At 34.8% G+C, this 72089-nt stretch overlaps 4 protein-coding genes, 1 long non-coding RNA gene and 1 pseudogene across 8 annotated transcripts in view; 3 read left to right on the top strand and 3 right to left on the bottom strand.

Annotated features, from left to right (window-relative positions):
• Positions 1-601, top strand: part of LOC111910816 (monothiol glutaredoxin-S2) — a 762-nt gene extending 161 nt beyond the window's left edge. Inside the window, exon 1 of the mRNA XM_023906635.3 lies at positions 1-601. This exon is cut by the window's left edge and continues 161 nt beyond it. Within this exon, the coding sequence (XP_023762403.1) occupies positions 1-242 (242 nt within the window). The 3' untranslated portion in view covers positions 243-601.
• Positions 602-1812: 1211 nt separating this feature from the next.
• LOC111910820 (uncharacterized) lies at positions 1813-5134 on the bottom strand. Its single transcript, XR_006186839.1, has 2 exons — positions 4900-5134; positions 1813-2262 (listed from the first exon to the last, which is right to left on the bottom strand). It is a non-coding gene; the product is annotated as an uncharacterized LOC111910820 (long non-coding RNA).
• Positions 5135-22911: 17777 nt separating this feature from the next.
• LOC111910809 (uncharacterized) lies at positions 22912-23789 on the bottom strand. Its single transcript, XM_023906623.1, has 2 exons — positions 23771-23789; positions 22912-23471 (listed from the first exon to the last, which is right to left on the bottom strand). The coding sequence occupies exons 1-2, from the start codon at positions 23787-23789 to the stop codon at positions 22912-22914; spliced, it is 579 nt and encodes a 192-aa protein (XP_023762391.1).
• Positions 23790-34441: 10652 nt separating this feature from the next.
• Positions 34442-41105, top strand: LOC111910815 (cysteine-tryptophan domain-containing zinc finger protein 7). 4 transcript variants are annotated; one of them, XM_042898080.2, is made up of 13 exons: positions 34442-34997; positions 35465-35537; positions 35615-35751; positions 35872-36207; positions 36308-37182; positions 37300-37700; positions 37907-38877; positions 39059-39219; positions 39302-39453; positions 39550-39713; positions 39782-40194; positions 40646-40744; positions 40867-41105. In XM_042898080.2, exons 1-11 carry the CDS (start codon positions 34827-34829, stop codon positions 39953-39955), a joined length of 3615 nt encoding a protein of 1204 aa, XP_042754014.2. In that variant the 5' UTR covers positions 34442-34826; the 3' UTR covers positions 39956-40194; positions 40646-40744; positions 40867-41105. The 4 variants fall into 4 exon arrangements, with proteins under 4 accessions (XP_042754014.2, XP_042754012.2, XP_042754013.2 ...); XM_042898078.2 differs by having other exon boundaries at positions 40646-40762; XM_042898079.2 differs by having other exon boundaries at positions 40615-40744.
• A 2360-nt stretch (positions 41106-43465) lies between these two features.
• Positions 43466-46534, bottom strand: LOC122195853 (cullin-1-like; annotated as a pseudogene).
• A 22591-nt stretch (positions 46535-69125) lies between these two features.
• The window catches only part of LOC111910814 (auxin response factor 2A), a 5541-nt gene continuing 2577 nt past the window's right edge, over positions 69126-72089 (top strand). The window contains exons 1-6 of the mRNA XM_052767238.1: positions 69126-69582; positions 69655-69694; positions 69778-69964; positions 70489-70602; positions 71526-71641; positions 71929-72024. Of these exons, the coding sequence (XP_052623198.1) occupies positions 71941-72024 (84 nt within the window). The 5' untranslated portion in view covers positions 69126-69582; positions 69655-69694; positions 69778-69964; ... (1 more) ...; positions 71526-71641; positions 71929-71940. The remainder of the gene's footprint in view (positions 69583-69654; positions 69695-69777; positions 69965-70488; positions 70603-71525; positions 71642-71928; positions 72025-72089) is intronic.

The raw sequence follows: 72089 nt of genomic DNA, 5'->3' as shown, positions 1-72089 counted from the left end.
TATGCCACAGCATCAGGACACTGATATGCAGCTTCGGGGCAAATCCAACTGTTTATGAGCTTGATGAACACCCAGATGGTCAACTAATCGAGAGGGAACTCAAAGCTTTAGGGTGTAAACCATGTACACCAGCGGTTTTTATAGGACAGGAGCTGATTGGTGGAGCCAATGAGATTATGAGCCTGCATCTCAAAGGCAAGCTGGTCCCTATGCTCATCAAAGAGAGAGCTATATGGCTCTAATACCATTGTGTTGTAGCCATCCATAAACAGAGCTAGAGCATTTTGTTAAGCTCTGGCATATTTAATTAATTGAGAATAATCATGAATCGGAGAATAAGTAGTAGTTAACTAGGCTGGCATTTTGTCTAGCCATGCCATATATGATATATGTAACTTATTTGGTTTTCAACTTTTTTTCCCTTATGACAAATATATGCACACAAAGTTGAGACCATATAGCAACGGAATTTCTCTATGAAAAACTTGAATCATATCGATTCAGATGAGTCGTGTCATAACTTCAAGAATTCAACCACTCGGAAATGTAATACAATAACGTAACGAGATTTATCATAATGTGGAAAGGCCTTTTATCATAACCTTTTGAAGTTTGTAGTTGATATCTTACAGTACATATGTGATGTGTCCAATTTACCTATTCCAGTAAAGTAGCTAGATTGCTGGAACAGCAAGACACTAATGGTTATTAAAGAGAAATCAACAAGAACTTTCCAAAATTATGCCCAGTTGATCCTCTTTGAATTGGTATTTATTTGTATATAATATATATTTGTTTATAATTCTCTTTTCTTGGATCAAACTACCAAGAACTTTAATAAGCTTTTCTTATATAAACCATAAGGCCCACCACAAAGGCCCTTCTGAAGATCTTAGGTGAGATTCATGTATTCCATATGAAATGCTAACAAGTCCCCCCACATGTAGTCGGTTTTCATTGAGGCACTAAATCTAGCTCACACAGAACAAAGTTCATGCATCAAAATAAATTAAAGATAACTCGCTACGTACTTAGAAGCTTCACATTGTAGTGGCTAGTAGATACGCTGTGATTCTAAATTTTCAACTTTTCTGATCACTATCTATAGATATATTTTTAATGCCTAAACACATGGAATCAATTCCAAAACACCAAGAATCAATTCCTTGATGATAAACTAATCAAAAAAATATAATGTGATATCAATAGCATGTACTGTTATATTACTAATGATAAGAGAGTATCAGTAATATTTGGCAATTGCTATAACTGGAGACCTCACTCTTCTCAAACTAGAACAGTTTGTAGAATTAAAGTCACTAGGGTCCATTTGGTAGTAGAAAACTGTATTCAGTTTTCTTGTAAAGTTGAGAAAAAAAGAATGGAGTTTTCATTTTCAGTAGAAACTATATATGTTTGGTTAAAACAAATTAAGTTTTCATTATCCATTTTTATAAACTTGTTTGTATGTGCATTTTCTATCAGTTTTTCATTTTCCAATTTTTGTTATTGCAAATAATACAATATTTGAACATAAAATGAAACAAAGATTTATATATATATATATATATATATATATATATATATATATATATATATATATATATATATAAAGAGAGAGAGAGAGAGAGAGAGAGAGAGGTGTGTGTGTCGGGGAGAGGGGGTAAGGGTGGGTGTGGGGGTGTGTTTATATTTTAGAAAACTTTTGGAACTATAAGAGCATGGAAAAAAATAATTATCGGTTTTTCAGGTTACTTGTAATTTAGAAATTTGAAAAAATTCTCTTTTCTTGGAAAACTTTTAGAAAAAATATTAAACCAAACATGTTTTCATAACTTTCACTTTTCTTAGAAACAATTTCTGGAAAAGAAGAGATTTTTGCACATCCAATCGCATCCTTAGTGATATGACTAATATTGTGATCGACCACTCAAAGATAACAAAAATCAAATAAGAATATCTCCCCATGCAAAAGTTCCGTTCTACTTGTACGGATGCCTTGATTTTACTTCTCTAGTATATGCTTTGTCATCACTGATGAACATATCTTTTCTCCACATATTTGCTTTTCCTAGGCTTTCAGTCTCTTGAATTAGGTTGCAGAGGCATATTGGTAATATGTATGGAGGATTGCCCCAATTGGTTAATGGAGCTACTTTGTCCACCAATAGCAGATGCTCTAAGATAAATATATATAGTGCAATTACCATAGTACCCTTCTGAGTAGGCCTTGCCTTGGGGTCAAGAACTATTCCTGGGGTTCTTAAAAAAAAAAAAATAGTGTTACTAAGAATCAAACGAGTGATATTAAAAGTATGTGATGATCAACTTTGGAATATTATTATATCAATTTGCAATCTTGTTCCAGTACCATTTCATTTAAGATGAATGTCAAAATGAAATCTTGAAAAGTACCAAATACCACTTGTATCTATCCATCTACCTTTTCCCTCCTTTTTTTGTTCTCTAGTAGACCTATTTATAGCATCCATGGCAGTGTAAGTTCCACAAATTAAGTCAAGCACCTGCTACCTCCATCCCCATATATATATATATATATATATATATATATATATATATATATATATATATATATATATATATATATATATATATATATATATATATATATAAAGTACCAAACTGTTATCCAGTAGTATCAAATCAATATAATGGTCATTGTGACAAGATTGGTAGCCAACAAGGCTGTGGTTATATTCAGCAAGAGCTCTTGCTGTATATGCCACAGCATCAGGACACTGATATGCAGCTTCGGGGCAAACCCAACTGTTTATGAGCTTGATGAACACCCAGATGGTCAACTAATCGAGAGGGAACTCAAGGCCTTAGGGTGTAAGCCATGTATCCCATCTGTTTTTATAGGACAGGAGCTGATTGGTGGAGCCAATGAGATTATGAGCATGCATCTCAGAGGCCATCTGGTCCCTATGCTCATCAAAGAGAGAGCTATATGGCTCTAATACCATAAACAGACCATTTTGTTAAGCTCTGTCATACTTGAGAACAATCATGAATCGGAGAATTCAATAAGTAGAGTAACTAGGCTGGCATTTTGTTGAGCCATGCCATATTTTATATATATATATATATATATATATATATATATATATATATATATATATATATATATATATATATATATATATATTTGTAACTTATTAATTTGGTTCCAATCTTTTTTGCTAACACTCATGAATCACAAAATAAGTAGTAACTCAGCTACATTTTGTCTAGCCATGCAACACATGGTATATATATGTGACTTATTTGGTTTCAATATTTCTTTCTTTTAAAGCAATATGCACCCAAAGACCTTAGCCGTTTCGCATTCCACATCATGTCTTCAGTTGAGAGCTAAATGTATTAATTATTAAAGAAAAGCGATGCTTCAAGAATTCAACCACTCCCAAATATAACATCAGAATCTAATGAGGTGTTATAAAATTTGAAAGGGCTTGTTATTTTAACCTTTTGAAGTTTGTACCTGATATACAACAGTTCAAACATAGGGTATAAATCTACCTATTTTAGTTAAATAGATTGCTGGAACATGATGCAAATGGTAGTAATAGGCAAATCAGCAGGAACATTTCAAAATTATGTCCATGTGATCCTCTTTAAATTAGTATTTATTTGTATATAAATACAATATATAATCTTTATAATTTACTTTTATTGGATCAAACTACCAATAACTTTAAAAAGCTTTACTTTTATAAATCATAAGGCCCACTACAAAGGCCCTTTTAGAGATCTTTGGTGAGATTGTGTCCCAAATGAAATACTAATTAATTTACACCATGTGTAATCAGTCTTTATTGAGGCACTAAATCTAATTCACACAGAACAAAGTTATTGCATCAAACGAATGAAAAGAATACTCATTATATTGCTCTAGCTTGGTACATATATAAAAGCTTCGCATTGTAGTGGCCAGTAGATATGATGATTGATGTGATCCTTATTTTAAAACTTTCTGATCTACTAACTACCACACAATCCCTAAACACCAAGAATCAGTTCCTTGAGTATAAAGTAACCCATAAAAGATAATATGACAGAACTCATTGTTAATGTTACTGATGATGCGAGAGTATAATTGCTAATAGTGGAAAAAGAGATGGATGGAATTTTCTTATGCTCCATGTAGGGAACGCATATCTACTTATCATGCATCTTTAATTAAAGAAGCACCTGATGTATTTTAAAATTCCAATTTCCCATTGTCATTTGTCTCTGAAATATTAACTTTTGCATGAAAAGCGACAACACATGGATTTCTCCATTATTATTATCATTATTATTTTGTATATTTTCCCTAGAAAGACATCTTCAGTATCAAAAGGTCAAAGTGCATCAAAGTTATATTATGGATTTATGATAAATAGATCATTAGCATAACAATGATTGAAAATAATAACTGGAGTCACGAAAAGCATAGTGAATCATAAGCATTCAGAGAAGTTTATATGGTTCCAGATGTGGGGAACATTGTTCTAAATGAGAAGAGTATACAAGGTTTGAAGTCATAAATATAACTTGAAATGGAGCGGCAAGGGTCGTTGGAAGAATGAAATTAATGACGATAATGCCTATAAAAATCCACAATCAAATGAACCTGAACTTATAGAAGCTCACGTTTAGTTGCACTTGATACTTCTTCGGTCCTTAGAAGTAATAATGTCTACTGCGCAAAGTTAGTTGACAGCATCCATGCACATCCGACATAGAATTATAGAAATAAGACTAAGACAAACATAGCACAGATTGAATCCAACAGACATCAATATACGAACAGTAATTCGACAAAAACAAACAAACAGCCAGCGATTAACACACAGGAACGCAACCACACTCCACACTGGAACGAGAGAATACCTAGGACATGAAAGCGAACTACCAAGCCTCCTTACAGAAATCGATACATCGATGATGAAGATCCATGGAGACCAATTCGATTGGAAGGAAAAAGAAAACGAAAACAGGGTTTGGACTTGATTCGCATCAATGGACGATGGTTACAGGTGGCAGTTGCATCTTTTGGGTTTTTTAACTTTGGGCAAAGGCAACTGGTGGTGTCCCTCGCTACTTGTTAGTTACTATCCTAACCAGGTTAGCCCAATATCTATTAAAAAAAACTATATTCTCAATCTTTTCACTTGTGAACTTTTATTGATACTAGTAATTCAACCCAATTCATTATTTTCTTTTTAAAAAATTATCAAAAATATATATCAAATTAGTCTCATTTTGTAGAGAATTTTCTTTTATGTATTTTAATATATTTTATTTATTTTTAAAATTAATATCACGTCTATTTTTACATAAAATAAATGACATATAAAAAAGAGAGAAAAAAAAAGATAGCGAACTATGGTGAGGTAGGTTGTGGGGCTATTGGTTCACACCATTTCTTTTCTTTTCAATTTTTATTTTTTTTATTTTTTGGAGTGAGCCATGGTGAGTTGTTCATTAATGAGGATAGTCTAAGGTATTGCATTGAACATAACACCGTTTGGGATGGATAGGTGGGGTAAGCCTAACGACCGTACGAAATCAATGTTCCTTTCCCTTCTTTACCATTTTTAACGAGCATTTTTCAACAAAAAATGTTTTTTACCTATTATTATAAATAAACACACACTCTACATTTTAAACCACTAAAACATCTATCTTCCATATACTTTCAATTAATTCCAAAATGTATTCGTCGGATACGTTGGTGTTGGGGGGAAACGGGTTTATTGGGGACGACATGAGAACAACACTTGCGTATTTACAAAATAAATAAATAAATAAAGGTTAAATTTCACGTCCAAAAATTAGTAGTCCTCCTTTACGAAGAAATAGTGAAGTCAGACACAACCAACTTGTGAATGACTACTTTGCTGATGATGTAGTGTACGTAGAAACATTCAAACATTTGTTCCAGATGAGAAATGTATTATTTTTTTCACATTGTTGATGATATAAAAATAAATTTCCATATTTTCAGTAGAAAATTAATGGAAGAGGTCGAAAGGTTTATCCACAATTCAAAAATATCAACTACAATTCATCAGATAGCATTCACCATGAGACCAGACTCATGGAATAAGCATTTGAGGATGTCAGAGCGAACGACGTGAGAGTGTGTATACAAGTTTGCTAAAGTTTTGATTATCCTCTATAATGGTCGCTATCTACACATGCCTACAAGTAGCGACATCCACCAACTATATACGGCACATGAAAACAACAAGTATTGATTGTATGCGAAATGATCAAAATGAGCCAACAATAATTTTAGAAGCAATGGCGTCGTATGATCTTTGGATATGGCATGCAATTTTTATTGCATCGAGTGTCAACAAACAACATCAATGTTCTAGACCAATCGTCGTCGATATTCAACGACATCTACCTTGGAAAATCTTATGATGTGTCATTTCAAGCAAATGAGACATCATACAAGCATGGGTATTACCTTATTGATGGGATATACCCCGAGATAGCTACATTTGTGAAATCATTCTCATGTCCAAATGATGAAAAACGAATAAAGTTTAAGTCGAGTCAATTATCTGCTAGGAATGATATCCGAGTTATAACGAAGAAGTTATGACCAGTCGAAGTTTCGCGACAAATCGGCACGGGGCCGAGTGTCGTAAAAAGTGATTTTTTTATAAACTACTTTTTAGCCTTAGTGATCTAAACGAAAGTCGTAGTATTCGTTAAACTGAGAAGTTCGATAAAAAGAACGTCCAAATCTGACTTCATATGAGGAAGTTATGATTTTTCGAAGTTTAAGCTTAGCAGTAGACAGCTAAAAACTCGAATTTTAGATCGAGTGCTTTTTAGCCGACACAACCTAAACGAGAATTGAAGGTCTCGTCATTAGTAGCACAACGGTAAAAATTCTGACGAAAACGGACGTCAGATGAAGAAGTTATGAATTTTTAACGGATTTCCTGTCCCGGTCTGTTAAAAATAATAATATAAAAATTAAAGTCAAAATTAGCCGACGAGGTCTAAATGAAAGTTGTAGAGCGTAATTTTACCTACGTGTGCATATAAAGAACGTCCAAAACGGAGCTCGTATGCGAAAGTTATGGATTTTAAAAGTTTTTGCACAAAAACCGAGAAATCTCGCATATGTGGACTTCGGCCACGTCACCCTCGCTCATAACTTTTTGATAATCCATTACTTCCAGTTTAACTCCGCCATTTAGAAACTTTTTGGTTTATTATTGTCGGTCCCAAGCTTGGATAAAAAAGAATGGTTTATAACATTAATATAATAAAGACTAAAGGGCCCCAAATTTGTTGTTCGCTTAGAGCCACCAAACTAGTTGAGCCGTCCCTGTTATATATCGTGACATGTTTAGATGACGGTTCTGGATGAGTAGAAAACTATTCTTATACATAGTTCATGATTTGGAGAAAGAGCTTCCATTTTTTAGATAGCATGTGATGTAAGAACTATAAGGGTTTTACTTCGTCAAATAGCATACGATGTCATCGTCGAATCATGGGAGAAGTATTAAAGAAGTTAAAAAAAAAAAAAACAAAAAAAAATTATGGGAAAATATTTATAAGTTTTGTGGATGTGACATTGTCTATACAACACACAATATTTGTGTAATCCTACATTGAATGATATTCAACAATTGTATGAGTCACGTGAATTCAAACATGGCTTTCCTAAAATGCTAGGCATCATATAATTGTATACATTGGTCATAAAGAAATTGTCATGATTCATGAAGAGGGAAAATACATGTGATGTGATCATGAACCATAGATGATAATGCTAGAAAAAGTGGTGGAACATGATCTATGGACTTGATATGCATTCTTTGGTGTTGTTGATTCCTACAATATCAATGTTCTTGATCGGTTATTGATCTTCAACGATATCTTAAATAGAAGAGCACTTGATTGTCCATTTGAAGTAAATGGACTATAATACAAGCATGAGGGTTATGTTACCAATGGGATACATCCCGAATGAGATATGTTTGTCAAATCGCTTACATGTCATAAGATGAAAAACAAAGATACTTTAAGACAGAGTAAGAAATAACAAGAAAAAATATGAAACGATTATTTGGTGTCATTGAGCCATGTTAGCACATAATGCTAAACCTAGCACGAGCATGGTCTTCCAAAAGAAAAATAAGAAACATAATATTTGTATGTATTATATTCCATAATATGATTTTTGAATTCTAAAATCATGGAATTTGATATTCAATTGGCTTATGACCAACCAAGATAAAACTCCGCAAATACATAATCGAGAAACATATAACAAACTTCATTCAATTTTGATGCAATATACTTTCAATTGGAAGTGATGTAATTTTTTAATTTTTTTGAATTAAATTCATAAAAGAATATTTTTATTTAAATCTTATATTTGTTTTTGATTTTCGTTTAATAAGTTTAATGTTTTGATATTAATAATAATTATTTATATAAAAAAAATAAAAGATATAGATGTAATATGAAAAATAGGTATTCGTATAGCCATATAACACATTTTGAAATATGAAGAAAAACAATGGACCGATGGACGGGTGTTTACGTGACAATAAATAACTAAACGGATACCCTTCACTATATTAAACCCACACCAAGTTAACGATATAATCTATGTTGACTTGTAAGATTTTTATGAAGTATTTAATTATATACAATAGATTAAAATTAGCTTTTGGTTCAATTGTGGAATTTAAAACAAAAGTTTTATTTAAAATATATAAAGTAAATGTTATAAATAAAAAAAAAAAAAAAGTAATTAGTTGGGCTTAGAAGGAATCCAATGGACCGGATGAACATGTCGTACTAGCGTTTATTGTGGCTTAAGAAATGTGACCCCATGACTAGCTCTACCTCGCTGTCTTATCTTGGGCCTCTCCATGGTGTACATTTTAGCAAACACCCTCCTAAACCCTGAACCTAGCACCACAAGTTGCTCCTAAACCCTAATAAAGCCAAAGGGACCCCTACTTCTTCACCCTCCATACAACTTTAATGCCCCCACTTGGGTCACAGGTTCACGTAACTTAACCTGGCGATTTGAGGCCTCAACAGTCCACTTAAAACCATTATTTGGTTTCCAAGTTTTGTCGATGTGGGACTCTCAAGTCTTTGATATCATCATAATAACTCCATGTGTGTTTTTCCTTTGAAAATCGTGTGTGTATACTTCTGGAAATAGGTCATGTGGTGATGTTGTATTTAAACTATTTTAAATAGTAATTAGATGTATATAATATTACACCTCTCGATCACAATCCTATAAAGTAAGTAAGAGTATATAAAACCCAATACGGAATATGATAAAACCAAAAGAATTAAACTACAAACCAACTATTTTTATTTGGTTCTTGGTTATAAACTCTGACTAAAAGTAGGTTTGGTCCTCAATTTAGAATTTTTTTTTCCGATCAATTATTGTCTAGTTCAAAATCGAAACTGAGTTGAACCATTTTCTCATTTTTCTACTTGAAAAAAATGATGGTAGTAAGTATTTTTATTTTTCAATTTAAAACAAATCAACCATATATTCATAACTCTCTTGTTTGAGATTGGACTGATTCTATATTAAAATTGTTTGTTCTTTTTAACGGGACCAAAATTTATTAGAAAAGCATAGCTAGCTAGATGCTAGACAAATAATGCAAGAAAATCAACCCATATTTAAAACTAATGATGGATTTGTTAGTCAAGCTAACCGATCTAAACTCTCATATTTTTAATTTATTTGAAATGCAAAAGAAAGTGATTTTAACGAAACAAATAAAGTCCCATTTCGGATCTCCAAAGCATCTACATATAAACAGAAATTAACGTACGAAGCAAGCTTAAGATGCCAACTACCTTGTAAATGACTTGGGACCAAGAATTAAAACATCTGAAATATCCAATCACCACTAAAGGACGATGTGTGTCATAAAATCGATGTATATCGTACATGACATAATTCTCGAACTATAATATTTTTTCTTTTTTTTTTTTAATGTGAAAATCAGCTAGCTTAGCAATAGATTAATAAAAACAATTAACTACCACTATTAAAATGATCTAGTAAAAATCATTTAAGATTTAAACATTTTAGAATAAAAACTTTAATTAAAATAAATCTTATATTCCACAAACATTAACTCAAAATCAATAAAAAAAAACAATTTTACAATGTGTTAATAATTAATCTGACAAGCTCTATGAAACACAAATGACAAAACATGTGGGTATTTCAGGTCAAAGTGCTTTCATCTACCTATTGGACAGTGATCCCTCATGCATGTTTCGTGGACTCATGCCAATCATTTTTTATTATAACGTGTTTTCTCTTTATAATAAGTAATTTCATTTAATTTATCTTTTAATAGTAAAATACAAGTCCCAAAGATAATGTTAAGTTTTTTATTACTTAAAAATAAAGAAAAATATCACAACAACTTGACCAACTTCAAGTCTTCAACATTCTTAGGTTTGAAAGTCATCTATAATCTGTTGACCAACTCCAACAGTGTTGCCAAAGACAAACCTTATTATTTTTGTGAAATTTTATATTACTTTTTTCGTCAATTAGAGTATACACCTAGAGTAATTCTTTGTTGGGCCAACAAACGAATGTATAGGTTGAACCATAACTATCGAGTTATCTATTGCTTTTCTTATTAAAAAAAGTGACTGTAGAATCATCAAGTATAAAAGCATTTTGTATATTTTCTTATATGGCAGCAGATTAAAGCTTACAAACTTTATAAAACTTGATAGGAATCTTATAACATTAAAAAAAATACATTTACTTTGTCAACGAGGCTGAATGTAAAGTTCACACAGAATTAGCTATGAATTCAAAGATGGGCTAGCATAGCATGTAGAAACAATTCCTTGTTTGTTTGTTTTTCTCGGTTTATATAATATTTAAAAATTTTGATATAGATTCGTAATTATGATTTCACATGGCAAAAATTTAGAAGCAACAATTCAAGACCCTATCATTGTCAATTATAAATGAAAACCAGTAAATCGGATGAAAAGATAAAAAGAAAAAACTAGATCCAAATTTTAATTATATTGTAAAAATAACCTTAAAATAGAAGTCAAACTTGGAGGGTATGAAACTATGAATGAAGTAATGATGGTACTAAACTTGGAGCTTTTTCAAACAGGTCTCCTCACGCGCTATTGAGTTTTTTGGACGGAAGCAATATAGATGAGGTTGCACAAATGAATCCCTCGTTTTATTTGACAAAATTACATAAATAGTCTTTGTGTTTGGTAGAACGTATTGAGTTTGGTATTTTTGAGGAATTTATTGCAAAGGTGGTCCTAAAGTTTGAAATTCATTGCAAGCATTGTTCTTTTGGCTTTAAGTTCCGTTAAGTCTAACCATTTACTCCTGAAATGACAAATATATATCCCTACGACTCTCTCGCGACGATACAACCTCACCCATTTTATGTTCTTCATTAGTCTTTTGTCACCCATTTGAAACCACTAACACCCATCCATAAACAATGACAAGATCATGATTCAAATACACGGATGTCCAACTTAATTAACATAATATTGTCGAAAATTTTGGTTATCTAAGACAAATATAACATTTATTTCAAACCAATCATCAAATCTAATTTTAAATAAATTAAATATTTCAGAGGTGTTAACTTTCACATTTCAATTACAATATATATAAATAATTGTTCTGCAATAACAAATAATACTCTTATGTTTTTGTGATGTTTAATATGTTTGATTTAAGTAATTAGTAGAATTTAATATATATATATATATATATATATATATATATATATATATATATATATATATATATATATATATATATATATATATATATATATATATATACTAATTTATAACTCATGGGAACCCCAGTTATAAAAGTAATTAAATTTTTATAGTAAAAACTCAAATTTATTAATTAATTAATTTAAATAAATTATTAATTAAGAGAGTTTTTTAGTTATAAATTTTAATCATTGATTTAAATAAATATGCGAAATTATATCATTTTATAATTTGTATTAATTTTATTTCAATTTTTATTCTAATGTTATTAATTTAATGTAATTATAGTGGAAAATTTAAAATTTGAAATTTGAAACGGAGTTGACAAGTGGCATGCATTAATTAGGAGACATAATAAGATGACACATGACAAAAGGAGAATAAAATATGCATTAATTAGGAGATCTAATAGAATGACACATGTCAAAAGGAGAATAAAATTATTCTTTTATTAGAATAGGGATATATATATATATATATATATATATACTAGGCGAATGCCCGCGCGTTGCGCAGAAGCATCTATATAGCTGAAATCTTTACGAATGTATGGTTTTTTTAATATAACAATAATGTTGTTAAATTTGATATAATAATTCGTATACTAAGTTGATATAATATATTGATTATCTTGAATTATATGATAATATATACATCTATTAAAACTACACAATCTCAATCTTTTGAATGACCTCTACCCGCGGGTTACTCATGAATAAAATTTTATATAATATATGGTTTAATGTTATTTATAGTTGTTATTGTTAATTAATTTTTAAAAATTTTTTTGTTTAACATTTTAATTTCTATCATTGTAATTATTTAAAATATCAAATAATTTTTTTAAAAGGTAACAATATAATCATTTATATAGAGCTATTTTTAACTATTGTTATTGTAAGTTATTTTAAGCTACTTATTTGAAAACTTTTAACAATTATAAAAATATATTTAGGAAATATTTTAATTAAATTGATATTACAATTTAGTTTTTGCATTTAGCACTATAATTTATCACTTTTAACTATTCACAAAATATTCTTTGAGTTTTTTTAAGTGGAACTGAAATTTATATTGAAGTTGACCTTGTAATGTTATATTTAAATTAACAATTTAAGTATTTTGTCCAAACTGTTCAAAAGATGTAGCTTTAAATTGAGAATGATTTACATGCAACAACATATTAAATCTAATAAATTAAGTATAATATGTTAAAAGTTAAAGACAAAACTTTATAAGTACAAGTAAAAATATTATTTTAATATTGAAATTTAGTTTATTTATGTTTATAATTTAGGTTTGATACTTATTTAACCTTATTAAGCAACTTATAATCATTATTAGAAAGACACTACAATTTATCACTTTTAACTATTTACAAAATATTTTTTAGGTTGTTTAAGTTGAACTAAAATTTATATTTAAGTTGATCCTGTAAGGTTATATTTAAATTAATAATTTAAGTATTTTATACAAATTGTTCAAAAGTTGTAGCTTTAAAATGATAATGGTTTACATACAACAACATATTAGACCTAATAAATTAAGTATAATATGTTAAAAGTTAAAAACATAACTTTATAAGTAGAAAAAAATATATTCTTTTAATATTGAAAGTTAGTTTATATATGATTACACTTTGGGTTTTATATTTATTTAAGTTTATTAACCAACTTATAATCATTATTAGAAAGAAATTGAAAAGTTATGGATGTTTCAAATGAATGTAGTTAAAGGAAAAATGAATGAGAGTTTCAAATGAATGTGGTGAAAGGAAAAATATTTCCTTTATAAGTATACTAGGCAAATACTCACGCGTTGCGCAGAAGCATGTATATAGCTGAAATCTTTACAAATATATGTTTTTTTAAATATAACGATAATGTCGTTGTTAAATTTGATATAATAATTCGTATACAAAGTTGATATAGTATATTGATTATTTTGAATTATATGATAATATATACATCTATTAAAACTGCATAATCTCAATCTTTTGAATTACATCTACCTGCGGGTTACTCATGAATAAAATTAAATATAATATATGGTTTAATATTATTTGTTGTTATTATTAATTCATTTTTAAAATTTATTTGTTAACGTTTTAATTTCTATCAGTGTAATTATTTAAAACAACAAACAATTTTTTTTTATTTTAAAGGTAACAATATAATCGTTTATATAAAGTTATTTTTAACTATTATTATTGTAAGTTAGTTTAAGCTACTTATTTCAAAACTTTTAACGATTATAAAAATATCTTTAGGAAATATTTTAGTGAATTGATATTACAATTTAGTTTTGCATTTACCACTACAATTTATCACTTTTACTATTCACAAAATATTCTTTGGGTTTTTTTAAGTTGAACTCAAATTTATATTGATTTTGACCCTGTAATGTTATATTTAAATTAACAATTTAAGTATTTTGTACATACAATTTAAAAGTTGTAGCTTTAAACTGATAATTGTTTACATACAACAACATATTAAATATAATAAATTAATTAAGTATAATATGTTAAAAGTTAAAGACATAGCTTTATAAGTAGAAGTAAAAATACTATGTTAATATTGAAATTAAGTTTAATTTTTATTACACTTTAGGTCTGATACTTATTTATCCTTATTAACCAATTTATAATCCTTATTAGAAAGACACTACAATTTATCACTAATATTGAAATTAAGTTTAATTTTTATTCCGACTTTACCCATTAAGACCCATCCTAGAAGAAATGTGCCCTAACCCTAGCTCAAAATGGCTTAGTTCCAACTTTAAAAACCATCAAAACTTCAAGATAAGCCATAGGGTCATAGATCTGGACTCTAGGGACAGTTTGGTGACGTAAAGTTCTTATCTTTACTTGCATGCATAGGCTACTTGGCTCAAAAGGCCAAAAAGATGGTTCACAAGTTGCATGGGACTTCTATGGCCATAAAGTTGGCACCTTTATGCCATGAAGTCCCCTAAAGACCCTAGATCTAAAAGGTTTGCCCACATGGGATGTCCAACTCCCAAAGACCAACATTCTTGGACCAAAATATGAAGAAAAAAATCCTAAGACTAGATCTAAACATACTATAGACAAGATAGAAGCTTTATACCTTAGATAAACCAGAAATGAAGCTCAACTTCTGGATTTACTCTTCTCCTACACGTCCTTGATCATTCTTCAAGTATCTTCTTCTTCAAAATCACAAAAAATGCACAAAAATGGATAAAAACTCTCAAAATTGGATTAGGGTTTCATGGCTAGGTTTTGGGACAATGGAAGCTGTAAATGAGGCCAACTTATGGAGGTTAAGGTGTTTAAATAGGGTGCAAAACCCTGAAAATTAGGGTTTCATTCTGCCAGTCCTACTCGTCGAGTTGAGGCTTCTCGACTCGTCGAGTAGACTTCACAACATGCATCCAAATCCATCTCTACTCGACGAGTTTAGGGCCTCCAACTCGTCGAGTTTCTATACAAAAATGAATAAATTGAAAATTAAATACATAACAGGAACCGGGCTTTATATATATATATATATATATATATATATATATATATATATATATATATATATATATATATATATATATATATATATATATATATATATACATACTAGCCATCTACCCGCGCTAAGCGACGGGTGTAGATAATTTCTTTCAGAAATTAGTTCATAGAGGCGATTAAATTTTTTGCGCAAAAGAGAACGGGTTGCAGTGATGAAGGCTGGAGTTTTCATTCGTCAGTTGTGATAAGATGCGAGAAAGTGAAAGTAGCATGTGATGTGATGCAAGAAAGTGAAAGTAGCAAATGAGAGAGGGAGGAGCGAAGGAAAATGGTGATGGTGAATCAAGAGGAAACGATTGTGCAATCAATCGGTCATTATATAAGTAGATGAGAACATGTATATAATGGATTTTTGGAATTCAAAGTGAAATGTAACAATATTAGTTAATTTATGTTATGAATTTGTCATTATATATGAATTAGTTTAATAATGTTTTTTTAAGATCTTATATATTCCTTACTTTAAGGTTATATGTGCATTTTAGAATTGTATTTTGCATTGGATGATATATAGACATGTTTAATGTTATGTATTAATAATTTTATCGTTTCATTTAAATTCAAACGAACAATTCTATCACTTTCTTAATTTTCGGTAACGGTAAAATGTTTGATAAAAATAGTCATATTTACACATTGTTGACTTGTACCCGGTGTTTTATAATTTCTAAGATTTATAATTAAATATGATGAGAAGTATACTCATTTATAATTTTATTTGTTTTTAATTGAGGGTTTATTCATTAAACTTTTTGAATTTTTGATCAATTTATGTTCCTGATGAGAAGTAAGAAACAAAAAGCGACTCATTAAATATATACGTAATAAACAAAAAGTAACTCAATAAATATAGTAAACAACAAGAAACAATTCCTGATCTAAAAATCACCAACAAAAAATTCAATGAATATGTTTTTATTAAGAGAGTATTGTCATTAATTTTATAATAACAAAAAGAGTGGATTTTCATTTATTTTAAAATACTGCTTCTCGAGTTTTTCATTGAATAACTAAAAGCCATCAAACTAAGGGCTTCTTTGATATCTTGTTGACTGGGTCCGGGTCAGCACTTTTGGCTGACTCGGTCCAGTCAGCATGTTTGATAATTGGTAATTTTGTTTGACTCGGTCCAAAACCACTGACCCACCTTCTGACTCAGTCCCATAAAAAAAAGAAGCTGACTCGGTCATTTTGCTTGATGGCCCTCATTTTCCCTTCTCCCAAAACACGATTGTTCTTCACACCTTTCTTCTTCGTCGCCAATTGATGAACGATACAACTACATCACTTCTTCCTCAAATTCTGGCCACTTCTTCTAATGCTACATCAACGATTTCTTCTGCCTCTAACCCCCCCGCCGACCATCAGCTTTGTTGTAGGAGGCAACCCTGTCACTGGTACTCCACCATCGTTGTGGTACGGTTTTGTACCGATCGCCTGTGGAACGCGACCCATATCGAAAAAGAACCGATTGCAAAATTGAATAGGACATACCTCAATTCGTGATTCTGATAGACAGGAACGAGTATTTGGAACATGGATTGTGGGTTTGGGAATGTTGATTGTGGGTACAGGATCGACGACTGGTAAAATTGATTTTTTTTTATCTTTTATGTAATTGATTGTGTATACCTCCTTCATAAGGCAGTGATTCACTTGTTTGACTAGTTCGATATGGTTGACGGTGGCTTAAGAAAATAATGAAATTTTAGATGGTTAAAGAAGTTGTAGTGGAAATAGTTGAGGGATGGATAAAAGAGATTACAATATCTTATTTTTATGTGAGGATAAGAGATGGGAATGAAGTTTGACTTATCTGGAATTAAGAAAAAGAAGAGTTGATTATTGCCAAATGTTTTTCGTATCTATAAGGTACATACTAGACATTGTTTACAAAGGCAACTCCATTGTCCATTACTGTGACAATTAATTTGTCTTCAGAGCAACGTGTAGTGGAGTACAAGATAGCAGAACTGGGTATATGAAGGTTTTATTTGGCTCCTATGATTGAAGAAGATGATGAAGAGAATAAAGCTTTAATCAACAACTGAGCCGTGAGAACTAAAATACTAAATGCTTTGGTAGTTGTTTGCTAGTTGAAGCTATATTGTGTAGAATGTACTCATGAGAACTTAGCCAAGTTTTTCTTGTTGGTACTTATTATTATTTTTTGTAATTTCAAGCTAATTGTGTATTCGTTTGTTGGTGATTGAAGCATTTTAAATGAATTTGGTCAAAGTGTTGACTTTTACTTCAACTTGGTGTAAAAATCACATGATTCTAAGTGTCATTGATAACAATTTTTATTTGGATTTTCACGGTTTGTATTTTTTTTATAATTATTATATCCGGCAAAAAAGACAACATAAGGGTAATATAGTCATTTTTTATCGTTCACCACAGTCGGTCACATATATAATCAAACAACATGATTTCAGTCAGATGTGGACTCAGTCAGAAATGTTGACCCAGTCAGCACTAACTCAGTCAGTACTAACTCAGTCAGCAACTATCAAACGACCCCTAACCCTTGGCCTAGTGCATATGAATGTTCTGATCCCACTGAAAAATCTTGCGAACCATGCACCTATTATTTGCTTCTTAGTCTAGTGCTTTCGAACTGTTAAAGAAAAAAAAAGGAAAGGTTTTTTATTAGTAGTATCTCACGTATATTTTTTTTTGAACAACAGGATTTTATTAAACTAGCAAGAAGCTAGAAAAGAAACATTACAAATTAATAGTACTAGAAATATGATTATGAAGCCAAGAGCTCCAGCTAATCTTAGCTGTAGAACACCTATTAGAAATCCAAAAGAAAGACCTGTAAACAACATCATAAAAAAGTAGAGATTTCCTAGGGGTATCTGCTCTAAAAATCAAGGAATTTCTAAAATGTCATATACACCAAAAGCAAGTAGAAACCACAGCATCAAAGGCCCTTCTCTGCACAGGTCTCATGGAAATAACATCCAACCATAAAATAAGAGACTCAACAAAAATTTGGTTGGGAAGCTGTAAACCCCACCAAATAGCAATACGAGACCATAAAACAATCAACTCAGCACATCCTGCAAAAATATGGTCAATAGTCTCCATATTATGAGAACAAACGGGACAATTAATCGAATCCATCATAATAACCCTAAGGGATAAACACTCCCGAGTAGGAATATTGTGAAGCCTAATCCTCCACATAAAAATGTTTATCTTAATCAGAATCCAATTATCCCACCGGGTGGTGGGACCTCCCGAAGTAAGCATAATACCATCCAAATAACTCTGGGCCGAAGAGACAGAGAAAAAATTTGAAGAATCGATAGTCCATCCCAACCTATCAGGAACAGATCTAAGCTGACAACCCTGCAATTGAGACATCAAATTATCCCATTGCTCCATATTTGCTCCTCCTCTAGGAATACGCCTAAGAGTATTATGATCCCATCCCCTAGATAACCGATCACTAACAGAATCATGTCTAAAATTATCCAGAGAAAAAACTCTAGGAAATATAAAACACAATGGCTTATCACCCAACCAAACATCCTGCCAAAAAGAAGTAGAATCCCATACCCAACCGTAATAGGACAAAAGGATTGGAAATCTATATTCTTTTCTCTCAGGTGAATCAACAAAGGACCCCATTCCAAGGGCTACAACCTGAACCCCGAGGGGTAAAGGATCTACAATCACCATCAGAACCAAACATAGATTTTATGAAACGGGCCCCAGAAGATGAGGATTATGGAAAAATCTATACCACCTATGAAAAACCATGGCTCTATTAAAAGAAAACAAACTCCTAATCCCCAATCCACCATTCTCTCTAGATGCTAAAACTTTATCCCATCTAACCCAGTGCATCATTCTCTCTTTTAAATCTGCTCCCCCAAAAAAATCTAGCTCTCAATGCCTCCAAAGAAGCCAAAACTGAGATAGGAGAAAGAAAAATAGACATCATATAACTCCCTAGCGATCCCAAAACAGACTTCACCAAGACGACCTCCAACCAAAAGACTTAGCTTTCCAACTCGACAATCTACTCCGGAAACGCTCAAGGATAAGAGACCAAACAGCAACACGATTCATCGACTGCCCTACCGGAACACCAAGATGAGAAAAAGGCAACTCAGAGGTAGCACACCCAATTCTTTCTACAACACTAGAAACCTCAGTAAAAGGAACTCCCACACTAATCAATTTACTTTCAAGCAAATTAATTTTCAGCCCAGACGCCATGTAGAAACACTAAAGAATCCGAAAAGACAATTTACATTCTGTGGATCCTAAGAAGAAATCAACATGGCATCATCCGCATAAAAAAGATGTGAAATCTCGACCCCTGAGATCGAAATCCCCCTAAAAGCATTAGTTGAACGGGTCGTAACCAAAGAAACATGAAGCCCTTCCACAGCTAAAATGAAAAGAAAGGAGATAAAGGATCGCCTTACCGTAAACCACAATGAATTTGAAATTCATCAGTCGGAGAACTGTTAACCAAAACTGAGGCCCTAGCAGTACATAATAACTCCTTAATACAGCCACACCATATCTCCCCAAATCCCATAATCATCATAATCTCCAAAAGATAATCCCACGACAAAGAATCATAAGCTTTTTCGAAATCCACCTTAAATAACATCAAAGGATTTCAGGAGGTCTTGCTCCAGGCAGCCACTTCATTTAGAAGAAAGGGACCATCTAAAATTTGTCTACCTCTAATGAAAGCAAATTGTTCTATACTAACGACATTATCAATAACCTCCGTCAATCTATTAGCTAACAGTTTACCAATAATTTTATATTTGCAACCAATTAGACTAATAGTTCTAAAATCTTTTGCAGTCTTGGGGTCTCTGTTTTTTGGAATAATAGTGAAAAAAGAGGCATTACACCCCTTTGGAATAGAAGAGTGATGAAAAAATGTGAAATAAACGCCTCAACATCATCAACTATTAGATCCCAAAAACGCTTAATAAATCCAAAAGTGAAACCATCCGGCCCTGGGGCCTTTGACGATCCACAATCCCAAACTGCTCTTTTAATCTCTTCCCGAGAAAATGGCGAATTTAAGAAATTCACCTGCACTGAAGATAAGGTACTAAAATGTAACAACCAAAAATACGACCCAAAATTTTTTGTTTTAATAATAATAAAAATCTTGTACTGATCGTCACATCATAAAACCATGTGTCAATATCTCAATTCATAATAAGATGTCTGAACATTTGTATCAAATCAAACTATGAATCAACAAACTCCCAGGAATAAAACTGAAGTTGTGGTGTGTGCAATGCCATCATCCCGAGCTCTTCCCTTTACTTTCGAAAGTACCTGAAACCAAAACTGAAATTGTAAGCACAAAGCTTAGTGAGCTCCCCCAAACTACCACATATCATACAATGACATATAACACATATTGGGCCCTTGCCCACTGCATCGGACCGAAGTCCGGAAACTGCATCGGACCGAAGTCCGGAAACTGCATCGGACCGAAGTCCGGAACTATCCAGGGCCTTGCCCTCTACATCAGACCGAAGCCCGGAAACTGCATCGGATCGAAGTCCGGAACTGACTGGGACCACATCCCCTGCATCGGACCGAAGTCCGGAACTGACTACATCGGACCGAAGTCCGGAACTAACCAGGGCCTTGCCCTCTACATCGGACCGAAGTCCGAAAACTGACATATCATATCATAGCATAAACATATCAACTAGCACATAACTGCATACTGCATCAGACCATAGCCCAGAACACCCAACACATAAATCCTGTTTGTTCCATGAAGGCATCAAACATACTAACTACTGCATCGGACCAAAGTCCAGAAACTACTGCTAACTAAACGGGCCGGCATTGTGGCCATAGATCCGTTCCTACTGGAAGGAAACTCACCTCGTAATCTAGCTGCTGGAGGAACTGCTCCGGAATCTGTTTGCTGCTGCTCTGGTATCACCCCGGCTACAATTTCCATAAGTACCATAAATCAAACACTGATAATAACATTGAGGGTACAATAACTATCTTACCCCTGGCCAAACTCAACCTTCCGGTCAAAGTCAACATTCAGTTGACCTGACTCGTCGAGTTGGGTCACCAACTCCTCGAGTCCTTACTCTCACTTTATGCTTCTACTCGCTACTACTCGTTGAGTTTTGGCACAAACTCGGCGAGTTCCTCTTTGTTACTAACACTCCGACAATCTGCATCCGACTCGTCGAGTTGTATGAACAACTCGTCGAGTTCTCCTTCATCAGATGAACACACTAGCTGTGACTCGCCGAGTTGTATGAACAACCTGTCGAGTCTGTTATTGAGGCATGAAGATGGCCTTGGACTCGTCGAGTCAGGGCATTGACTCGCCGAGTTCTTCCACAAATGAGTTTAACCCTCTAGCTCACCGAGTCCTTCTCTCACTCACTGGTTCCACTCGGCATAACTCAAAATGGGGAAAACAAGGGACTCGTGACTCGACTCGCCGAGTCTGAAGAACGACTCGCCGAGTCGCATGCATGCAAACACTATATACTCGATTCTGCTTGAAACCAGTCCATTCCATTCATAGATCTGGGTTCTTGGGGCTTGATTAACACGTAAAGTTTCCAACTTTACGTGTAAATAACATCAAATGAAGGTTTTAGGGTTCAAAGCACACTATAAGAGTAGATCTAGAGCTTAATTTCATGCAAAAATGGCTCCATAAAGGTACTAGATCTAAGCTTCTAGAACTCAAACCTAACTAGATCCGAAGGCTATTCATCACAATGAGTCCTCTAAACTATTACCAAGCCAAGAAATGGTTCAAGAATAACTTTAATGGCTTTCCAAAGGGAATTAAAGCATGAAAACAGAAAAGGGACGAGTTATACCTCACTATTCTCTGAAATACCACAAAGATCCTGGATCCCCTTCTTCTCTTCTTGATCTACCTTCCTTCTTCTCTCAAAATCTTCAAATAAACCCACCAAATCACACAAAATGCTAAAAGGGTTCTAGGGTTTCGATTATGGTGCTCTGAGGGGTGATGGGGGCTGACTTGAGGCCCCAAAAGTTGTTTAAATAGGGTGCAAACCCTTGAAATGAGGGTTTCATCCAGACTGGTGGACTCGCCGAGTCCGGAATATGGACTCGTCGAGTTGCCAACTTACACATGCTCAAAGTCCCGACTCAACTCGACGAGTCTGGCTACTGACTCGTCGAGTTCCTTCTGAAAACTTGAAAAATAATTATTTAAATAACATACCAGAATTTGGGCGTTACATAAAATTACTAGCATTAGTCTTAGGCCTCCAATGCTTTTGATCGGAAAAAAGATCCTTATAATACTCATGGAACCCCTTTTTAACCAAAGTAGGGTTATCTACCCACACCCCATCAATCAACAGACCATGGATTGCAGTTTGACGTCTCTTCTGATTAAGAACCCCATGAAAAAAACCCGAGTTCTCATCACCCTCTACTCCCCACTGAATCTTCGCTTTTTGAGCGAGATCTAACTGAGCTAAATGATCTAACTACGAGACCTCCTTTAATAAAGAAACCCTATGTTCCCTCAAGATAGAAGATCCTTCCCCATCCATCAGACGACTATCAATAGATTCAATTAAATCTTGGAGATTTTTCTTTTTAGTAACCAACAAATTCCAATAATTTAGATTCCACACCCTAAGATTAGATTTAAGACGCTGCAATTTCTTCTTAAATCTCACCCATGGATTATCCAGACCCGTCCCAGACAAATCACTCATCCAGGAATCCCGCACTATATTCTCAAAACCATCTCTATCAAACCATGAATGAAACTCTCGAAAAGGAATAGGGCCATAATCCACCATATGCTCCAAAAGTATAATCGGAACATGATCAGGAATATTTTTTTCCAACACAATACCCGCAAGATGAGGAAAAGCAGTCATAAACCCATCTGTGACCAAGAATCTATCAAGTTTACTAAACTTAGATCCCCATTTATCACTCCAAGTAAAACGAGGTCCACTCAAAGGAATATCAGAAAGATCAAGATTCTCTATAAAATCATTAAAAACTCGAGCAGAAAGATGATTAAAAACGGAACCTATTCACGTATATTAATAAAACAAAAAATTAAAATAAATTTCAATCGCACATCAAGAAAGACCAAGTCTGTTGAACATACCAACTTTAAAAAGGCATTTATATATGGTTATAAAGACAACAAATTTTGTACATACTTGGGTTTTGATAATCAATATGAGGATGGGTCTTGCTCATCAAATTTAACTTTCAGATATAAACCCATTTCACCCTTAGATGTCAACCCTTATGCTACCAAGCTTTTTATAAGTGCCAAAAAACAATGATAATCCCACTCATCGAATGTAAATATAAGCTTACACATGTACATGCCAACCATTTTATGTCCAAATGATCCTAGAAAACAGAAAGTCAATCAAAAACCAAAAAATAATCAAATAAACCAGAAACTAAAAAAGAACAAAGCGAATAATTGACGAAAATGACTTAACATGTGCAACAGATCCGCCTAAAACAACCATATTACAAACCCTAGATTTCATGTTCTTGCCTTTAATACTTCAACTTTTCTCTAGCTAACAGTAGCAACAACATAAAAAAAATTAGAGACATAAAACTCTTAAAGGAGAAGATATAATAGTTCAAAAATACTTCCGGTTTGAATTCTTTTCTCACTTCCTTGCAGATTAAAAGAGACAGACTATAAATGACATGGTTTTCAACAATTAGTTTATTTGATGGATATATAACATCCAAATTTCTTTTTAACTACACATATTTAAACCTTAAAAAGAAAGAGGGAGCATTAGAAAATCATACACGATAAACGATCTAGGTTAAGCCCTTTTAAAAGTCGGACCAAATGCCAGATTTTAAAATTCAGACCTGATGCAAGAATTTGTTGTATGGTTCATTTGTTAACAATCTTTTCTTAATTAGGTTTAAATGTCACAAATAGGACAAATTTAAAGCATAATGTTATATAAAAATATGTAAGAAAGTACATAGCTATTTCTTGCATTTAATCCAAAATAAATGCAAGTAATAGAAACATATACATGTTTATATATCAACCTTCTTTCAATTTGTCTTGGCTGTTGCATTTAAACCCTAACTGAGACAAGGGAGTTAACAAAATGATGAAAACATCAAACCTTTGTATTATGACTCTTTTCCTTGGAGTTAGATTTCCATGTGGCTGCCAATTGATCATTCACATCAATGGACCACTTGCACATTCACATCAATAGACTACTTGCAGGTGGACAGTAGATTCGTGGTTGAGTAAATAACCATTTGTGGTCCTGCAAAATGAATCCAATCTTCAAGAAATCAAGAAAATAACCTTTTAATCACAATAATACCATACATAAAAACACATGAATTAAGGGGATTATGAAAAAAAAGAGTTAATTGTAGTATTGGTTGCAAAATAAAATGGCAAACAAAAAATTCAATGTAGTGTCTTACTATGTTCTCTTTCTGATTTGTTAGAAAGCTTCACAACCATGTTCAAAACCTTTGGAAGTTTGTGTAATGCTAAAAACGAAATCAGTTTTTTAGGTTAGAAACAAAATATATATGTAGGTGTCATCATCTTTGCAGTAGAGGGAAATATAGTTGATGAATTCACAAAATAGTGAGAATGATAAAGTAGTTAAGCTTGATTTGTCATGTTCTTTGCAAAAATAATTTATAGTTTCAAAAATGGAAATAGGAACAAAATTTTCTTGTCTTGCTTGCCTTCACCAGCATAATGAGTACATTATGTAAATAAACCACAAACAAATTGTTATTTCGAAGTATAAATATGACACAATAAAAATGGTTATTGACAATAACAACCCGATGTTTGCTTGTTTCATTGTTCCACATCCACTTTTAAACCCCTACTCTTCATTTACTCCCTGATTCTTCATAAAGATCATAAACTTATAAGAAAAGATCAAAAAAAAAGTTGTCAATGTAGTGATATAAAGCCTAGATTTAAGTTTTTTAACTAAAAACGAAAAAAAAGGAAATAAATACCTGATGGTGGATCAAAACTGTCATGTTCTTCATCGCAGGGAGAGAGAGAGAGAGAGAGAGAGAGAGAAAGAGAGAGAGAGAGAGAATAAGGCTTTCTAGTTACAAATATGGTTTGCTTCTCCACCCCAAACCTCCATTCATCTTCCAAGTTCGCAACGTGAAAAAGGCTTTGTATCCAGGCCCTTACAAAACCATGCACAAAGATGTTAAATCAAATATAAGCATAGATATGATCATTCGAATCAACAAAATTGACACGCACACACACATTAGATAGATAGAGAGAGAGAGACCTTGGTAAGAGCTTAAAGCATACCATATATGGTACACCGACTCTGGATTAGTGGTTCGTCTGTGTGTTCGTTTGTGACGACAACAATGACAACCAAAAACGCAGTCAGTGATTCGTTGTGGCGGAATATAGATGGTTAGAGTGTAAAGAGAAATCGTAATATGTATCCTAGCTCCAAAATATCAAGATCTAAGTGAGTTTTAGAAATAAAATTGAGATATAGAGTGAGGTTTAGGGTGGGAGACAATTATATAAATGGGGAAGAATATTAACAAAGATATAACATTACAACAGAAGAAAAGGGCGGCATAATTTGGTGGTTGTTGGGTAGGATAAGAAATTGAGACCTGGTCAAAAGTGTTGAAAATTGAAGGTTTAAAGCATACGTTTGACCAAATAAGATTTTTACTTTTTCTACGCATAAAATGGTTGAACATGTTGCATTATGTGTTGTACGACTTAAAATTCAACATTTGACTAAAAATGTTTTATAAGGTATTAATATATATATATATATATATATATATATATATATATATATATATATATATATATGGTTAAAAGTAAATTAAAATGAATAATGAAAAAAGACATGCATTCTTACATCTTCAATATCCGTTAAAATCAATAGATAACCACCAAATCTCCAAATTATTTGTATATTTTTCCTAGATACAAGAAGTTGGTTCGTTAAGATGTTTATATTTAAAGTTTCATACAATCAAAGTTGTTTTTATTAAACACACTTTCATGATCTTATCAAAGCTCAAAACTAATAATCAAGAAGTTATTAATTGTAAAACTCATTGTATGTGCTGATTTGAAATAATCATCAATTAAATCTTTTAAAATGGTTTCAAAGTTTTAGTGTGAGGAAAATGGTCCCAAAGTTTAATTCAACATATTTTACAGAGTTCAAATACATATAACGGTCCCAAATAAAAATTTCTAAACATTTAGTGGTTTAATTATAAAAACATTTCCTATGAGAGTGTCACAACATATATAAAAATAAGGATTAAGAAGACATTACAAATCAAAGGTCTTTTAAATACAAAGCTTATGAGTCTTCTATGCTTCTAAATATATCTACTGTTTTTGTCAAAGATTACACAAGTTAAACTCAATCAAATTGTATGAGAGATTGTGATATTTAGGGTAAAACATGTACAAGAGACACAAGTGGTTTGCAAGGAAAGTCATTGATCTTTGCTAGGATCTTCGGCACAAAATCATGGGAGGTGATAATGATCATCTGCCTTGATGATTTTATTGATTAAAAATGTTGTTTACAAAGATGAATGTGTAAATGTAAGTACAAGTATTGTAGACGAGCTAATCGTGTGTCTAGTGTGTGTAATACAAGTGTTATTTATAGTTTAATGCTAATAAAAAGAAGTCTGATATTTCCGAGATCCTCCGAGAATCAACATATGAATGTTGTTTGACTTGGTATTCCGAGTCTTTTGCCTGGTCAAGATGATTCTTCGTTGATAATAAGTCTTTAGTTGACTATTTCTTCATATGTGAGAAAAATAAAGAAGAATATAACCGTTGTAGATGTCAGGAAAATAAATGATAATAATCGGGATCCTGAAGTATGTTTAAGGATCCTGAGGCTTTGGAAATATTGAGGATCATGAATGTAATTCTATGATCCTGGCCCTAACAATTGCCCCTAAATTATTCCTGCGAAATATTTGAGGGTAGTTTACCCAATATTTAAAGGGATGATTTAGGTAAATTAAAAATTAAAAACAATTAAGAGAAAGAGATAGGAAATCTGAATTTTAAATCTTAATCAGATAGGATTTATCTGATCAAAGTAATCATTGCTGAGTCAAATCTTATCTTTTTTCTTTTGCGGTTAGGTTAAGTAGGGTGAGGAACCGTCATTTTCTTTCACCTTCTTTACCATTCCCTCCGATCATCCATAATCGTCTTCAGAGGTGATTCCCTTCTTCCTTGTTTTCCTTTGTTTTTTTGTAGTCGTCCATGGGAAGAAAGATGACTCGTTCGCATGCCAACATTATTTCTCCGTTGGAGAGCGATTTCGTCGATCAAGGGATCCTGACCTACGATGAGGTATGTTCCTTTGATGACAAGGACATGAAATACCTTAAGTCAATAGGAGCTTTCCCATCCGATGTCGTTTTTAAACCTTTCGATGCCTCTATTCAAACCGATTTTGCATCTTACTCATGGGTATGTTTTCCAGAATACCCATTTTCCCTTGGTTTAAAGTATCCATTTTATGGAATTGTCTCCAAGCTCTTTCAAGCCACGATACTTTAAATTGTTCAAACTATACTTGTAATTTGGAGGATTTTTTTCTTGGATTGACCGAGTAAATCTTTCCCATGATCAAGAGATAGATCTTCCTGAGTTGGATTTCGTTTATGAACTTTCTACCTTTGTAAATTCTCTTTTCTTACTCAAGCTTAAGCTCAATCACTCCCTTTTGATTCTGAAATCGAAATACAATGACGGAGCCTGGAAGGAGAAGTATTTCTTTGTGAGGCGTGATTCTATCGCCAACGGAGAGTTTTTGCCTAAAACTTGGGCTAAAAGGGGTAGGGTTCGTTTGTTGGTTTTGAGGATCCTAAAATTTACCCTTCTTATTTTTTTTTGTTTAAATGCAGGTTTGAATTTTGGGAAAGCTTTTTCTGAAGCTGAAGATACCCAGGCAAAGGTTGCAGACTTTCTTGCTCTACCAACTGGTGTTAGGAGTTAGGACGTTCAAGTTTGATTGTGCAAATCTTAAGGAAGGTTCATCTACGACTGCTTCCATGGCTACCTGTTAGGATACCTTTCTATTTGTTTACTTCAATATTAGGATCCTGAATTTACAAGGATCCTTCATGATTGGCAGGAACTAAAACTACTTGTTCCAGTGCTCGCTTCGCTTTGGCTTATCTTGAGGATGACATGTCTAGCGGTTTACTCGCTTCAAAGAAGGAAAAGATCCCACCTTCTGCTCCCGCCAAGAAGACCCAGCTTGACCTTCCTGTGAAGCCTTGCTCATCTCGTAATAGAAAATCTTCTGATATCTGGGATCTTGAGAATCTAGGGACAAATGAAGCACTAAGGAAGCTAATTTCTTTCTCCCAATTTGTAAGTGTTTTCGTATTCCTTTTGTTCAAAATTTATTTTCTACTTATTGTTGCTTTTTATAGGTGGTTGATCATGTCTCTCGTTCTAATGAGGATTCCAAGCCAAAGCTTGCTTAAACAGAGCATGCCTTGGAGCTTTTGGACCATTATAAGTCTTAAAGCTTGGACCTTTCTACCTTTTTCATTCTAGATCTAAATTATAACCTCCTTTTTTCATGTTTGGGTGGGATTTCTTGCATGGGATCCATACAGTTGGCAATTTTATGGATCATTGACTCGTTCTCTTCAATATAGTCTTTGGATATGAGTTGTGGTGTAGTTTGGGACTCCAAGTTTGAGTCTAGATCTCATTTTCCCCACTTTGGGTCTAGTAAGCGTTTGAGTCATGCATTGGACATGCATGACTGAAAAGCTATGAATTTTTATCATCCTTTGGGTAAAGGAAGACCCCTTGGAAAGTCCTAATTTATAGCTGTAAGGAATAAGAACTTAATGTTTTAAGCTGGTCAATACAGATCTCACGACGTGATAATTAGGACCGTTGCCTCGTGAGAATGCTAGCCATCCCAACTATTTTGTCTGGATTAGGTCACGACGTGACTCAGGGTTTGGTCGCGACGTGACAAGGACTGGAACCTTCTTGACGTGCTAAGTTGACTCATTGAATCGGGAATGGATTGAGTTAGTCCTCACGATATGACCATGGGTTGGCCACGATGTGAGAACCCGTTGTTGGAGTTTGGACCGTTGACTTTGGGTCAGGTTTATTTTGGGCTGATGTTTTTATTTTGGGTTCGCTTGGATGAAGGCCCACAAAGGGACTTGGGCCCAATTTGGAAAATTGGGCCATAATTGGGCTTTGGGTGACCATTTTGGAATTAGGCCTTTTAGTGTAATTGGTTTGGGCCTTGGTCTTGGACTAAGCTAGGTAAAGAGTAAAATGGTATTTTTTTTACCCTAATTTAGATTGGTGGTTATGGATTGGAATCCAATTATTAATTGGATGTTATTTTATGATGATAACGCGAGGATTTTCGGACCAACGATTAGAGATTCATTTGTGAGATTCAACAGTTTGAGGCGAGTCTTCCTCACTGTGTTTAGCAGGTTGAAGACACTAATGCCGACCTATGGTTTGTTATGTTAGGATACTAGATGTTTTGCGTGCCTCTTGCATGTGTATGTATGCTTAGTGGGCGAGCCCTAATGGGTAATATGTATGTCATTACTTGTTTTATTTGTATGTTTGTATGTTGGGCGGGGCTCGTTGTGCGAGTTAGGGCGAGGCATGTTATATTAAGTGGGAGGTGTCCGTTATGTGAGTTAGGGCGGGGCCCGCTACACTCATCGGGCGGGGTCCATTATATGTTTGATATGTGTGGTATGTGGTATTTGGGGTTTGGGGGGGGGGGGGGAACCCACTAAGCTTCGTGCTTACGGTTTTCACTTTATGTTTCAGGTACTTCTGGTGCAAAAGGGAAAAATTTAGGGTGATTGCAGTGCACACACGATATAGTTCCGCATTTTCATGATAACTCTGATAATTTGTGATGTTTGATACATTTGATCCTTTTTAGATTTATGTTGATGTTTTGGGATAATGTTTTATTAATTGAAAAATGGAATTTTTTGGTCTTATTTTTTGGACGTTATACTTTTAGTTATATTCATTCTCATGAGAATGTTATACTTGCACTGTAATTAACTTACCATTGTTTTTTTCTTGATCCGAATTGTTATTCTTACATATGTATTTTACAAAATATAAAATGATTATTATTATGATACAAATTATTATTCTTATATATATATATATATATATATATATATATATATATATATATATATATATATATAGGGCTAGGTTATTTTGTTTCTTACATTTATTGTGTGCTAGAATGCACTAATAGGAATTTAGTAAATTAAATAAATATAAATATTAAATGATTTCCATAATTATATGTATATTAAATGATATCCATAATTATAATTCTCTTTTTATGGAAACTAATTAAATCCGTCATTAATGTCAGCAATTACATTCTTTCATAATGAATTCACATCTAGGTTTTTATATATGAGTTCATATTTTGTTTTAGGGCTCACTCAATTAAAATACAATAAAGTTGCATAGAATATGAAGAACGAGAGTGTATTATACTAAAATACACTATCATTCTTCTAGATATGAATTTATTCTGAAAGAATATTATTGTTGACATTAATAACGAATTTAATTGGTTTCCATAAAAATGAGTTATAAGTATGGATAACATTTAATATACATATAATTAATACTAAATTCTTATTGATGCATTGTAGCACACAATAGATGTGAAAAACATTTGAACCTACCTCTCTCTCTCTCTCTGTATATATATATATATATATATATATATATATATATATATATATATATATATATATATATAAATATATGCATTCGTGTTCTAGAATGCTATCTCTAAAAAATCTCTTCAATGAAATAATGTTCTTTAAGAATGAAAGGATGAAAATATATCTTCATATATATTGAATGAAGTCGTATTATATAAAAATCTGATTTAATTTATGTGTTGAATAAAATATAAAATTTGATTTAATTTTATATTAATTACTTTGACTAACTTGGCTAAAATGTAGGTAATTTCTATTTATCTTTCTTGTATAAAATGTCATATATGTCATTATATTTAATTAAGTGTAATGGTATATATAGTACATGTTAATAACATCCACTTTATGATCACATCTATTCGTTCTTCTAATTTAATGACTAAAATTATTAATACATTCACATGATACTTATGATTCGTATGTATGTGTATTCCCCTACTTTCATTTATGTATCCTCGTCTCTCATTTTTGTAAACTTTTCTTTCAAAGCAAGGTGGTCATGTAACTACAATGACAAAGATGTCTTGTTAACTAGACTTATGTGTTCATTATAATCGGTATTTCATTTGTTCTTGTGAATATTAGTGAAAACAATATAATATTTAATGTATATAGATCATAATAAATATGTAACAAAAAAAATAAAAGAATGCTTCGCCTAATATAAGTGTGCTAAATCATAATAATTGGAACATGTTTTTCTTGCCTTGCGTGTTTTTATCTAGCACAATGACATGCAGGAAAGCATGATGAATATGTTGCATACACACACAAAATATGATATACATGTCTTTCTTGCCTTGCGTGTTTTCTTTGAATTAGAGCGATTGACATTGCTCCTGGGGATGGAAATTCCATCCGACCCGGTGGGAAACCCGGCTCACCAACCCCAATCGGGGACGGGTATTCCCCGTCAAAATGGATACCGGATACGGGGTCGGGGATCACCATTATGCTAAAATCGGGGATGGGGTTGGGACCGGGTATAACAATCCCCAATCCGCCCCGTCCCTGATTTGATGATTATATATATAGATCATTTATTGAATTTGAATTAAATCCACTAAAATGAATTGATCTATATTAAACCGTTAGAGATAGAGTCCATATGCAAAATTATGTTCCCAATTCCAAGAGTTAATCAATCATCACTTTGTTTGTCGATCTGTATACCAAATCGACACTTTTTATTTTGATGCTTGTTAAACTTTATGATTGATGTAAACAAAATTTGTTTATAGCATATGGTTTTGATCACTTATTAAACTTGTTTTTTTTTTTTTTAAAGGTTGAGTTTATTATGTTGATAGATTGGGGATGTGCCGGGGATGGGCTGGGGAAAAGTCCAAAATACAAAGGGGAGGTGATTTGATTCCCTGCATTCATCGGGGATGAGGATGAGGACGATGTTAGACACTCGGGGATGGGGACATGGATGGTCAACCACACCCAATTTCCATCCCTAGTTGACATGTAATTTGTAATTAATATTTTTGTTTTTGTCTAGTTCTTTGTTAGCTTTTGTTGCTAATATAATATTGTGATTCCAAAAAAAAAAGTACATGTGCGATAGATATTCTTATCTATAAAAGGCATATTCATTTTCATATAAACTTACACTTTAAAGTAAATTTATCTTATAATAATGTAAACTTTATTTGACTATTTATCTCATAATAATGTCAATTACAAAGTAAATTTATTTGGCTTTGAACTTATTTGTGTGTGATATTTAAAACTATTTGTGTATGTCATATACATTTAAAGTTAAATGACAAAGAATACATTATAAGTACAAATGATAAAAGTAAAATCATCTCATAATCATGTTGGTTACAAAGTAAATTTATTTGATTAAACTTACTTGTGTATTATATTTAAAACTAATTGTGTATGTCATATACATTCAAAGTTAAATGATAAAAAGAAAATAATATAAGTATAAATGATTCAATAACTAAAATAATATAAGGTGACATAATTATTAAGCACTTCCACAAGTGATTTAGACGATTTTACACACACCAATAAGAACACAATCAATTTATGTGATTCACATGATCAGAGTGAACACGGACATACACAGGGATGAGATTTTATTGAATTCTGCAGAATGGCTTGTTATACTTTGGTTACACAAATTCAATGAATATATTCTTACTAGGAAGTTGACCTAAAAATGCCAAATGCCATGCTACGAAAACTCTTACGAAAATTGGTCTATGACGAAATTGCAGGCGAAACTGATATAGAAACTAGTTCATGAAAAATGTCTTCCTAGGTCGTTGCCCCCGATCCCGACAAGGGGCAACTCCCCCTTGACCCCCACCTGCTCTTCCATGATTGCTATAGGGGTTAAAAGGTAAATCAGTATCTATAACTTACAACGAATACATAAGGATTTAGGTTATTGTCACTCTCTATCCACACCCAAAAAATATTGTCACCTTAGCGTCACATCGATCATCACCCCTAGATGTGGTGTTTACGTGGCCACACCACTGTCATTTCATCCCCCGTCTTTAGCATGGTATGAAGAACTTAATAACCTAATATGATATTTGTTTTATATTGTTAAATTATAAAAATAATACAAAAAATGTCATGTCGTGTCAAACAAATCAAACGATATCATTTTTTTGATTATGCACGTTTTAAACTAGCACAATGACACGTTAAATGAGTCCATAGATAGCAGAATATGTGTGCATTGTATGCATATATTTATTTCATGTATTTATGTTTTAAAAGATGGTTATGCAGTAATAATAACACACTTCTTTTTAATCCTTTTATCTATTATAAATTTATAATATGTCTATTTAACAAAAGTTACTCGTAGTTTTTATAACAACCAAACATGATATTTGTATAACACAAATCAAGGAGGATGCGTAGAAGGCTGTTAAAAATTAATGTCTCATATAAGATTGTAATAATCTATAAATACTCCTATTGCACTTCATGGGGATTATTATATTTAAAGTGGAACTTACAAAAGTGCGTGGTCACGCGTTGGTTTGCGTCTGGTTTTTGTGTAATTTAAACGGCTGTTTTGAACATTTTGGAATTATCATCGGACTAAAAGGAAAAGAAATTGTTTAATGAGGGTGTAAAATATAAATTTTAAATGAGGGTGAAAATATCTAGTAATAAAAAATTTGCGTAGTCTCCAAAGAACAAATAAGGTGAGGAATAGGATTACTGTTTGAAAATAAGAATAAAGAATTAGAGAGAAAAAAACGCGGCTGGTGTACCCCAAACCAGATTCTCCTCCGGTTTTTTAGTCGTTTACCTTCCTCATTGATTGCGTCTGAAGAAAGATCGTAAAAACTTAGCACTTACCAAGCTCCAATTTCAGCGATTTTGAACAATTTGGTCAAGAGATCGGCTAATTAGCTGATAATATCAATATTCTCTGTGTGGGTGATTAATTTTTACTTCCGATCTTGATGTTTTTGGAGAAATCTTATGTGGGTTTTGATGGGTTTTCGATTATTTGAATTTGGTAGATGAGATTTTAAGTTTTGTTGCAAGTTCTTGCTGTTTAAGATATAGAAAAGCAATTCATATTGCTTTGTTTTGGATGATTTCTGTTGGGAGTATAGATGAAAAGAAGGGGCTGAGTTTGAGGTATGGTTTTGAAGGTGGAAAGATGGAAATAACGACGACTGATATCGAAGAAGGGGAAGCTTGTTTTCAGAGTAATTATGATGATGCTTCAACAATTGACCCTGATATCTCTCTCTCTTATATTGTAAGCAATTATCATTATCTCCCGACAACTGTTTTAGTTCTTTATTGTCTCTTTATAATTCATTTCACTTTTGATTATTTATTAAATACACATATCCTGGAATGGAAGTTTGGTTTTAGTAATTGACACAACATGTTATGATAAAAACATTAATATTTCCTTTATTTTCTCAATTACCTCTTAAATTTGCCAAACTTTTAACGCCCCCAAAATGGCTATTACAACATTAAGCAGCAAAAACACACGCAAACACTATTTGCTGCTTGTAAACACTTTCAAAATGCACATCCAAACACCCACTTGGTAAAGATTCTGGGCATTGCATTTTGCTAGCTACTATTTGACCCGTTTTATTCTTGCCTTATTTACCTATAAATGAATATCACTGCAAGCTTGGCAAGAGTTATCTCCAAATTGATTCATATAACATTTTTATTCTCGCCTCATTAATCGTTGTAATTCTGAAGGATGAGAAAATTCAAAATGTTTTGGGACATTGTCAGAAAGATTTTGAGGGTGGATTTACAGCTGAAAATTTGGGTAAGTTGCTGGATCATTGGCAAGTTAAAACCAATAGAAAATTTGGAGTTGTTATGTGAATTTGTGGTTATTTGCAGGGGCAAAGTTTGGGGGATATGGTTCGTTTTTGCCCACTTATCAGCGTTCTCCTGTTGGGCCTCATCCAAAGACACCTTTGAAACTTCATGCACACAGTGCACCTGAATCTCCAAATCCAAATAATGTACATATAGAGGTGCTTCTTTTTTGGAATTTTGTCAGTTACATTCGTATTTACTATTTAGTACCATAAGGTTCTGAATGTATATATACGTTTCCTACAAAAATGTTGATTTCTGATTGTTATTCATGATAGGCTTCCCAATCAAGTGCATCACAACCATCAAGAAAAGGGTCATCTGCTAATGGCAGATTGAAACAAGAAGTCCCCACATCTTGTGGTGACAAATCAACTTCTAAAGGCTACCAATCTGTTAACAACTTAACTAAAGATTCTGACCAAAAGTCTCTGAAGGTGAGGATCAAAGTTGGCTCTGAGAAATTGTCTACTAGAAAAAAAGCTGAAATTTACAGTGGACTTGGCCTTGATGTCTCTCCCTCATCTTCATTGGAAGCCAGTCCTGCAGATAGTAATGGGTTCTTTCATGTGCCTCAAGATGACCATAATGAATCCCCCACTAGTATTCTCGAGGTCAGTAATAACTAATATTCACAGCTTTCTTTCTATTTTCTATTAATATTCAAAATGGCTTAAAATTGATGTTTTTTTTTCCAATTCGAATTTCCAACAGATAATGACATCATTCCCGGTTTTGGGAAGTCTTGTATCTCCTCTTCCTTATGATGTTTTGCACTTGATTGAAAAAGAAAAGGGGAGCCAAGAAAGTAGTGTGACAGCTCTTCATGGATCTGATTTGAGTAAAGCTGATCAAGATGTTCTTGGAGACTTGTTTGATATAGCAAAAGAGGAACCCATGGAGCCAGTATTGCCAACAGATGGTGGTTCAGGTGGAAAGATTTGGGAAGCTAACAACATGACTTGTGATGAAAAGAACCCGGTTTTCTCTATAAAAACGGATTCAGATGTGTCAATTGGCAGCAAGATTTTTGATAGTGGACCAATGAAGCCTCTAAAGCAGAGGGATGATCAGAAAGCTATGAAATTGGCTCCAGATAAAACGTCATCTTCAGGGGGGAAAAGGAAATCAAAAGGTGTAGTTAATGGTTCACAAGGCGGTTTAAAGAATGAATCTTTTACATCTAAAAGTAAGAATAACGAAGATCATAAGAAAAATAGCGGGAAGGTGAAGGACACCTACAAAGATTTCTTTGGAGAACTTGATTTAGAACACGAAGATGATGATGATGATGATGAAATGGGTTTGGAGAAACCTTCTGGAGGCAATAATGGAAAAGTCAAACTGGAAAATGATAGTTTATCCGGAGAGAGAGAAAGATTAATTGGAAAGAAAAGTGAAAAACCATCTTTACATGCGACTACAATGGGCAATGGGCTAGTTTCTGATGCAGCTGTCCCTATGGTAGCTCCTGTAGTGAATGAAGATTGGGTTTGTTGTGATAAATGTGAGAAATGGAGACTTCTTCCACCTGGTGTAAATCCCAGCAGCCTTCCTGAGAAGTGGCTCTGTAGCATGCTTGATTGGCTGTAAGTACTTCTTTTCTTTTTTGCATAAGGTTAAATTGAAATATACATTTTGATAAAAGTGTATCTATAAAGGAACTCACTTTCTTGCCATTTTTTTGTTTTTTGACATGTTTGTAGGCCTGGAATGAATCGGTGTAGCATCAGTGAGGAAGAAACAACAAAGGCTATGATCTCTCGTGTTCCTGGTCCTTCTGTTCAAGGTGTTCAACCTGTTCATCCTGGTGGACCTCAATTAGTAGTGATCTCACATGATCCTGATGGGACCCACCAGCATTTCGGTTCACAAATTCCACATGCTGGTTTCAAGAAAAAACATGGATCAAAAGATCTGCCAAATGAAGTCAAGCTGGATAGGCCCTCCATGTCTTCCAACTCTTCAAAAAAGAACCTTCATGCCTCATATAGAAGCAGAAGCCTGAATGCCACAAACCCTTCACCTGTTAATGGAATAGATTTTCAAGATTCTGGTCAGTCAAGGGACGTGAATGTGGTTGGACAAAAGAAAAAACTGGATGAAGGTATCTTAATCTTTTTTTTTTTTTGAATTTTATAAATAGCTAATGTTGGGCTAAATGCCAGAAATAGGAATGTACTTCCATTTACTTAGTTGACCCATTTAAGATAAAATATTACCTAGATCAACCTATTTTTTGGTAAATGGGTTGGAATTGCTGCCTCTATCTGAAAATGTATAATGGATTTCATTTATATCACCCTTCCTCAGGTAACAATAACCATCACTCCAAGATCAGCAACAAAAGAGAGAGTACTCAAGATTTCCCCAAAGATTGCAAGAAAGTCAAGACCAATGTTGAGGATGGAACATTCCACATGGGAAAATTTGATAAAAGAGATGTTGCAAAGAAAAGAAAAAGAGAAAATGAAGTTGATGGTGCCCCCAAATATGTGAAAGAAACAAGTGAAACCAACCACAAGAGGGAAAAGAAAGCAAAGATATTAAATCCCAAAGATGAAGGAATCCCTGCAAGAAAAGGTAAAAACAATGAAGATGTGAAAATGAGGAGCTTGAAGGTGATAGATTCTTCAAGAAAAGATACGGTTATGGCTGCCACTTCAAGCTCTTCGAAAGTTTCTGGTTCACATAAAACTAAAACCAATAATAACCAAGAAGCAAAAGGGTCACCGGTGGGGTCCGTTTCTTCTTCTCCTCTTCGGATCTTGAATAATCATAATAATAAGAAGAATAAAGGGGTTGAGCCTTTGAAGAAGAATGTTTATGAAGAAAAATCAAAAGAAGGAAGAAACAAATCACAAGGTAAGTTTACAAGTGGGAATGGTAAAACACATGGGCAATCAAAGCATAGGTCAGATGTTAGAATGGATCAAGATTCAAAGAAAACTTCAAGGAAAGATGTAACCGGAAAAGGAAAGTCAAAGTCTTTGCCACCAAGGGGTCAAAATGAAAAAGAAGGTTTTCCACAACCTCTTGATGATTCTCGAAAAGAAAACATGGGAAATAATGTGGCATTAAAGCATCATAAGAAAGCTCAGAACAATAGTGGAAATCAGCCTATGAATGTTAAACATCCCAGTCCCGCACCCAACATGCATAAGGATAAGGGAAAAGACCAGGATGCCCCTGTTCTTCTTCTGGTTAGGGATATATCCAATCAGGCTACAACAAGTGCTCTAAGAGAGGCCACAAATCTTAAACACACGGCTGATCGCGTGAAGGTTCTTTTTTTTTTTTTTGTTTTCTTTTTTCCTGATTTACCAACAACCTTTGCTGGTGGATGAAATCAACAACACGTTAATCTGTCCCTTGTTCTGAATTTGGAATTTTATAATTATTAAGGTGTTCAACTTGGTTGTGAATTACTGTTTGTGAAGATGATTGGGTAAATGATATTTGCAGAATGGTGGATCAAGCCTTGAGAGTAGAGGGCTTTATATGCAAGCAGCACTTAAGTTTCTTCATGTAGCTTCTGTGTTTGAATCCTGCCACAAAGAGACAGGGAGATATGGTGATATGATACAGTCGGTGTCCATATATGGTAGCACTGCAAAACTCTGCGAGTAAGTAATGCAAAATTCTGGATTAGAATTGTAATTTTTGTTTAGTAGCATGAAGTGTGTTTTGTGAACTGCTGGTTATTAGGTATTGTGCTCATGAATATGAGAGAACCAAGGAGATGGGCACTGCAGCTTTAGCCTACAAATGCATGGAGGTGGCATACATGAAAGTCATCTATTCTTCACATGCAACTGCCACCAAAGATGTGAATGAGTTGCAATCATCTCTTCAGACAGGTGGGTGTGGGTCCTTATATTTTAGATTTTGCATTGAAAGGGGATGTTTAACAATAACATGATATTCCTGTTTGAATGATTTTTTTTTTTTGATAGGCGGGTCTCCTTCTTCTTCTGCTGCCTCTGCTTCTGATGTTGATAACTTGAACAACCACCCTGCAGCAGCAGCAGCCATAGCCACTGCTGACAAGGGTGTTAATACGGGAAATCATGTAATTGCAGCCCAACACAAACCCAACTTTACACGGATTCTTAGCTTTGTAAGTCTGACTCTGAAATCCCAAAAACGGTCTTTTGTTTTTGGTTTGCTGAGGATTCTGTTTTGCAGGCACAGAATGTGAACTCTGCAATGGAAGCCTCCAGGAAATCACGGATTGCTTTTGCGGGCTCCACTTCAAAAGAGGAGGCCATTAAAATTAAAACGGCTCTTGACTTCAACTTTCATGATGTTGAGGGATTGTTGCATCGGGTACGGGTGGCAATGGAAGTAATTAATAGGTGATTTGCTTCCTGCTTATATATATATATATATATTTTTTTTTCAAAAAAAAAAAAGAAAAGAAAAGAAAATCTTTGGAATTGCTTCCATGGCAAGGGCTCCACCAACGGGTCCCACGCCTAACATTTTCCAGAGTAAGGACTAAGGAAGGAAGGTAAGATGATGATGATGATGGTGATGGCCTAGGCTTGACCTCCCTCACTAAGGGCAAGGGAAATGTGTTGACAGAAAACAAGATTCAGGTAAACCATATATTTCATACGCCTTTTTCATCTCTGATTATAAAATTATATTACCTGATTCAAAAGAGATAAATGGTGTGAGGCGGACACTTTAGTCGTTGGATTCTAGTGTTACTTAATCTCGACTTTTAAACTAGTATATATAATTCCTACATTTTTTATAATTGAGTAGGTAGTTACAAAATGTTTCTTTTCTGTGAAATAGTTAAGTCTGTATTTCATTTATTTGATTAAAAAAAACGATTTTGAAAACATGAATTTATATTTGTTAAGATGAATTATCTATTTGTTAAAATATGAGATAATTTAAACATTTCATCAGTAATAAATATTTTCATTGAAATGCTTGTTAAATGCTACTGCATTTTTTCTTTTGTATATTTCGCTTGTGAAGCTGATTATATGTATATTTATGTACAGAATGGTGAATTTAGCTTCATTTTGGTTTCAGAAGCAGATGCAGTTGATACCTTTGAATATAATAGAGGAGTTGAGTTAAATTTCGCTCTGAAACAAAAAGGAAACGGTGTAGTTATTGCTTAATGTTTCGGTGAGGATGGTGAAAAGGGTAATTTTGCATTATTTTGTTGTCATTGAAGGGTATTTTAGACGTATTATGACATTTCTATTTTATGACCTAGTTGATTTTCTTTTTTGTGTTTTCTTCTGCAGATAAATGTGGCGGAAAGATTTCGCAAGGCCAAAGCTCGAAACCATAGTTAGGATCATTAGTAATTGGACATATGTTTATATGATTAAGTCAGATGTGTATGTCTTGTGTGCGTTTTAAATATTCAATGCACAAACATTTTATGCAAGACATAGAGGGTTAATGTCTCATTTGTTAACAAGATAATATAATACCACAATTAATTAACCACATAATGTAACTTATATTTACCACAATATAAGGATGCACGCAATCAATAAGGTATTTTAACCCTCAATCTATTCTTGTTTACAGATTTAAACAAATTGAAGCTATCGATGGGTATGAACATAAAAACTTCTTGCTAGATCCTTACAGCGGAAGCCTTTTGATTGAACCCCAAATTACCCCGATTCTAATTTTACTTCCCACCTTGAGCTCTCGAAATCTGTTATGTATCCACAAAAGTGTGTTTGATAAAATGCTTGAGACGGTAGTCCATACCTTTTATCAAACATTCATTATCACAATTAGTTTTCATATTGAGATCCTGTAGTGTTCGCATGTCTAATCCAAAAACACATCACCAAGAATACGGGAAGGGTCAACAATAGCGAATCATGTTTTTATTGATTAAGTGTATGGGTAGGATTGCTTGCATTTACTGGCTCAACAAGAGCGATGTAGTGCCACCATCGTCATTTTGTTATCTGTGTGTGCAACCATTGAATTATATCCAAAAGTTGCCACCATATGTGCAAGTCAGAAAGGTTTCTACAAATACAAATAGAATTTAGAAAGAAAGAAACACCATCAAAACCATAAAAGAATCCAATGTCACCTAAGGGTAGGCAATAGGTGCTCTTTGCTCATATTATTTATTTAAGTGACTCACCCAAATTTAAATATTTTTATCCTTTTCTAACTTTCTGGATATATTGGAAAGACTAACCTCCAAGAGTTTTGGTGATGGGATGTCAAGTCCACCAAACAAATTACACCCTTTGATTGCTAAATAAACATAATATAATGGTAAAAATGGGTATCGATCCTCGGAGAAATGGTTGTATTCAATCACCAATGCAATTCAATAGAACTAGTGAAATTAATCTAACTAACTACAATTAAACTAAAGGGGGGTGTTTGATTACTTGAAAACTAAAATACTTGAATAACTAAAAAAACATTACAATTAAGCAAGTTGATGAGATGCTCAAAGGTTGGGAATAATTGGTTAACTAAGGCAATTCAACACAATGAACATTTGTGTGTTTATCATTAGGATCTAATACAAAGCTTATCCTTCATCCTAAATTGGTTATAGCAATCATGAAGCATGATATGCCAAGATTCCTCATAGGTAGTATGGAGGTTGGGGAAGCCCACAACACACCTTCTTAATTAAGATCAAGGATCAATTGAAGCAATTAATCCCAAGAAATCAATTAGCCTTAAGAATGAAGGAATCCCCAATTCCTAGAGGATGTCAAATGCTTACACATCCATAAAGGAGTTATGATTCATAAGCTAGAGATGATTTCTACCATCATAAAGCCTTTGTTCTAGATAAATTCAATGATCCAATGCAAAATCAATGAAACAAATCAACCATTGCTCAATCAAATACTAAGCTCATGATCAAAGCATCAATTAAGCGTAAGAATTGTAAACTAGAATCATAAACATGGAATAAATTGATAATCAACATAAATCTTTCAAAACACACAAACATTCATTGGTTTTCAGCCAAAGTCAACCAAATAAGAGTATTAGCCACTCATGGCAACAAAGTAACAAGAACAATAATTAATTTGCATCAAGAATCTACCTAAGACTTGAAAAGATGAAAGAAATTGAGTATTTTGCTCTCCAAATCGTCACTTGCAGGTCTCCAATGGTGGAAAAATCGTGAATGAGCCTCTAGATTTGATCCCCAAAGGTTATGGTGTGCCAAATGACCAAAATGCTCAAACTGGGCAGTTGTGCGGGTACTTGCGCGACGAAAATTCCACCCGCGCAAATGTTGCTGTAATGCTATTGGTCCTTCATTCCTCCACTCCACCCTTCCACTACCAAAGATTCCTTTGGTCCCCCCCTTGTCCATGTAATTTGAATCCACCAATCATCATTTAGCCACCAAATGGATGCTCCAAGCCCAAAATTAGAAATTTATGATCCATCTTCACAAGCCCAAATAATCCAAGCCAATAACTTTCAAAGCCCAATTCTTCTTCTTTGATTCCGCCAAGCCCAATAATGCCTCGGGAGCCCACTAAACCCGTCTCCAATCAACCCGCAACCGCAACAAGCACCGAAAACCTACAAAATATCTCATGCAACATAAAAAGCACCTGGTATGATCCATAATAAAGAAAATAAAGAATATACAATGCAATAATGATAAAAGATCTAAAAAAATCTAAAATAAACTAATAAAAATAAGGAAATAAAATAAGCTATCAAATCACCCCAAGCTTAAACCTAACTTGTCCTCAAGTTAGAACAAGACTAATATGAGATCAGGATGAGCTAAACTAAAAAGGAAAAAAGAAAGGTACCATAGAACTTGGTCAACATCAGTCAACATGGTCAAAATTAGTCTTTCATGGACTCTACGCATCTTCAAAATGTTCCCGGTTTAGAGCCATAAACCACATTCTCAACCACTTGATGGGCGAATAGATCACGGCTGGATGCGGTCGCGGTGTGCAAGACAAATGAAACAGAGATGCGCCCGGTGGGGGCACTTTTAATCACCAATGTAGACCATAGTGCATGAAGGAAAGGCGCCTCTTCACACACTATGATTCCTACATTTGTCAGGCCAAAGTGTATAATAACAAAATGGGGCTTTGCAGCACGGCCTCCGGGCAAACATCCGGTTTTAGAGGCTTCTCCCTTGTACTGTCCTTTACAGTCTACCGTTTCATCGTTGGGGCCTTTTCTCACCAAAAAGAGTAAATTACTGATATCGTTCCTGTGGTTTGGTCAAAATTGCACGTTTGGTCCCTAATTTTTTTTTCACTCGGATCGTCCCTGTGGTTTGATTTTGTTGCGTTGTTCGTCCCTATGGTTTGATTTTGTTGCATTTTTCGTCCCTTACATACATAAAGTTAGAGACCAAACATGCAACTTTTACCAAACCATAGGGACGAAAAACGCCACAAAAGCAAACCACAGGGACGATCCGAGTGCAAAAAAAAAAGTTAGGGACCAAACGTGCAATTTTGACCAAACCACAGGGACGATTTTAGTAATTTACTCCACCAAAAATCAAAAATAAAATAAAATAATAAAAATTCTACTTAACCTAAATCTAAACCTAACAACCTAAATCTTCAATCTTGAACTTCTGTTATTGGGTCTTCAATCACATTTGCTGCTTGACATTCATTTTTTTTTTGTTTTTGTTTTTTTTGTTTTTTTTGGATCATATATATAACATGAGTCTTGAACTTGGAATCTTGTTCTTCTTTTTGTGTTGCTCTTTTTCTTCATTTTTCTTCTTTGCTTTTGTTGCTTTTCTTGAATCATCTTTTATAGGCTCTTATTGTCTTCACTTTTTCAAATTTCTTCATTTTTTGTGTTTTCTTCTTGGAAGGTCTAAGGAATTTCACCAAGTAACATAGGACTCCAATAGTGAAAATCGAGTGATAGATAGAGGCTAACATGAACACCTAATGATCATTGACAATGTGCCAATATCAACTAAAAAGGGTGGGGAATGACTAAAAAACGGGTGTTACCGAAAAGACTTGGTCCCAAAAGATGTGAATTGGGGGACCCATTTCAAAGTTCATCAAACATCTCAATGCAAGGTGTGATAAACAAAATCTATCTAACTATCTACTCTAGACCCCTAGAAAAATGATAACCTATCCTAAAAAGGCGGTGAGAATCTAACTAAGCAAGGCTCGGACGAGACTCGGGAGTACTAAGGGGTACTCCCCCCAAAACCAAGATGCGAGTCTTCAATATCTTTAATGTCTTCAAAATACCTTACTGGGCTAGTCTTTGCTCGCACACATTGGCATGACCAACCACATCCCTCCGCACCTAGACCCAATCAAGCTACCTGCATCTGACCCCCACACAAGCGGTCTTAAAATGGTCTATGAGGCTCAAAATGTGTCCCACTTATCAAATACAAGGAATTCCATATCAAGACCCGGGACCAATCTATGATTCAATACTTATGACTCGATGCTCTGGTACCTGTAGGGATGAGAAGACAAGAGAGAACAAAAATGCATGAACTTAAACTAGAATGCATCTAAAAAGTATGAAAATTAGAAAAGAAAGAAACAAAATATGCAATATTTTTGAATTTTTTTATGCAATTTTTATGAATGCCCTAAATGACTAACTCTAAATGCAACTATATACAACCTAAATGCAATAAAAATAAAAGATTAGATTACCTCACCCCAAGCTTAAAATTAAGCATTGTCCTCAATGCTTAGGATGAGAGTAAGAAAGGATCATATCGGGATCAAGGTGGAGGAGGCCCGCGAGGAGGATACTTCCAGCCACAACATGATTATCACTCATACCAGCAACACAATGAGCCCGATCACGCACACGAGTTTCCTCTCGATATTTACAGTCAGCTTGCTTCCTTGCGCCTCCAGGGCAATAGGAACATCGCAACCATCCACCGCATAAAGGAACAACAAGCACACGCCAACACTTACATGGAGGACCTTTGGTATCATTTTCGGCCCGAGGGCGGTTATCCTCCTCGCGGGCCTCCTCCACCTTGATCCCAGTATGATCCATAATAAAGAAAATAAAGAATATACAATGCAATAATGATAAAAAGATCTAAAAAAATCTAAAATAAACTAATAAAAATAAAGAAATAAAATAAGTTATCATTTGGCTCACTGTTTGAATGCAGTTAATGAGAGACAATCTCCTTCTCTTTTCTCAAACAATACTCAACCTACATTCCATAATAAAAATCAAAGATCAAACAAAAGATAACATAAACATATAAAATGACAACAGATTATCAAATTTACCATTAACATATAGTCATGACGAGAATCTTTCATAATCCAGTTTGATGCTTTTCGATAATAATAAGCAACAGTTGCAGCAAGCATATAATTTTCAAAGTCGTTTACATAGTAGTTCATTTGACCCATCCCAAGTTCAACATATATATCAACAACATTTTTTTAGCAATGCTCTATCAATCATCTCTCGTTCTCGTTCTTGGTTGCTCTAGTTCACAATCATCCTTAGTTTCGATTTTCTATAAAACATAAAATGACATTGATTCACAATTCAAAATTCTTATAAGAGCAACGACAACCTCTTTGGCTTTACCATTTAACTCCTTGTAAACCTGCATTAAAATTTAAAACACAAGCAATCTCATTGTAAATGAAGAAATCTAAAGCTTAGACAAATAAGTAACACAAATAATAATAAAATAAACACAAACCATGTCACAGAAACAAGTTAGTGCAACTTCATTAATTGATGGAAAATTCCACTTATAGACGAAATAACGATCAAGATGATTGAAAAAACGATAAAGTCATTTAACATAAACATCGGGTGACAAAATCTCTACTAAGCATCGATCAACATTTTTTTTTTTGTTTGATTGTTTGTTTGTAAATTTGGTTCATTTTTTTGTTTTGTTTTCAAGCCCAATCATGGTTTGGGTTTACTTTGCATTATTTGAGTTTGAGATTTCTCATAGTTAAACAATGGTTTTCATAGATATGGTATCACAACCTATGAGGTTATATATTAATATCCCATGATAATGCTACTTAATTATATTAAAATTCTCCAAGTGACCTAGGGTCGTTGCTAGGGCATATCCCGTTAACAAAAAAGCCGATTTTATTTTGGTAATTTTTTTTATCCTCACCCCTTTTGTCTTCATTTGTTGGTTTGGAGAACAACAAACGACTATATGGTTAGGGTTTGAAGTTGCAGATTTGGGTTTGATCATGATCTATTAATATTTGGTTTTTTTTTTTTTTTTTTTTTTTTTTTTTTTTTTTTTTTTTTTTTTAATGTTTTAGATTTGATTTATGATTTCAACGGTGCAAGGTCTTAAAGATGAGTAGTATCAATTAGATGAAGTCGACAGAGAACAAAAGTGTATAAAAATACTTTTAACATAAATATTAATTTTTTATATATTAAATAAAGTTTAAACTCTAAATAAATAAGAATAAAATAATAATAATGCCCATGGACTCCATGTTGGGACATCATGTTAGATGTTAACGTTGAAAGGTCAATGTAACGATTATAAGGACTAAATTAAAACCAAAGTAGGAAGTCGGAAAGGGGTTAGAATGTACATTAAATTTTATAGTGGCTTAGAGTAAAAAATGACATTATTTGTTTCTGTTCCTTAGCATTAACCCTTCTATTAATCAACTCCAATACTTTAAATTTGCTCTCATTTAAAAGCATATTTTATGTCATTCTTAACTATTTGAGCACTCGCTTTTGTTCTTATTTTTCTTTTCCTCTAGCTCGTGCGTTTTCTACTCTCTGTTTCCTTATACTTCAACGTTTCTCAAATGAATTGAGTTATAAAAATTGTTGAGAAATGGTAATAGATCTTTCTATCAAATTTTACACCATTTCATGTTTTGGTTCTTAGTCTATGAATGTTTGTTTAATGAAGTCCCAACAAGTAGAATGTTTCAAGCTAAACCGACTTAATAAATTTGAGTTGACTAGGCTATGTTGCAAAGATATGTAAGCTTGAAATATGGAGGCCATGTTCTAAAAATGGGCAATATGGGAGTGTCTTTCTATATACGTTAGTATAGAAGTCTAAAACAACTATCGAAAAAGTTTACTTTTTGATTCCTTCAATAATCTTATTGCTTTTTAGATTTTAGATAAAATGGATTGAGAAAACAAAGTTATCAAAATAATCTATTACTCGTCTAAAATGTTAAGAAGATAAAATATGTTTTGGATCCAAAAAATTGGGCCAATTGTTATTCTATCGTTAACAAGTAATAACAAGTTTTTACTTGTATATACAAACAAGTTAACAGCCATAAATAATCAAAGAAGTAAATAATCGAAAAAGTAGTGCATTTCATTTAACAATGTGTACGAGTAAGCATTGAATTTTAACTACCAACAACGACCAAATAGTGAATAATAATACTAGTTTTAGAAAAGAAAACTAGGGACATCTTATATTTTATTATAAAGTATATAAAATACTAATTACATAAAATCATGACTTATTTGTAATCAATACAATAATCACTCAAATCATGTGAGCCGTTGGATTCATAAATAACAAACTCGTATTCTGTTACGTTTTCAGGATCCTATCCATTCTTCGTTGTATTGGCTTATCATCATTGTTGATTTTACCATATAACCAAGGTGTATAATATGATTCTTTATAACTTAATTTTCATAGTACCTTAGTTTATTGATCCAATGGATGTGTGTCCACCTGAACTAAAATTAATAGCACATGGCCACGTCACCATAACGTTTATATTCATCTTTCCATACTATACATAGATGCATCATGTTTAGGAAAATGTTAAAAGTAAATCCATGAAATAATGATTCTTGATTAATTCCAAAATCAACTATGATGAATACCTATTTCTCATCAAATGCAATTGTAAACACATAAAATTATTTCGTTTGTAATTATCTATTAATAGCAGTGCTATAACGGTTGAAAAGGGGGCCTAAAATAGTGGTCCTGCTAGTATGTTTTTGTCATTGATGATTCTTAGGTGAATGTTTTACATTTTTAATGTTGTTTATGTTAGTGAATACTGCTTATTTTGTAATGTCAGTGGTTTATTGATGTTTGTTTTATTTTGAGATTGTTTACTAATGTCTCTTCAGTTGTATTTCAGTAATTATTTGGATGTACTGACGAGCTTAATTTGTAACATGTGTCATTGTTAACTGATCATGTTTTGATGATTGTATATGTTTGTGCATAACTTCTTTAATTTTCTTTCTGTAATTAATGAACCTTTTCTCATTGAAGCATGCGTAGCCATAATACCTTTGGTATTGCAGCGTGCAACTAGACCTGTGATTTGGTTTATTACTCTTTTTGTGTATTATTTATCAGTTTAAATTCGTTTTATTATGTTTCTTTATTCGATTCTATTCTACTTTACACACTTCAAATGTAGCCATACTTATGTTTTTTTTTCTTATTTGCAGAATTTACAAAATGAGTTGTTGATTATATATATATAGCAGTCAAGTGCTTGAGAAAGAGTATTCTGGATGCAGCTCCTTGCTTATAGTTAATAAAGTGTTTGATTTCACACCCAGGATCATGACCTGATTTTAGGGCATGTTAGTAATTATCCATATCATGATATCACTTGATACCAATTAGATAATCTCGTGTGGATGTTTAGACTTTTCATAAATTTAATTGGATTGCCGATCATGGAATCTACTTAACCTTCACTGTTGTCACTACCTACAGAAATGATATGTCTTCTTTTTATTAGCTAAATTTTAGAGGTTGCAGTTCATACCCATCTACCTAAAATGGGTCCATATTAAACAGGTCATATAGTTCCAAATTGTATATAGAACCTCTTAAATTGTTTCATCAGAAAGTTTTAATATGTTAATAAATTGCAAAAAAATGGCCAAAAAGGTGTTAATGGCCCAACCCAACCCAAATATCAAAAGTGTTAAGTTTTTATTACTTGTATTATATAGAAGTGGCAAAATAGCTTGGTTGGGTAATAGGTCAATAGCTTGGTTGGGTAACAGGTCAAAAATGATACTTTTTTTTTATTGCCACTCAGAACGAGTTGGTTCATATATAACATAATTGTTGAATTTTTTATAACAGTAAACTATTTTGTTGAAGCAAAAGTAGCAATCTACATTTTTTTAACATGGCGATTTAGAAGGTTATACTTATTTAAATACATGTTGGATGATTTTGACTTGTTCAATTTGTTTCATTTTAACAAAGCTGTACAATTTTACCTAATGTGACCCATTGGAGATACAATATAACACCAAATCCAATCAACCCTCCTTTAGTTCGGTTGAAGTTGTCACTTAAGCTAATGTCATATGCAAGCTACTAAACATAAACTAAATTAAATCTTGTAACTTGGCTTCCCAAACCGTGATGCGAAAAATTACTACTTAATGATGGAATACTTGCTCTGCAGGCTGATATCAAGGCAATTGAGAAAAAGGTAGAAGATAGATACCCCAGTTTATAAGTTCATCTATGCAAGGTAATATCAAAAGCACACTGAAAATGGCTCCAAATAAAATACTAAGATGATAAATACTCTTCCCTTGTTTCTTTCTTGAATTCTACAGTAGACCGACCTAGTTTCTAATGAATTTGATATAAGTGATGGAAATTTAAGAGACTGAAAATGCACATTGGATATATGATCGAAGTTTATAATAAATAGCTGAAAACTTAGGGATTGTTAGAGAAAACTTTTTTCGAATTATATTTGCATTTGTCTAGTTCATTACGATGAATGAGATAAAAGCTTACGAGATGTGGTTGGGGTTGGGGTTGTCTTGTCAGTTATGTTACTATACCTACCGGTGTTGTTAGGACTTAGGTAAAGGTGGTTTGGGGATCCTGTGTTGAGTCAATATTGGGTTGTATTGTATAATGTTGTAGGCAAAATGACACAAATACCCTACAATGTTTCCAAGGTTGGTCGATTCAGTCCCTCAAGTTATTTTGTTGCTTTATAGGGGCATAAAGTTGGAAGCAACCTGTCTTTTTAGTCACCGGGACCTATTTTAGCAGGTTTTAGGGGACACATCAGCTCTTTTTTCCACATCAACAATGATGTGGATGGCAATAGATGGAATGACATCGATGGTTGCCCACACGGATAACAAAATGACGATGGTGACACTACATCGCTCTTGTTTAGCCAGTGAAACGCAAGCAATCCTACCCAAATACTTAATCAATAACAACATGATTCGCTCTTGTTGACCCTTCCCTTATTCTTGGTGATGTGTTTTTGGATTAGACACGCGGACACTACAGGATCTCAATACGAAAACTAATTGTTGTAATGTATGCTTGATAAATAGTATGGACTACCCTCTCAAGCATTTTATCGAACACACACTTATCTACCACTTTTGTGGGTACAGTAATAGGTTTCAAGAGCTCAAGGTGGGAAGTAACATTAGAACCGGGGTAATTTGGGGTTTAACACAAGTTGCCTTTGCTTTCTATTAAGGACAATCAAGCATATGTAATAAAGAGGAAAAGAATGCATAAATATACATCTTACAGAGTTACAGTAAGATGTATGTTTATGCATTCTTTTCCTCTTTATTACATATGCTTGATTGTCCTTGATAGAAAGCAAAGGCAACTTGAGTTAAAAACAAAATAGAAAAGATAAAGGGATACCATTGAACTGATGTATTCTTGAACTATTTCCCTGTACTTGTCATACAGCCGACGAGAATGATCATCGAGGTGCTTCTGGTTGTTGCACATGTTAAAGACGATGCTATAATACCCAAAAGTTAAGGGAAAATAAAAAGTTCTAATCTTTGACTAGTAAAACAAAATTATAGGATAAGGAATCTATTTAAGGAAAGAGATGGAGCCTTATAAGAAAATGAATGAAACATTGACTTCAAAGGGTATCCAAGATATGTGTACATCATTATGGACTCTTCAGGGTCAAATTATGGTTCATGATGCCCTTCCATAATTCTTCTCAGTTTCATTATCCTAGTCTTCAGGAACTGCCATCCTTCATCAAAATCAATTGTCCTCAGAAAGGTCATCATACAACTCCTGCTGCAGATTATAAGCTGCATAAAGTACAAAGATTCATTTAGAAACCAGTGAACATTTAAAACCAAAATTAAATATGCTTTCTTGAGTGTCCAGAACCAATACTACATATGCTTCTTGACAGTCTAAATCCTAATGAATTCCAACCATTGTATCCACAAATCATATTGAGGATGTAACTGTAATCAAACCCAAGGAAGCAATATTCCAGAAGCAAATAAAAATCTCAAATAATATCTACATTCATTGCTAGACAAGGTTATCTGTTAGATGCTTCTTAAATGTCTAAACTAAAACTACAAATACTTCTTAAATGTCTAAAACCAAAATAAACCCAACAATAGTAAGCCAAAAATCTCATTGAAGACCTTAATACAGATCTACTTGTGTTTAAAATTCAGAACAACTTTAATTAGTTCAAACAACAAGATATCGTGGACTTCAACAACTTTTGAAGGTTAACAACCAATTTATTCCCAATCCATGCAACATGCAATCGTTAGTACCTAAATTAAACAAAAATTAATCCCAATTTATGCATCATTCCGCTGATCTAGCTTAAACTAATTAAAATGCAGTTCATAAAAGTAAAATAATCCGAAATTAGTTCTTTTATGTCAAGCCCTGAGTTACTATATCACGTAGTACCATTAAAATTTCCATAGATAAAGATATGGTAACCCACAAACATTCGTTTTCCAAACGATCGGAGCAAACTGAACACAACCGAGATTAAAAAGATTAAAAATAAAATCGGATAACAATCAAAACCTGAAAAAATAAAAATCGGACCTTTTAAGTATGAACAAAAAGAATTACTCGTTGTCTCTACGGAGTAATCGGATGCAATTATCTGGAAAAGTACCTAATTTTTTACGAAATCGAAAGAGCCCTAAGACAATTCGCGATGTAATCGTCGATATGTATGTATCAATGTATGTGTGAGGCTAATCCATCCCGTAAGGGAGTTAGCTTAGCTTAGCGCTTTTCACAGCCAAAGAGCCTAAGACAATTTTTTACGAAATCGAAAGAGCCCTAAGACAATTCGCGATGTAATCATCGATATGTATGTGGCTAATCCATCCCGTAAGGGAGTTTGCTTAGCTTAGTGCTTTTCACAACCAAAGAGCCTAAACAATTTTTTACGAAATCGAAAGAGCCCTAAGACAATTCGCGATGTAATCGTCGATGTATCATTGTATGTGTGAGGCTAAGCCCAAAATCTTTTTGGAAAAGTAAAAAAAGTTGATTTTACTTTATAAAAACTCCAAAAGTAGATTTTAAAACTAGGTTTGTCAAACATCTTTTGCTTTTTTTCTTTTCCAAAATGATCTTTTGCTTTTTTTCTTTTCCAAAAAGGACTTTTGGGCTGTGAAAAACTAAGTCAAACACCCCCTTATTGTTTTGGAGAAATACCATTTATTTCTCAAAAAAAAATTTAAAAAAAATATTATTTATTTTAGTCTTTTTTTTTTAATTTTAGAAAAAACTTCATAAATGGTCCACGTGGTATCTCAAAAATCTGAAGTTTAGTTCATAAGTTTAAAAATCTCACAAAAGATCCCTATGGTTTCAAAACTTTTAACAAAATGTCTTTATTGCTAACGTCGTTAGACTTTGTCCGTTAACTAAAAGATATTAGGGACCATTTATGAATTTTTTTTATTGTTTAAAAAATAAGAGAATATAAAATATAATTTTTTAAATTTAAAGGGTCTCTCTCTTGTGATGGTTTGAATGAGAGAGAGCCTAAAGGCTCTCTAAGCCTCAGAGTGACCTTATTGTGTATGAAATTAAGCCCTTGCTTAGCGCCCCCACTTCTAAGGGGGCTCACTTAACCCAAACCTCAATTAGGGAATTGTGAATTGTCGATTAGGATTCTCCAATCTTCATTCGCACACATCGGCTAATGAAACCAAACCATTCGGCAGAAACGAGAAACCATTATCCATTAAATGCGACTCAACGATTGTTCATCACTTTTTCTTCTTTCTTTGTCCTCTAAATCTGATTATCTGATTTCATTCTTCACTCTTCATGCTCCTCAGAACCACAAAAGTCATTACAAGTGATTCTCTGATTCTCGATTCTTCTTCTTGGCTCTGAATTCTGATCGATTCTATTTCTTGATTGTTAAAAAAAAGTGGTTAGCTCCATTGGCGATTCTTTTTTCTGAAAGGTTGTCAAGTGTCAAGAACACAACTGATTTGGTGATTCCTAAATCCTGAAAGGTTGAATTCTGAAAAGTATGTTCTTATTTTGTCCTTATTCTTCTTCGGTTCTTCATCTGGTTATCTATTATTGTGAGTTTGTGATAAGCTGATAATCTATTATTTATGTAACGCCCTGTTCTGAATCAATTCCTAATTCGAGGTTGTGGCGGAGGAGCGGTCGTCATAAGGATTAGGGCATTTAAAAAGGTAAGATTTAAGCCCATTTAAATGTGGGTAATGTAGATATATTACCCAATAGTTTGGTTTGCACTTTAGAGTCAAAGGGTAAAATAGGAATGTAGTGTTTCAGACTTCTTTTATGAATTATGGATTTTAGTTCGATGTATTTTAAGTTGAAAGTAATTAGATAAGGTTGTGGATATCCTCAATAGTTTTACATGGATATAAAGAACATCGAAAACGGAGTTAGAACGAAGAAGTTATGTGTGTTTGAAGTTTGGGTGGTTTTGGGTCAAGCTGAGTACGCTGGTCGTACAAAAAGGTGTACGTTGGCGTACTAAAGGAATCCTAAGTACGTTGGGTGTACGCAATCAGTGCCCAAACCTTATTTTTGTGGTTTAAGCCCTATTTAAGTTCCTTAACTCCCCCAAACCCACTCTATTCTCATCCTCATTCCCTCCAACACCCCTTTCATGAAACCCTAATTTTAGATGAGCCTTTTGAGCTAAAAGAATATGATTTTGAGTACTTTGGAGTATGCATGATCCACCTTGGAGAAGAAGGAACTTCTTGTAGAAGTGTTGGTTTCATTGGAGCTTGTGGATCTGTACTTTGTTTGCCTTGATCTATCTTCTAGAGGTATAAAGGCTGAATATTGATGATGCATTTGTTAGATCTAGCTAGTTTTGGATGTTATGAGCTTTAGGTCATTTTAGTGCATAAAGTTTAGATCTTGAAAGTTTGAGACCTTGTTATGGATAAAGTTGGAAATTTATCCATCTAAACATCATTGTGATTCTGTAACAACGTAAATTTCAAAACAATTTTTCATTTTTAAAACATTCATTCACTCATAAAATATTGTCAAAACACATTGTATTAATTTTTATCATCACAAAACATCTCCCCAGAATCTCAAACGAAATCTCCAACGCGTGTGTGTACGAATCATGTCGGCGCCTTCCCGCGCTCATCACTAGTACCTGAAACACATAACACAACAACTATAAGCATAAATGCTTAGTGAGTTCCCCAAAATACCACATACAACAAATACGCCACTCGAGGCTATAATACGACCTTCCGATCGTCGTGTCTCAGCGGGACCCTCCAGATCTGTAGCTCGTTGGACCCTCTGGTCCGGTCATAGATCGTTGGGCCCTCCGGGTCGGTCTGTATCGTTGGACCCTTCGGTCCGTTCTATAACATCATACAACATACACATAACATATATCACATAATCTCATACATAGCACATAAGACCCTCTGGTCCACACAATATACCACTCTAGGTAACGTATAGTGAGAAGACTCACCTCGATGTCTCGGTAAGTATCTGACTCGGAAGGAATGTGATCTAGCCTCCGCCTAATCACATAAAGTAAATACTCCCATAAATACAACTGTACTCAACCCTAAAAGTCAACAAGGTCAACGGTCAAACTTTGACCCGACTCGTCGAGTGCACTAGGGCGACTCGGCGAGTCTACACATGTCTACTGACTCTCTTAGTCCCTTTCTTGGCACGTCGAGTTCTTCCCTTGACTCGACGAGTTCCACCTGGCATGAATCGCGGGGCCACCCCGACTCAACTCGCCGAGTCTCAAGAACAACTCGGCGAGTTCCACTTGAACTCAGTCTCCCTTGACTCACCGAGTTATCCCCCAACTCGGCAAGTCCACTCACTGGGTGATTAACGGGCAACCTTCATACTACTCGCCAAGTCTGTTCTTCGGACTCGGCGAGTTCATGCCATGCACAAAATCTATACAACTCCTGAGGTCAGATCTGTTCCATACAATCATAGATCTGGCCTCCCCAAGCCTGATAATCACGTAAAGTTCGGACCTTGGCACTCATATAACATCTAAATGGTCCAAAATGGTGATTTAGCCCCAAAAATGACATCCCAAGCTCATGACTCCCAAAATGACTCATAAAGCTCCAATGGTTAAGGCCTCTGGACCTCTTTGGGTCCAGATCCAGAACACAAACTCGAGAAGGGACCAAATGCTCTACTTAATCAACCTCTAAAAGGGTTAGAAAACCCTAACATAAAGGATCAGCACCAAAACTGAAGAAGGTCCGAGAATAATACCTCAATACAGTCTCTATGAGCTCAAAACCACCAAAATCGCACCTCCTTAAGCCTCCTCTTGCCTTGGTCACTTCCTTCTTGCAAAAACACCCACAAAAGGATCAAGAATGGCCTCTCCTTCCTCACAAACGCTCTAGATCTCTTAGGGTTTCTCTCTGGGGGTTGGTGGCCGCAATTGACGGCCCTAAGGGCCTTTAAATAGGTCTCAAACCCTGGAAATTAGGGTTTCATTAAACAGCATGGACTCGCCGAGTCCAGCTGTGAACTCGCATACGAATCCGCGACCATACTCGACGAGTTTGGACGCCAACTCGCTGAGTCTCCCCACAAAACCCAAAAATAAAAGAGCAAAATTTAATACCTGGGAATCCGGATGTTACAATTCTCCCCCACTAGAATCAGACTTCGCCCTCGAAGTCTCATTCTGCAAACAACTCTGGATGCTGCTCCCGCATATCACACTCCGGTTCCCAAGTCAACTCTGACCCTTTTCGATGCTGCCACTGGACCTGCACCAGAGGCACCTCCTTGTTCCTCAAAACCTTGACCTTCCGATCCCTGATCGCCACCGGTCTCTCAGCATAATTCAGGCTCGCATCCACCTGAATATCTTCTAATGGCACCACTGCCGACTCGTCGGCTATACACTTTCGCAGCTGCGACACGTGGAAAGTGTCATGAATCTGACCCAACTCTGCCGGCAACTCCAAACGATAGGCTACCTTGCCTACCCTCGCGATCACCCTGAAAGGACCAATATATCGGGGCCCCAACTTGCCCCTCTTCCTGAATCGGATCACTCCCTTCCAAGGAAAGACCTTCAGGAGCACGAAGTCGCTGACCTGAAACTCAAGCTCGGACCGGCGTCTGTCCTCATAACTCTTTTGACGAATCTAAGTGGTCAACAACCTCTGTCTGAACTGCTAGATCTGCTCTGTCGTCTGAAGCACAATCTCGGTACTACCCATCACATGCTGCTCTACCTCTCCCCAGCAAATAAGGGTCCGACACCTCCTCCCATACAACAACTCAAAGGGCGGCATGCCAATGCTCGAATGATGGCTGTTGTTGTAAGAGAATTCTGCCAAGGGCAAATACGTGTTCCAACTCCCGCCGAAATCCAACACACATGCTCGAAGCATGTCCTCGAGCGTCTGAATCGTCCGCTCACTTTGCCCGTCAGTCTGTGGGTGGTATGCGGTACTATAATGCAGTTTCGTACCCAATTCCTCATGAAACTTCTTCCAGAATCTGGAAGTGAAACGTACATCTCGAACTGAGACAATCGAGATCGGCACTCCAGGTCGCGATACCACCTCTCTCACGTACATCTCTGCCAACTTCTCCGCGGAAGAGCTCTCACTGATGGCCAGGAAGTGAGCACGCTTCGTCAACCTGTCCACAATCACCCAAATTGCATCGATACCCCTCGTGGTCCTTGGCAATTTGGTGATGAAATCCATGGTAATCTGTTCCCATTTCCACTCGGGAATCTCTAATGGCTGCAGCTTACCATGTGGACGCTGGTGCTCGGCCTTCACCCTGCGATAGGTCAAGCACCTCTCTACAAACCATGCGACATCCCTCTTCATACAGGGCGACCAATAATCCTTTTTCAAGTCTAAATACATCTTAGTGGCCCCGGGATGGATCGAGAATTTCGATCGATGAGCCTCCTCCATCAAAATGGTATGCGTGCCGCCCACGGACGGTACCCAAATCCGACCGTAAAATGTCATGAGCCCCCAGCTATCGGTAACAAATTCCGATACCAGCCCGACAACTTGCTCTCTCTTCTGGCTCTCTGGCTTTACAGCCTCAACTTGGGCCTCACGAATAGCATCTAACACCGGGGTCATCATTGTCAATCTCAAACAAACATCTCGCATTGGGGCGCCCTCCGCCCTACGGCTCAATGCATCGGCTACCACATTAGCCTTGCCCGGGTGGTACACGATCTCACAATCATAATCCTCGACCACATCCAACCACCTCCTCTGGCGCATATTCAAGTTGGGCTGATCCATCAAATACTTCAAGCTCTTGTGGTCTGTGTATATCGTAAACTGAACCCCATACATATAACGTCGCCAGATCTTGAGAGCGAACACTACCGCTCCCAGCTCCAAATCATGAGTGGGATATCTCGACTCATGAGGCTTAAGCTGCCTCGATGCATATGCAATCACATGCCCCCCTTGCATAAGCACCGCTCCCAATCCGGATATCGATGCATCACAATATACCATGAAATCTTCCATCCCTTCCGGAAGAGCTAACACTGGGGCTTCACATAATTTCTGGCGAAGTGTCTCGAACGAGGTCTGCTGCTCCGGACCCCAAGAAAACGCAACACCCTTCCGGGTCAACTTGGAGAGTGGCACGACGATCTTAGAGAAATCCTTAATAAATCTCCGATAATAGCCAGCCAAACCCAGAAAACTCCTGATCTCGGTGGGCGATCTCGGCACCTCCCATCTCATGACCGCCTCAATCTTGGCTGGATCGACCAATATCCCATTCTGGTTAACGAGGTGCCCCAGAAACTGAACCTCTTGTAGCCAGAACTCACATTTGGAGAACTTGGCATAAAGCCTCTCCGATCTCAGAACTCCGAGGATCTCCCTCAAATGCTCCTCATACTGCTCTCTGGATCTCGAATACACCAATATTTCGTCGATGAACACGATCACTGAGCGATCCAACATCGATCTGCACACCCTGTTCATGAGATCCATGAACACCGCCGGTGCGTTGGTGAGTCCAAAAGGCATCACCACGAACTCGTAATGCCCATAACGAGTCCGGAATCATGTCTTCTGGACGTCCTCCTCCCGCACCCTCACTTGATGATACATAGATCTCAAATTGATCTTGGAGAACCAAGATGCTCCCTACAACTGATCAAACAAATCATCGATCCTCGGCAATGGGTAACGGTTCTTGACCGTTAGCTTATTCAGCTCACGATAATCAATGCACATCCGGAGCGAACCATCCTTCTTCTTGACAAAAAGAATAGGCGCCCCCATGGCGAACTGCTCGGCTTGATAAACCCCTTCCCCAGCAGCTCCTAAAGCTGCGAGGATAACTCCTGCATCTCCGAAGGCACAAGGCGATAAGGCACCTTAGCGATAGGCGCAACTCCCGGAACCAACTCAATACCGAACTCTACCTGCCTCTCCGGAGGCACACCCGACAACTCCTCTGGAAACACATCCGGAAGCTTGCACACTATCGGAACCTCATCAACCAACTTTGGTCTCTCTGAAACAACCCTCGCATCCATCACATATGCCACAAATCCTCTACAGCCCTGTTGTAGACTCTGTCTCGCTCTGGCGGCCGAACAAAATGTTGACCCCGCACGTGTACCCTCGCCGTACACTGTAAGAACTCCCCCATTAGGGTCTCGAATCATCACCAATTGACGCTCGCAGTCTATCACAGCTCCATATTGGCTCAACCAATCCATACCCACTATAACACACACGTCCCCCATTGCGATCGGAACCAGATCTATCGGGAACTCCACACCGAAGATCTCAAGGACACATCCTCGAATCACATCCGAAGCATACACTGCTCGCTCATCAGCTATGGAAACTCGCAGAGGCCGATCCAACACCTCTCGACGGATACTAATATGCTGACTAAATGCTACCGAAACAAACGACCGACTCGCACCCGAGTCAAATAATACCAACGCAGGCACAGAACTCACAAGAAAAGTACCTACGCATATCATCATATAAGCATAAAAACTCAACTCAAATAAAAGATGAAAAGAGAATACATACCAGCCATAACATCGGGCGTCGCGCGGACCTCCTCCGCGGTCAACTGAAATGCTCTCCCATGAGCCTTCGGGGCCTTGGCCTTTACCGGTCGAACCTCGGTAGCCCTAGCAGCAGGCGCAGATCCCTGCACTGAACCCTGAAGAAGCTACGGGCACTCGGCCTTCCGATGGCCGGTCTGGTTGCAATGAAAGCAAACCGAAAATCCCTTGGGGCAATCCCTAGCGATATGCCCTTCCTTTCCACACTTGTAGCACACCCCAGCCCTACACGACCCATCGTGACTCTTACCGCACTTCCCACAAGTGCGGCCCTTCGCGCTCCCAGATCTCGAATCAGCGGGTCTAGCCTGCTTGGCTGCCGGCTGAGACTGAGCCGGCCACTGATCCACCCTCTGTGACTCGGCCTCCTCCCTGGCCTGAGTCTCCAACTCAATCTCCCTCTTCCGGGCATTTGCCTAAAGCTCAGCAAATTTCCGGTAAGTCGAGTTCGCTACAAACTCTCGAATATCTCTCCTCATCACGCTCAGATAACGGCTCATACGAGCCTGCTCAGATGACACCTGCTCAGGGCAAAACATCGCCCTAACATGAAACTTCCTGGTGATCACTGCCACAGAATCAGTACCCTGCTTGAGGGTCAAGAACTCCTGAATCAACCGTTCCCTCTCCACCGGGGGAAGATACTCCTCTCTGAAATCTCAGCCAAAGTGAAGTTCGCCGTCACGAACTTCCAACCATCCTTCGCTCCCAAGCGGAGCTGGTTCAAGGCGAACCGAACCCTCAAGTGCTCTGGACAAGTACACGTATAGAAACATCCCTCGATGTCAGATATCCACCTCATAGCGGCAATCGGGTCCTGCGTCCCGTCGAACTCTGGTGGCTTCGTGTTGCTAAACTCCCGGAACAACAACGAGTCACCTCCCTGAGGTCTAGCAGCAGCAACAGCAGCAGTAGCTGCAGCTGCAGCAGCCTCAGTCAGCGATGCGTACCACTCATCAAAAGTCTCAATCAACATGGTCTTGATGTCCCCAAACATCTCAGAAATCTCAGCCCGGATGGCAGCAACCACCTCCTCATGAATCAATCGACGGATCTCCTCGTCGCTGACACCACTGCTCTCAGGTGTGTGTCGAGTCCCAACCATGATGTCTCTGAAATACAACAAAAATTATCAGAGACTCGATTGAGCATACACATACTCGATGACCACACCGCATCAGCATTCACTCCAAGTCCTCCTCCATGGATCTTGGATTAAAAGTACTCTATTCTCATGAGCTCCTAACTGCTATCTACTCGCTCTCAAAGCATCTCAGCAGCAGAATCTCCTAGGCTAAGGCATCACAAATCAGGCCACTCTAGTCCTAATATGTATACCTAGCCTACTCTAGCATGCATAATGTAACATAACATATCTCATAACACATAATGTAAGGGTACTTTGGGGATTCACCGTTCGGGCGCTGGCGGATCGTACACACGGCTCTGCTCTGTTAGTCTCAAAACTCTTTTTACTCTTTTCAAAAATTTTACTTCATTATCAAAATTTTCCTCAAATCCTCAGTTTGAGTTCAGATACGCCTGAAGATGCATCCGAATCCCTCAAACCAAGGCTCTGATACCAACTTGTAACAACGTAAATTTTCAAAACAATTTTTCATTTTTAAAACATTCATTCACTCATAAAATATTGTCAAAACACATTGTATCAATTTTTATCATCACAAAACATCTCCCCAGAATCTCAAACGAAATCTCCAACGCGTGTGTGTACGAATCATGTCGGCGCCTTCCCGCGCTCATCACTAGTACCTGAAACACATAACACAACAACTGTAAGCATAAATGCTTAGTGAGTTCCCCAAAATACCACATACAAAAAATACGCCACTCGAGGCTATAATACGACCTTTCGATCGTCGTGTCTCAGCGGGACCCTCCAGTCCCGTAGCTCGTTGGACCCTCTGGCCCGGTCATAGCTTGTTGGTCCCTCCGGGCCGGTCTGTATCGTTGGAACCTTCAGTCCGGTCTGTAACATCATACAACATACACATAACACATAGCACATAAGACCCTCTGGTCCACACAATATACCACTCTAGGTAACGTATAGTGAGAAGACTCACCTCGATGTCTCGGTAAGTATCTGACTCGGAAGGAATGTGATCTAGCCTCCGCCTAATCACATAAAGTAAATACTCCCATAAATACAACTATACTCAACTCTAAAAGTCAACAAGGTCAACGGTCAAACTTTGACCCGACTCGTCGAGTGCACTAGGGCGACTCGGCGAGTTTACACATGTCCACTGACTCTCTTAGTCCCCTTCTTGGCACGTCGAGTTCTTCCCTTGACTCGACGAGTTCCACCTGGCATGAATCGCGGGGCCACCCCGACTCAACTCGCCGAGTCTCAAGAGCAACTCGGCGAGTTCCACTTGAACTCAGTCTCCCCTGACTCTCCCTGACTCACCGAGTTATCCCCCAACTCGGCAGGTCCACTCACTGGGTGATTAACGGGCAACCTTCATACTACTCGCCGAGTCTGTTCTTTGGACTCGGCGAGTTCATTCCATGCACAAACTCTATACAACTCCTGAGGTCAGATCTGTTCCATACAATCATAGATCTGGCCTCCCCAAGCCTGATAATCACGTAAAGTTCGGACCTTGGCACTCATATAACATCTAAATGGTCCAAAATGGTGATTTAGCCCCAAAAATGACATCCCAAGCTCATGACTCCCAAAATGACTCATAAAGCTCCAATGGTTAAGGCCTCTGGACCTCTTTGAGTCCAGATCCAGAACACAAACTCGAGAAGGGACCAAATGCTCTACTTAATCAACCTCTAAAAGGGTTAGAAAACCCTAACACAAAGGATCAGCACCAAAACTGAAGAAGGTCCGAGAATAATACCTCAATACAGTCTCTATGAGCTCAAAACCACCAAAATCGCACCTCCTTCAGCCTCTTCTTGCCTCGGTCACTTCCTTCTTGCAAAAACACCCACAAAAGGATCAAGAATGGCCTCTGCTTCCTCACAAACGCTCTAGATCTCTTAGGGTTTCTCTCTGGGGGTTGGTGGCCGCAATTGACGGCCCTAAGGGCCTTTAAATAGGTCTCAAACCCTGGAAATTAGGGTTTCATTAAACAGCGTGGACTCACCGAGTCCAGCTATTAACTCGCATACGAATCCGCGACCATACTTGGCGAGTTTGGACGCCAACTCGCCGAGTCTCCCCACAAAACCCAAAAATAAAAGAACAAATTTTAATACCTAGGAATCCGGATGTTACAGATTCAGATCTGAAAGGTTGGAGACGTAGACTTAATGGATTAAGTTGAAAAAGATGCACTTTTGGTCTCATTTGATGCTTAAAGGCTAGATCTTGGTGGTTTGGACCATTCTAATGGATAAAATTGGAAACTTTATCCATTATGGAGCTTTTAGGATCCATGAAAATGTAATCTTGATCCTTTTATACCTTACATGAGAATGTCATGATGTCTTAATGGATTGATAAGTTAATGTTTTAGCTTTTGGACCTTTTCTAGACATGGAAAGTCATCAAGGTGGAAACTTTATGACTTAGAATGATGTTGTGGGACTAGATTTGAGTGTTGGATGAAAGGACTTAAGAGATTAAGAACTTAATGGAAAATTGTCATTTGGGTGGGTACGCCGGGCGTACCTTCGAGTACGCTGCACATACTCGTATGGTCCCGATTCTGGTTGGTAAGTACGCCATGCATACGAGCTGAGTACGTTGAGCGTACTTAGCCTGGAGTTTGACTTGTTGACTTTGACTTCCATTGACCATTGCCTTTTGACCAAGTTCTGCATTGGGCCAAACTTGAGGGTTTTGGCCTATTAACTAAGATTTTATCTGGTTCTGGTATTGATAGCTCGGGAAGTCGGCGGGGTAGAAGCTAGTGATTCTTCCAGGAAGCTTCTGCAATCGAATTGAGTCTCCTCAATGTTTGTATCTATCGAAGGCACCAATGTCGGCCCATTTGGTTTATGTATTGTAGAAAGACCCGAGGGTTAGCCCTAGGCATTATGTATGAAAGACCAGGAGGTGGCTCCTAGCACACTGTATGCTATTATGTAATGTAGGAAGAACTGGGGGTTAGCCTTAGGCATTATGTACGAAAGACTAGGAGGTGGCTCCTGGCACATTGGATGCTAATTGGCTAAGTAGAGTAGTATGTATGCTAGTTGTCTTTGTGAGGCTTGCATGGAAGACTAGGAGGTGGCTCTTGTCACTGTCTATAAGACCCAGGGGTGGCCCCCGACTTTGCAAGAAAGACCACGAGGCGGCCCGTTGCATAATGGCAAGACTATGTGCGACACATAGCACCTTTATTAATTATGATATATGTATGGCTCACGGTTATGTATGTCATGAATGGTTCAGTTGATATGTATGGTATGTGGTATTTGGGGAACTCACTAAGCTTCGTGCTTACGGTTTTTAGTTTTGGTTTTAGGTACCTCCAGTTTTCAAATAAGGGAGCTCGGGACGATCGCAACGCATACACTTATGTTTTCCGCAATATGCGATTTCTGGGAATGAACTCTGATAAATGTTTTCTTTGAAATGTTTTTCAATGTGTGAACCAAGTTACAAATGTGTTTTAGTTATACTAAAAATGAAATTTTTGGTCATGAATTTTAGGATGTTACAATCTATGATAAATTTTGTTATTTTGATGAAGTTAAACTTGTTTGATGTAGAAAACTAGAAATCTGTTTTTATTTTCTCCACAAAAGAAAGGAATACATCTGTTTTTTGAACTTTGATGTAGAATAGTCTTGACCGGTTCTTTTTTTCTTGATTAGGCTATCTATTAGGGTTATTAGGGCTTAATTTATTTTAATATTAACCGTGTCAAGTTGGAGTTTGGAATCAAGTTTCTTATTTGTTCGGTTATCTAATTTTTTATTCCATTGTTCATTGATTACAACAGATTACAGAATATCAGGTTGGAACGAATTCGAGTTTTCAGTTTTCCAAATTTGAGCTTTCCATTATCTCAAGGGCGGTATAATCATAACTCATATATTCTATACTTATAATAGTTGTCTTGATAATTCTTCATTGTTATTATTAATAAAAATACTTAATATCATGTCAAAGAGAAAATACGAATCAGGGCTTTAAAAAGGAAATGGAAAATGCAACAAGAAGCTTTTATAGAATCACAAAAAGGATCATTTTTAAATTTGTTAACTACAAACAAAAATGTTGATAATGAACAGAAACAAACTAATGTTTATAATGAACAAAAACAAACTAATGTTGATAATAATTATCATGAACAAACTAATATCGAAAATGATAATAAACAAACTAATATTGAAATTGATAACAAACAAATTAATAGTGAAAATGATAATGAACGAACTAATATTGATATTGATAACGAACAAACTAATAGTGAAAATGATAACGAACAAACTAATATTGAAAATGATAACGAACAAACTAATATTGATATTGATAACGAATAAACTAATATTGAAAATGATAACGAGCAAACTAATATTAAAAATGATAACATGTCTTTAAACATATATGATCAAAGTACATGCAATAATATTAGTACTAATTTAAGAGATTTAATCGTAGAAAAAGGTCTTATTAAGATTTATGATTTTAAATTTCCAAAAGATTAACACTTAAGAAACTTTAGTACATCTTTTTATATGCAAAAAAAATAATACCAAATGGAGAAAAATATGAACGAACATGGTTTGTTTATTCCATAGATGTAGATAAAGTTTTTGTTTTTGTTGTAAATTATTTAATATGAATACATCTACATGTTCATTAGCACATAAAGGTAACAATGATTGAAAAAATATTTCTAGTACTAAAAAGACATGAAGCAAGTAACGGACACATTCTTAATATGAGACCTTAGATTGACTTACAAACTAGATTAGCAAATAATAAAACAATTGACAAGCAACTCCAAATAAATAAAGAAAAAGAACATTGGAAAAATGTGTTAATAAGAATCATCGTTGTAGTGAAAACTTTAGGAAAAAAATAATTTAGCATTTCATGGAACAAATGAAAAGATTTATGAAGAAAATAATGGTAATTTTTAACTATAATTGAAATGATTGTGGAATTTAATCTTATTATGCAAGAACATATTAGACGAATTAATGACAAAGAAATTCATAATCATTATCTTGGACACAATATGCAAAATGAACTTATTAGTTTATTATCAGAAAAAGTTAAAAGTAAAATTATTAAAAAAGTAAAAGAAGCTAAATACTTTTCAATAATACTTGATTGTACTCCCGATACAAGTCATAAGGAACAAATGTCAATTATCTTACGATGTTAAGATCTTTCAACAACTTCTATAGAAGTTAATGAGTACTTTCTAGAATTTTTAATTGTAGATAATACAACCGGTAAAGGCTTATATGATGTTATAATTGATGAAATTAAAAATATAAGACTAGATATAAATGATGTTAGGGGTCAATGTTATGACAATAGATCAAATATGAAAGGAAAACATCAACATGTACAGAAACGATTGTTAGATATTAACCCTATAACATTCTACACTCCTTGTGGTTGTCATAGTTTAAATTTAGTAATTTGTGATACGACTAATTTGTGTGATAAACTAGTGAATTTTTTGGATTTATACAACATATATATTCAATATTTGCTTCATCAACTCAAAGGTGGAAAATATTACAAGATAATATATCAAGCCTAACACTTAAATCATTATCACAAACTCGTTGGAAAAGTAGGGTAGAAAGTGTAAAAACAATTAGACTTCAAGCGCCACAATTAAGAAATGCACTTTTACAATTATCCAAAAATTATGGATATCCACAAAGTAAAAGTGAGGCTAGATGTTTAGCTACATATGAACTTGAAAACTATGAATTTTTATTAGGAATGGTGTTTTAGTATGATGTTTTGTTTGTTATTAGTAGTGTTAGCAAAAGCGTGCAATCTATCGATGATGTTATAGATTAACTAAATGAACTTCTGTGTTTCTTTGAACAATATAGACAAAACGGATTTGAAAAGGTTTTAGATTATACAAAAGAATTGACTTTAGAAATGAAAGTAAAACCAGAATTTCGTGAAAAACGTATTATTCAAAGAAATAAACGATATGGTGAAAATGTTGCTAATGAAACTATTAAAACTCATCTTCCATTATTTAAAACTGTTTTTTATATATAGTAGATAAAACTATTACTTCACTTAAAAATAGATTTGAACAATTTAATGAGCTCAAAAATATTTTTGGTTTTCTATTTAGCATGAAAAAATTAAAATAATGTGATGAAAATACTTTAAAAGAACATTATTAAAATCTTGAAAAATCATTAAAACATGATGATAACTTAGATATTGATGATTTAGATTTATTTCATGAACTAAAACTTTTAAAAAATATTGTACATTAGAACGTGATACAATTATTAATAATTAAAAAGTTTAGTTCTTTTTCAAATGCATATGTTGCCTATAAGATTATGTTAACTATTTATGTAACTGTTGCCTTTGGGGAAAGAAGTTTTTTTAAATTAAAATTGTTAAAAAATTATTTAAGATCTACAATGTCACAAGAAATATTGAATGAATTAGCTATTTTGTCAATTGAAAAACATTTAGTAAAAAGAATTGATTATGAAAATTTTATTAAAGAATTGTATCTAAATAGGCTAGAAAAATTAACTTTATGTCTTAAATATATTCACAAAAAAACATATACATAATATATATATATTTTTAACTCCGTCATTTATAAAATTTTTAGTTTATTATTGTTGGTCCCAAGTCTGGATAAAAGAGAATGGTTTATAACATCCTCCATAATAAATAAAATATATTTTTGCTATATGTCACATTCTCATTTAATTTGCCACATGTAATTTTGTAGTTATTTTAAATTAATTTTTGTTCCGCATGTCATTTTATAGTTTTTTTTCATTTTATTAAATTCTATATAGTATTTAAATGAAATATTAAATGCATATCAATTTCATTAATGAACTTTCCTTTTAATTTCAAAATTACTAAATTAAAGATTCATTAATTTTCTTTATTTATTTATCTAAATTATCTGTTTAAATTTAAAAGAGAAAACAAAACACTTTAATTTTTATAATTCAATATTTTTTCACTTTTCTTATAAATTTATTTTCTCAAATGAGTCTCACACCTAGTTAACTATAATAAATGTTAAAGGATCCCAAATTTTTGATTCCTTTTTGAGTTGGTTGAGCCGGCCTTTTTATATATGGGCTTAGACCATCCCTATTGGTGAGCAGCTCACTTTTGGTCACCTAAAAAAATTAAAAAAATAAATTAAAACAAAAAGAAATTATGTGAGCAGATTGTCCCCACAACCTAGTTCACCATAATTTACTATCTTTCTCTCTCCATTTTCTTTTTTATATTTCATTTTTTATAAAAAAATAGACTTGATATTACTTTTAAAAATAAATAAAAATATAATAAAAACATAAAATAAAATTCTCTACAAAATGAGTATAATGTTGATATATTTTTTGATAATTTTTTAAAAACAAAATAAAGGATTGGGTTGGATTGCTAATGTGGATAAAAGTTTATGGTTAGTTAGGTTGTGTATATGGAAGATAAGAAAATAATTTTTTAATAAATATTTGTATTGGATTGGGTTGCCGGTAGTTTAAGGCCTTTGAACATTGGTAGGCCCATTTTCTGTTTAGTCTTAACTGGGTTTTAATATAAAAGATAGATAAACTCCACTCCCCATTTTGTTGCATAATATTCAAAATTAACACCGCCGATGAAATACTTTATACATATGAGTATGGAAACACGGGTGTTTTGTTATTTGATTACCAAATATACGAGTATGTGCTTCTTATTTGCATAAGAGAAATTAAATATTTTTTTATATATATTTTATTCTTATTCATCTCTATTATATCAAATATTGATATGTGTCACATTTAAAGACATGTATTTAATGAAATTAATATTAATTTAATTCGTTTGTCATCAAATTTTGATATGGTAGGAAGATTAGGAGGTATAAAAGAATTTGATACTCTAGGCTTAGGTGTAGGAGGTAGGAGGATGAGTAGAAATAAAATTTAGAATATTTAATTTCTTCTTTGCATTAACATCGACGATACATTTTTGTGTGACAGAGGGCAGAATGAATTTTATATCGGGATACGGTGGCAGGGCTTGCAAGATCAAGGAGTCCGAGCAGGCACATCACATGGTTTAGATATATAACTATAAGCTTTTGGAGTAGATATATGTGATAGAAATCGTCAAACACCATTTTGTTTCCATCTCCATCTATATATGTTTTATTGGTTGATCAATGTTCCATTACACCCAATAATTTGAGCGGGTGTGTAATTCCATGCTTCAACACATAGAGAATTCAACATTCCAAGTGTCTAAAGAAGTGAGGGTGTACAGTTGTGTTGCTATCCCATAAATCTACTCCAAAAAGCTTGCGTATGTTTGACCAACATTCTTACCTCCCCTTAAATCTATCTCATCTTTTCAAGAGTAACTACAGAAGTCTCTCTGGAAAGATCGATCATCAATCAGAATGGCAATGGATGAAGGTAATTCAAAATTCTCCTAAAAAATATTTCAGACAAAATACCATCTGTATGTTTAATTTGGAAATGGTGCAGGTTTTCTGGACTTGTTCTTTCGAGAGGGTTTCTTCAAGGAGTATGTGATCTCTTGATTCCGCTCAGTAGTAACTTTCTTTTTATCTGTTATAGCAAAAACTTAATCAACCCAATTTTTGGTAGTGGGTCGAAATTGGCGTGTTCCTTGTCTATGTAGTGCAATTAAAATTATTGATGTTGGAGTATTTTATGATTCCCATACCTATGAAGTATGAAGTGAAGCTGATTCTGATTGCTAGCAACTAAGCCCTACACGTTGCTTCACCCTGGTGGTGCGCAGAGTGCAGTGCAGTATGTTCTCCATTGTAAGGTGTGTTGATTATATTCATATTTCTCATCAAAAAGGAAACATTCTTGAAGAACCCTTGTTTAGGTGAAATGGATACAGAGAGGATTAGGATTTGCATATAGCTCCTCACTTCCTCTTCTTTTTCCTGCTGATTTTTTTTTTCTTCTATTTGAAGCCTTTGATGCTGATTTCTTATACATGTTGCCACATCAGCAATTAAATTCAGATATCTCATACGTAACATGTTACCCTTGTTCAATGGTTCATGTTGTTAGTCATCTTAGAGATGATAGATTGCCACCAGAATAGAAAGGATTTTGATGTTCTTTAACTCCCCACAGCAGGCCTGATGATCATCTCTTGATTCCAATTTCTATAAGCTTGGTTTCAAATCAAGTCAAGTATAGAGATCCTCTGTTTCACAAGCTATGAGGTCTCAACTAGAATGTCAATGGCTGAAGGCAATTCAAAATTCAACTCACATTTTTTTTAAGACACCTACAGATAAAATACAACATGTATGTTTACTTTTGAAGTTTATGCAGGTTTCTTGGACTTGCTCTTCTGAGAGGTTTCCTCACAATCTCTTGTTTCTGCTGTGCAACATCAACAACAATAATTTCTTCTCTTGGGCTAAAGAGATAATGACACCTGCCAAGGTTCTCTCTCTCTCTCTCTCTCTCTGTGTGTGTGTGTGTGTGTGTACGTGCAGTTGCACAGGTGGTTTGTGATGAAAATATATACTCATAAAAATATATCATTGGATAAAAATAATGTAATTGGAATGACTGTGAAAGTATAAGTACTCCATTGGCAACTCTTTTGGTTCGAGCATGTAATGGTAAAAAGTCATGAAAGTATAGTGATTTTTTGTTATTTATTTATTTTTGAATTAATTTTCTTGTAGCAACCACATTAAATTGTAATATAGTTAATTATGAACATAACGACAAAAACGCTTTTGTTGAAATGTGGATTCGAGTAATCTGATATTGATTCTATAAACATAAATATATATATATTTTTTTCCAATGAAACTGCTGGTGTAAAAAATAAAACTGCCTCATTCATTTGGAAACGAAATACACTTTTAAATTAATGACAACCAACTATGATACATAAAATGTTCTGCTCTTTTTTCATGAGATCTTGAACAAAGTTTTATCTGAATTTTGATAATAAATTTAAAGTGGACTTCTTTAGGAAGGAACGCGTAATAATTATGTTTGTCAGCTTGCGTGTGTTCACTAAATATCACGACTTTATAACTAATAAATGACATCCAACATAAAAATTGTTGCACATTTTATGAGAGTAAAGTTAGTATTTTTGCACAATTTATGAGAGTAAAGTTGGTAGTGTGTTATATAAGGTGCATAGTAGTAGAAGAACAGAAGCAGCATTGTGGTGGTGTTGAAGCTTTTTTGCTCTACCATTTTGTATTCTTTTCTGCTTTTCATTTTTTCTAGCTTCAAGAAAGATGGCTTCCTCAAGTAAATTTCAGGATTTCATATCTGTTTATGTGTTTGAATTAGCATCAATTTGTTGATAGAATTAATTTATTTATGTTTTTTACTTGTAGGCAATGATCAGGTTGATCTGCATACTCAGCTATGGCATGAATGTGCTGGCCTCACTGTGAAAGTTCCCCGTGTAGGCGATAAGGTCTTCTACTTCCCTCAAGGCCACCTTCAGCAGGTTTGTTTATATGCGATGCACATTAATTGCTTCATTTAATTCGTATTTGATTAATTATTGTTTTTTAAAATATAAACACATCTAGTTGGATTATTTTGAGTTAATTAATATGTAATCTTATAGCGAGGCCACATTTAATACAACTTCACAGTGTTCCAACTCTTATATCCCAAACCAGATGGTGTAAACTGGCATAGTATTTTATTATTTATAACTAGTTTAAAATGTTGTTTTATTTTTTATTTTTTTTTATTTTTTTGATTCTATGATTTATGAATTGGTTATAGGTTGAGGTGTATATGAAGCAGGAAGGCATGAGTGATATACCATCCTATGGGTTACCTTCAAAGATTCTTTGCAAGGTTGTCTGTGTTCAGTTAAAGGTAATGTCAAATGTTCATCTGTTGCAATATTTTTAGCCACTTTTCTTGATTTCCAGTTGTAATTT

Source organism: Lactuca sativa, chromosome 9 (assembly GCF_002870075.4).
Source record: "Lactuca sativa cultivar Salinas chromosome 9, Lsat_Salinas_v11, whole genome shotgun sequence".
In the NCBI taxonomy this organism is placed as follows: domain Eukaryota; kingdom Viridiplantae; phylum Streptophyta; class Magnoliopsida; order Asterales; family Asteraceae; genus Lactuca; species Lactuca sativa.
The sequence above is the reverse complement of the archived record's forward strand: the minus strand, read 5'-3'. Positions and strand labels throughout refer to the sequence as shown.

Coding starts and splice junctions, on each gene's coding strand:
- LOC111910815 (XM_042898080.2), top strand. CDS start 34,827: ATGATTTCTGTTGGGAGTATAGATGAAAAGAAGGGGCTGAGTTTGAGG. Junction 35,538..35,614: donor ATTTACAGCTGAAAATTTGG/GTAAGTTGCTGG, acceptor GGTTATTTGCAG/GGGCAAAGTTTGGGGGATAT. Junction 35,752..35,871: donor CAAATAATGTACATATAGAG/GTGCTTCTTTTT, acceptor TATTCATGATAG/GCTTCCCAATCAAGTGCATC.